We start from the raw sequence: 60,582 nt of genomic DNA, 5'->3' as shown, positions 1-60,582 counted from the left end.
CCATTAGTAAGCAAAGGATCAAATGAAAAAGACCTGGCAGCGGTTTGTTGATGGATTACTGAACAAAGTATATGTCCCAAGTAATGTAAACTTCCTTATGAAGCAGAGAAATAATTATTGAGACCTTTTCAGAGAAAAACTGCATTCATAAAACATAATTTCACTTATAGATTAGAACTGTATTTCTCATTCTCTGTAAAAACAGTCTCAAATTTTGTCAGCTTCTCTGCCACAGTTATTATAACCCCAGGTATATTAGATAGGGAAAATGCTTGAAGTGCCTGCTTTGAGTGTGGATGTAAAACTACAAAAAGCAGTAGACAAGTCCCAATCCCTTTCCCCTAATCTAACTTTGTGGGGCCAAGGTATCTAAGTCAAGGTATCAAAGTGTAACACTTGTGCAAAGAAGTTTGTGCCCAGCTCCATCAATGCTAAAGTACAGGGAATGTGTTTGAATGAAGACAAATAGCTATCGGGTATTTCTCCTTCAGACACCTATAAATTCTCTTTGTTTCCAAGTTCCCAAGTTTATTATATAGTTTGATTAATCGCCTAATCTACATTCTAGGCGATATACAAAATGGTTACAAATATCTAAAAACATAGGTAAATTATTACATAGACATACAGTGTTTCAAAAACAAAAATTCATAAATACAATATACAAAATACAATTGTCTCAACTCTTGCTTCTGCCATAATTACATAGTATTACAATTTTGTTTTTGTCAAGAGGAGAGTGTGGGTAGTGGTTAGAGCTACAGCCTCAGCACCCTGAGGTTGCAGGTTCAAACCCCTTGTGACCCTGGGTAGGTCACTTAATCGTCCACTGCCCCAGGTACATTAGATAGATTATGAGCCCACCGGGACAGAGAGGGAAAATGCTTGAAGCACCAGTATGTAAACTGCTTTGAGTGTGGTTGTACTCATAGAACTACAAAAAGGCAGTATACAAGTCCCAGTCCCTTTCCCTGATGTCATAATGCCTCATTCCACCAATAACAGCCAACCTCATCAGTGATGTCACAATGGCTTCATTGTTCTATACTTGGCTCGCTTCTGATATTGTATCAGAGGAGTGAGTGGTGCAGTGGTTAGAGTCAACGTAATCCTCCACTGCCCCAGGTACATTAGATTATGAGCCCACCAGGACAGAGGGAAAATGCTTGAAGTACCTGTATGTAAACTGCTTTGAGTGTGGTTGTACTCATAGAACTACAAAAGGCAGTATACAAGTCCCAGTCCCTTTCCCTGATGTCATAATGCCGCATTCCACCAATAACAGCCAACCTCATCAGTGATGTCACAATGTCCAATCCCTTTCAAGCAATATTTAACAAGTCCTGATGTATTGTTTATATGTTTAATTCCCTCCTGTGTCCTGCTTCTCCTTCACTTCATCTAACTCTTTTCTGAGTAGAGGAATGCTATTAGTAAGCAATTGCTTGGGGGTATTAGTGCTGGAGTGGAGGAATAGCCTAGTGCAGTGGCTTGAGACCCTGGGGCGCTAGGTTCAATTCTCACTGCAGCTCCTTGTGACTCTGCTACAAAATGATACCTGTATATAAAATGTAGACCGCTTTGATTGTATATCAAGTCCTTTCTTCTTTCTCTATACATCCTCCCCTTCATCCTACACAGCTCTAATTTTTCACCTGCCTTTTTTTTCTTCTCCCAGTCCTGTTTCAGGAAATGAACAGTGTGGATTTATCTAGGCTTTTAACTCCCCTCCTCCATTTTTGATGATCTTATTTCCTTCTTGTTTGCAACCTTACTTCCTTGTTATCCTGTCTTCTTGCTATTTTCAGTTCCAACTTTGAAGCTGGTATCTTCTACTTGTATAAACATATTATGATCCTTTTTTTTTTTTTAAACTTCCTTGGACTCACAAGCCCTTAGCAGCTAACACCTGGCTCCCCGGTTCTTTCCTCTCTAAGGGGCTTATTTACTAAAGCTGTGTTACCTAATGCACATTGACTGCATAAGATAACTTGTGATAGTTGCAAAATGTCCACTGTTCCTGCTAGAATTCCAAGCACTTAGAGAAAGGCTTAAGATGGGGAGCTGAGAATTGCCCCTTCCTCCTTCATCCCCCCACCCCCTGATCATCTATATCCTTTTCAGAAATTTATTTAAAAGATTTCTTGACCGCCTATAACTAGGCAATTTTACAAAAGACAATCATATAAAATAAAAAAAACATACAGCACATATTATACAAATTATAACGGGTCCTTCATATCAGCCATATTTTACAGCACTTGACAGCGTATCAATACAGAAACATTCATAATCCTGGGGAAAAAAGCATGCTTCTACAAATAATGTAGTTTTCAGAAGTTTTTTAAACTTCTGAAAATCTACAAGAGCTCTTGGTGGTCCAATCAACTTATTCCACAACCATAATAAAAACCATGAACACTAGGATCTGGAAAATAGAGAATGACACGGGGACAAATTTGTCCCCGTTCCTGCAGGAACTCAATTTCCCTGTCCCGTCCCTGTGAGTTTGTCGCTGTCCCTGTCCCATTCCTGTGAGCTCTGCCTTAACTGCCTCGAACACTTATGATTTTAAAGTGTTTGAGGCTTGTGCAGATGTGGATGCAGCTTGCAGGAATGGGGCAGGGATGGGAAAAGAACTCACAGGGCTGCGACAGGAGAAATGAGTTCCCGCAGGGATGGGGAAAAATTTGTCCCTGTGTCATTCTCTAATGGAAAACTTAACCGGCTGTAGCTTTATTTACTGTAAGTATAAGCAAACAGTCTGAAAGTCATCCAAAACACACCCACCCAAGCTGAGGCAGGAAAATTGTAAACAGTCATCATTCGCTCCGCAGAGTCCTGCTCCGTTACATCCATCAGAGATTAACAATTCTGTCACCATTGGTAAGTAAGTTTGCCCAGAAGTATTCTCCCTCAATAATCTGGTGCATCTTTGTAATAAAAAAAGGAAAATTGTAGACAGCAACGATACTAACTCAAGCTCAAAAAGGGCTACCTGCCATATAACAGCTAGGTAGCTGGTTAGATACTGAAAGCTATGCTTTCCATGCCTCACTGTGGAAAGTTGGGGCTTAGGGAGCAGGCATAGACCTTTATGCCAAATACCAGGTCGAAGGACCCCCAGCTGTGCCTTGATTTTCATTGCCAAACCCATACATACAGCTCTGCTATCAGAGTGCCCTTCAAGGTACTGAAATTGGGGGTGGGGGGCACTCAGGATGAGCCCTCACACTTGTTTATACTTAGGTTTATTTTAATATATGCCTTTCTAATGGGAAAATCAAGGCAGTTTACAATTCAGATTAATAGAGATTAGAAATGGAACTCCATCATAGGAGAAAAGGATGGAAGAACCAGATTGAAGATTTAGAGAAAGTGTAAGAAAACAGGCAGATTCGGAGCTAAGAAGACTCTCCACAATCCAAACCACCTTAGGCCTTAGTGAAAAGAAGAATTTTCAAAGCAGCCTTGAACTCAGCACAAATGTAATTTAACCTCTTAATTCTTTACTGTATCTTTAATGTAATTTGGGATAAAATTGTATGTATATGGTTTAAAACTGTTTTATTTGTCCCCCCCCCCAAATTATTATTGTTATACGCATTGAAAATACTTGATATTGCGTTTAAATCAAAATCTCAATAAACTTGAAACTTGTGGGGAATACCAAAGTGAGAGTCCTAACAAATAAAAGTCAGAGTACCAAAGCTGGAGCTGGAATAGACTCTGTAACTTCTAGCTGATTGCAAGAAATAAGTTGTAGAGAATGGAATAGTCAGGGATGCAAGTTACCATGGTAGACAGCCTTATGAAACCAGTGTTAATATTTTTAATTGAATCTGGTAGGAGACGTGAAGCTAGCTCTTTAGTCAATGTATCTGGGTTCATCTGGCTAAATTCCTGGAGGAAAAGTCTATAAAGGGTATAGAGTCATGGATTTGATATACTGCCCTTCTGTGGATACAACCAAAGTGGTTTATATATACAAGTATTACATGCAGGTACTTTGTTCCTTGTGTGCTGCTGGGTAGTTTATGCTAAATGCTGAGCATTGCAACTTTGTAAAAAGAGCCAAATCTATTTTATAATGGCATTAAATTCTTATATTTCTGGGAGTGTGTGGTGCAGGGGTTAGAACTACAGCCTCAGCACCCTAAGGCTGTGGGTTCAAATCCCTCGCTGCTCCTTGTGACCCTAGACAAGTCACTTAATCCCCTCATTGCCCCAGGTACACTAGATAGAGTTTGAGCCCACCAGGGACTGATAGGGAAATGTGATAAAGTTCCTGTATGTAAACCACGTGGGATATAAGTGGTATATAAATAAATAAATACTGTATCATGTTAGTCCTTTCATTAGGATTCAATTTGCCATCTCCACGGTTGCCTAATTGATTGTATTTGCTTATATTTGGACATTTTATTATTGTTATGCTATTAATAAAATTGTAATTTTTAGGTCAAGGTGAAACTCTTTATAAAGGTGGTTAACAAATCCCAATAAATAAATAATTGAATAAATTCCCACAGCTTCCAGTATCTTGGTGATCTTTCATCATTTCAGCCCCCAGCACTCGTCTCACTAGTTCTCATTATCCTCCAGATACTGTGCCGGCCTTCTCAGTCTCCTTCCTCTAATGCTCCAGGAGCCTTGAAAAACTGGACCCTGAAGGACTTAACCAAGAATCTGAATCTGAACATCTACAGAAAATTCACAGACATTCTCTAGTTCTATGTTTAGAAATCCCAGAATGAATGCAATAGAAGCCCAGTTACATTATCATAAAAATAAAGAAAAAGCAAAACAAATGAAGAGCTTAGTTCCATAACCTAAGTTCCTTGAAAAGTGGTTCATAGAGAAAGCAGACTGTCTTCATAGGATGTGTGAAATTGGCACTAAAAATAAGGTATATAACATTCATTAAAACAAATGTGTTGACTACAATTCTTGAGAATAAAAACATTAATTTATCCAGAAAATAGCTTTTTGCACTTAACACTTGGGATGGGCTCCAAAGTGCTGGACTGGGCCAGGAATGGAGAATGACACGAACAAATTTTTCCCCATTCCCGCGGGAACTCATTTTCCCATCCCGTCCCCGTGAGTTCTTATCCTGTTCCTGCCCCATTCCTGCAAGCTTTGTCCTCATCTGCACAAGCCTCAAAAACTTTAAAATCATGTGTTTGAGGCTTGTGTGGTTAAGGCAAAGCTTACAGGAATGGGACAGGTCAGGAACAAAACTTGTGAGGTCGGAAAATTGAGTTCCTGCAGGAATGGGGAAAAATTTGTCCGTGTCATTCTCTAGTCAGGAACTAGTTGAGTGGAAGGTGACAAAGGATAGTGGTCAATGGATCTCACTCTAAGGCAGGGCTGCCCAAGTTCAGTCCTCAACATCTACTGGCAGGCCAGGTTTTCAGGATATCCACAATGAATATGCATGAGAGAAATTTGCCTGCACTGCCTTCTTGGTATGCAAATCTCTCTCATGCATGTTCATTGTGGATATCCTGAAAACCTGGCTTGCCAGTAGATCTCAAGGATCGGACTTGGGCAGCCCTGCTCTAAGGGATGTTACTAGTGTTGTACCTCAAGGTTCGATCGGTTCTTGGGCCTGTTCTTTTTAACATTTTTGTAAGCACTATTACTGAAGGACTGTCTGGTAAGATTTGCCTCTTTGCGGATGATACCAAAATCAGTAATAAACACCCTGCTGGTGTAGATAACATAAGGAAGGACCTAATGAAGTTTGAAGAATGGTCTGAAATTTGGCAGCTAAAATTTAATGCTAAAAAATGCAAGGTCATGCATTCGGGCTGCAAAACCCAGAGGGAACAGTACAGTTTAGGGGGTGAAGAACTTTTGTGCATGAAAGAGGAGCAGGACTTGAGTGTGGTAGTATGTAATGATCTTAAGGTGACCAAACAGGTTGAAAAGGTGACGGTGAAAGCTAGAAACAGAGGAAACAGGGTACATAGGGAGAGGAATGACTTGTAGGAAAAAGGAGGTATTGATGCTGAGAGGAAGAGGGAAAATACGGTAAGCTCTGGTATTAAGGAAAATACATTCACAAAGTCCTGGTATGATACAGGTGAACAGTAAGTCCTTTGGATAACACTAAAGGTGAAGAAAGCAGATCTCAAATGAGGAAAAAATCCCCTTTCTCCTCTCCTGCTCTAACAACTCAAAATATATTAATAAACTAAAAAGGCATTTCTGACTCCACTTGCCAGCTGTCACGTACTGATTGGGAAATAACCTACTGACCTAAGCGAAACTTATGAAGAGGAAGCAAACCAGCAATACTTGACTCTTTTTGCATGGCAACAGAGCCTCACACCTGTTATGATGAACACATCTCATGGTCAAGAATAGAATTCTCGAGAATTGCATTTTGTAAGATGTGTCTTGTGATAAAGGCAGGGCTTGGAATTGCTGATATGGTAGATTGAAAGGGCATATGCGGGAAAAGATAGATGTTCTGATAAACAGGACATGCATATGGTATGACACAGATATTATGAACCAATTAATGAATTAGCAGATGTAATGACGTGTAAGAAATAACCAATAAAAGATTTGTCATGTGATTTAGACCAACGTGGTGTTAGCCACCAAGAAATGTATAAAAACAGGCCTTTAAAAGGAAGTAAGCAGAACAGACATCAGAGGATCCTCAGGCCTGAAGATCACATTCTGTTACTCTATATGCTGAATGATTTATTCTTGTAAGCTCTTACTGATTTGTTAATAAATATACTTATTGATTGATACCAGTATATAGAGTGTGAGGTCTCTATCTCGGGGTAGGCCTAGACAGCGGCCGACCTCAATGCCCCTGTATAAAATTCTGCTGAGACCTCATTTAGAATATTGTGTTCAATTCTGGAGACCGCACCTTCAAAAAGATATAAACAGGATGGAGTCGGTCCAGAGGAAAGCTACTAAAATGATAGGTGGCTTTTGTCATAAGACATATGGGGATAGACTTAAAGATCTCAATATGTATACTTTAGACTAGAGGAAAGGCAAGAGAGGAAAGATATGATAGAGACATTTAAAAGTGCACGAGGCGTCTTTCAATTGAAAGGAAACTCTGAAATGAGGAGGCATAGGATAAAGGGATAGATTCAGAAGTAACCTCAGAAAATACTTTTTCAAGGAAAGGCTTCAATGGCCTCCTGGTGGAAGTGGTGGAGACAAAAAGTGTATCTGAATTAAAGCTTGGGACAAATAGGTTGGATCTCTAAGGGCGAGGAGGGGATAGTAAATGGCATGGTTGAGGAAGACTAGATAGGCTATGTGGTCTTTAATTGCCTTCATTACCCCCTGTTTCTTTGTTATTAAAATTTGATATTCCGCTTATCAAACTTCTAAGCGATGTACATATAAAAGTATAAAAACAGGTTACATAGACTATGACAAATGGTCGAACAGAAATAAAAAAGGGAAGAGGGAAGCCCTACATGTCAGGCTAGGAAAGAAAGCCATTGAAGGGTAGAACAATATGAGGAACTAAGCTCTTCAAATACTGGAATGTCAAAACAAAATTATGAGGATGTGGTGCTACAGAATCATCCAAAGAAAGACTAGAACATTTTAAACAACATATTCGGTAATAAAATTCCAATCAACAGGGAATTTAATAAAGACGCTTTTCAGAAAATCTGCAGCCATGGTATTGGACACTGCACATAGGAGGCAGGACTACTGAAAGCAATCCCTCCTCTATGGAAACTCAAGGACTCCCAGGTATTATCTCTATTCCCTCACCCCATATTGTCCAAAGATCCCAGGAAACTAAGGATTCTCCCTCTCAAAGCAATAGTTTTTGCTGGGGACACCTGGCTGGATCTCATGTCAGGAGCAGACAGAAGTGGAAGAAACGAGTGTCTTGTCACCGTAGCCTTCTCATCGTCATCCTTAAAAGGTAAAATCCATCAAATCCACAATAAAAAGGCAAGAATCGAACTACAGAAGTCAAAAAGAAGCCAGGAAGGACCGGAGAGTCTTTGCCAAATATGCAGGTAGGTTTAGAAAAGCAGCTTATCATTATTATATTGTGTGCTAAACATGTCTTATGGTGGATATGTTCATGCTGAACATTTTAACTGATGATTTAAGATCCCTAAGCAGTAAGCAGCTACAGATAGAGAGGTTCATTCCAGGTCTTCCAGGGACCGCTGAAAGGTTCTCAGCCCAACTGACAGGGGGCTCCTTTTACTACGCTGCGTTAGGGCATTAATGCACAGAATAGTGCACGCTAAATTGCCGCATGCGCTAGACACTAACGCCAGCATTAGTTCTAGCCGCGTAGCGCAGGTTTAGCGTGCGCTAAAACGCTGCATATGCTAAAAACGCTAGCGCAGCTTAGTAAAAGGAGCCCAAAGTTGGGGCAATCTCCAGCGATTTTCCACTTTTTTCATGATGTATTGTTCCGAGAGAAGAAAAAAAAGTGGAAAATCGCTGGACTAAGTGTATAGCCCTCGATGGAGATTGCCCCAACTTTGTTGGCTGGGCTGAGAACTTTTCAGCGGTCCCTCCTATTAGCTGACCCTCTGTTGTTCCTCAGCAAATAGAGAAAGCATATTTGGGTTATTTGGGCAGGAAAAGTTTCTTTAAAGGCAAATAGATACAAAAGATTGAAAACAGTGAGAAACCTTAAACAAGGTGGGACCAAACTCAAGGATGTGCCAACAGCAATGTAAAAGAAATGCACCACGAAAATGTTTGTCAGATTCTAGTATAAAAATCGACGTTCTCATTTTGAAAATGTATTCTGAAAACAGAACAACCCTGTCCTGGAGGAACACCAGGCCAATCGGGTTTTCAGGCTAGCCCTAATGAATATGCATGAGAGAGATTTGCATATGATGGAAGTGACAGGCATGCAAATTTGCTTCATGCATATTCATTAGGGCTAGCCTGAAAACCCGATTGGCCTGGTGTTCCTCCAGGACAGGGTTGGGAACCACTGCTGTAGAGAAACCAAAATCGAATCAGGTCAAGGAAGTTTGGGCTTTTTCTGAGGGTGGCTTTTAGAATTCGATTGTGTCCATCTTTTGTAGACTTCTTTTTGAAATCTGAAGCCAGTTCTTTCTTTGTGATTTTTCTACTTAATCGTGTTTATTAGTAAATCGGGTATGATAGAATTTGATGGTATAATTTTTTTTCTAATGTAAAATGTTATCGTTTTTATTTCTTTCTATTTCACCTTTCAGAAACCTTTAACAAAAATCTGCATTAAACTAAATTCAAGATTCAAGATTCTTTATTTTTGATATACCGTCTATAAAAATACATGTCTAGACGGTGTACATTATAAAAAAATTATAAAAACAATTAAAGGAAGCAAATAAAAAATATGGTAGTTTATCAAATGTTAAAAATACTGAACAAATTTAAATTAATATACATGAAACAAAAGGATAGTAGGGGAGGGAGAGGTTATTTAAAATACATCAAAATAAAATTAATAAAAAAGAACGGTAAATTATTACTTATAATGACTGGTGTTGCCATTCAGCAAATTACATATAATTGGAAGGATTGGAGGAGATTAAATTACAACTTTTGGTGGAACTCTTTATGCCATATCTATAAAATGGAAAGATTTATTGCATTACAAAGGGGATATTTCAAGAAATTTCAGGATGTGTGGAAATCATTAACAAAATATTGTACGGATTAGTTGAAAATATTTTCCTTAAATTTATCAGTTCAATTGGGTAGGGTGGTGGATAATTTATTAACATGTATTTATATGATAATAGAATATGTGGTAGGGTGGGGAGGGAGGAGGGAGGGTTTAGAATTTATGTATTGTACAAATGATAGACTAAAAGTGATGTATTTATGGTTAATGTGATTGTATATATATATATATATACACTTAATGTAATTTTGAAAATGAATAAAGAATTTAAAAAAAAGAAAAAAAAAGGATGGTAAATGGGGATTGGTAAAAACAATAGGAGAGGATCACTTAAGAAGTGTTAGATATTTTAAAACTACATATGAATCAGGAAGTTAAAAAGTGGAGGCTGATGCTAGAGTGAAAGCATCTTTAAAGAGGAAAGTTTTAAGTTTAGTTTAAAATTTTTCGAGGGAGTTCTTTAATCGAACGTCGAGTGGAAGGGCATTCCACAAAGAGGGGGCGGTAACTGAGAAGATGGATTTGCGAGTGGTGTCATGAAACAGTTCTCGTATTGACGGTATAGAAAGTAAATTTTGATTATTTGATCGGAGGATCCTTGATGATGAGTAGGGGATCAAAAGTTTGTCTATAAATGCCGGTTGATTAGAGTTTTTAGTTTTGAAAGTGAGGAGAAGTCATAAATTCATAATAGCATCACAAATTGAATTAAATTCTGAAACAATTAAAATTATAAAAACCTAATACAGTATATTTTTCAAATAAAATCAATAAACAAAATCTGACCTAGATATATCAATAAATATTCCATAAACTAGTTAAATCTAAAATGTTGTATATGTATAAAATATCTGAAGAATGGACATAAGATCTCTAAAGCTCATGTTAAGCATTTATGTTGGCCCAACACGAGATATCAATAAAAAAGGTATTTAATAAAAAAAGAATCATTTATTTTTGTAGAATATAAAATATGCTATTTTTAGATCTGTCGAGATTAAAGATGATCAAAGCTACTGCTCTTATATTTTTCATAGACAAGAAAATCCTTATACTGAATGCATTAAAAATGTATCATTTACAAATAGGTGTCGCCTTATAATTCTTAAATATCTTTGCTGGCTGTTTGTCTTCACGAGAAGCTAAGTACTTCCTGTTGTTTTTTTGCTTGGCTGGACTTGGACATTTTTTGGCCCCCCTGGACAAGGGGCAGAGACAATCGTAGTGGATGGTAAAGTGTGTTTTTTTGATTTATGTATATCTTTTTTCACACTTAGCACTGTTGGGTGCACTTTATTGTAAAAAATACGGAGTAGAGCCCGGGGATGTTTCACACTTAACACTCGTTTGGGTGTAAGCCATGTGACAGCCTTTTCCACTGGATTTCTAGTGGGTGGCTGTGTGACTGAGGGCTCTCCCGTTTAACCTACTTATATCTTCAACATTATTTACAGGTTGGTGAATGTAGTTGAGCCGTTTCTGCTTTTGTCTCTCTCCCTTGTCCAGTTAGGGTTTGGGAGGTTTTTGTTTTTGTATTTGCCTTATAATTCTGGACATCAACTAGCAAGAATTTTAGGACTGGTAGTGAAACCAAAATAAATGTTAACTTGTAATTGAAATATTGCTTTTCCTAACCGATGAAAAATACAGTTGTCACCAAAAACATTACATAAAATGCTTACATTTCAAGACAGAGAATTTAAATGATTGCCTTTTCCACCTCTCTCCTTCACATTTAAAGAAATGATAATAATAATAATTCCAAACAAAAACTATTTAAGTCCAAGCTCATAAATTTGATTGATAATTCTCACGCCAGCCAAGCTTTAAGCTACCTGCATATTTCATAGGAAAAGAACATTCTATAGTAATTTTTTTCACAGCAAAATTTTGTTCTGTGGTAGCAGAAAATGTCAGGCACATCTCGGTGTGGACGTAAAGGTTTTGTCTGAAGGTATTTGTCTTCATTATCATAGTATAACAGCTATTTTAGATTCTATTTCTAGATCTAATTCGACCAAATATTTGAAAATATATTGAAGTGAAAATAGAAATGAATCGAATGTAATGTAATGTAATGTAATTTATTTCTTATATACCGCTACATCCGTTAGGTTCTAAGCGGTTTACAGAAAATATACATTAAGATTAGAAATAAGAAAGGTACTTGAAAAATTCCCTTACTGTCCCGAAGGCTCACAATCTAACTAAAGTACCTGGAGGGTAATAGAGAAGTGAAAAGTAGAGTTAGAGGAAAAATAAAATTGAATTGATAAAGTCTGAAAACATGAGATTTGTTAATTAGGCAAAATAAAAAATGTATAAAACCCCAGAAATAAAAAACACAACAAAACCCCCAGCATAACTGCAATAGGTGTATGCATCTATTCACTCAATTTGCACGGAAAACATGATTACTTTTTTCACATAAAACTGTATGTGTATTGTGGGTGTATATACATTCTTTAATTGCTAAGTATTGATATAGTATTTGAATATCTCTTCATAATGACAGGGGTTGCCATTCAACTCATTTTGAAGAATTGGAAGAACTGGGATAGGTTAAATTACACTTTCTGGTGGGAATCTCTCTGTTATACTTTTAAAATGGAACGTTCAATGGCTGTACAAGAGAGACGGTATAAGAAATTTATGGATGTTTGGAAACCATTGACTAAGTTCTGTAAGGAATGATAACTGATTTTATTTTATTGACCCTTAAGCATACACATCCAGGGTGGGTGGGAGGGGGGAGGGTTTTTCATTGGAATTTCATTCGTGGAATATATAGTTGGTTTCCTGTAGGTATGTACTTTTTATGATTATTTAGGAGGGGGAATAGTTGTGCATTAATGTCTATAAGTTTAATGTGCATTTCGTATAATATTATATATATTGAAATTGTTTGCACAATGGTAGTTTGGAATTTTAATAAAGATTAAAAAAAAATAAAAAATATATATGTAAATACAGGCATTGATCTTTCTTGCACTGTTTTTGTGTGTCTCAGATGCTCCCCGTCTTTCAGCCCTGGGGTCAGCAAGACTGTACGCCGGATTGTGGCCGCCTGCCTCGTATCCCTGTTGACTCTTCTCGGTTCCATTTCTCTCGACTTAAACAGCAATCTTGACGTTTGGAGAAACGCGGGAAAAGCTTTGCAGAGCCTTCATTCCTGCAAGAACCTTCTGGAATTCCTCCAGGAGGAGAGAGCGAGTTTTTGTGAGGGCCTGCCGGGTAACACAACGTCCGCAGGGAGAAAACTCGAGCCAGGACTGGAGAGGTTAAACCTCCTCTGCCGGAAAAATGGAGAAAAAGTCCTGGTGTGTGCAGGAGAGAAAGACCCGGGATCTGTGTGCGCGATCTACCTAGGTAAAGTTAGGCTGCAATTCATTTCAGAAGGTGGGCCCCCTAGTTGTTTTCTTGGAGCCATGCCAGAGATGTCGCGAGCCTTTCACAACTCGGAGGCGGATCTCCAAATCGCTAGATCTAACCCAGACTGGGCAGACGTGTCGTCCCTCCGACTCATTCTCAGAGTTAAAGAAATCGTTCTTCTCAGGGCCCCGCCGCTCGCTCACGAGAACTTTCAGGAATCCTGGTATCAAATCATTACCATCTTGAACTACGCCATCTCCACATCGCAGACCTTACAGAGCTGCTGGATGGGTAACGGAAACCTCTCCCTCTATATTAAACGGTACCAGGACATTTCCCTTTTCGTGCCATTCCCAGCCCCAGCTCCACTGCTTGCTCTCGGGCCCTTCCTCAAAAACCTGGACTCCGTTCGAAACTGTTTATTGCAGAAAGCCGAGGAGAAACTGAAGAGCAAATCTAAAGAGATTCTCTCCACCGTTAGCCTCAAAATCAGCCTTTTGTTTGTCGCCTGCCTCATCTACCCCGTCCTGCTGGTGTCCTTTAAGCAAATGACCGAATGGATTCAGAATTATGCCGGAAGCTTGAAGGAAAGGACAGAAGCCTTGAAAAGAGAGCGGCGCCTGGCGGAGGACCTTCTGCACCAAATGTTACCCAAATCAGTGGCAAAGCAGCTGAGGACGTACAACCACGTACAGGCGGAGAGTTATGAGCAGGTGGGATAATACCAGGGGGTGCTGAAAAGTTCTAGGCCCGTCCGTGAGCTTATTTGAGCACTGTAGCTGAAAAGAGTGTTATCTTATTTTCTTAAGTACCAATTTGCAAAAACGAAATTCTATGGGGGGGGGGGTGTTTCTATGTTGTTTCAGATCATCGATTGAGCCATATTCAGGTCATTTTCTTCTTGGTTGGGCTGAGAACTTTTTGGCACCCCCCTCCTATTCATTTATTTATTTATTGGGAGGTATAAACTGCCTTTATGTAGAGCAGGGGTGTCAAAGTTCCTCCTCAAGGGCCGCAATCCAGTCGGGTTTTCAGGATTTCCCCAATGAATATGCATGAGATCTATTAGCATACAATGAAAGCATTGCATGAAAATAGATCTCATGCATATTCATTGAGGAAATCCTCAAAACCCAACTGGATTGCAGCCCTCGAGGAGGGACTTTGACACCTCTGGCTTAGACCTAAGCAGTCTATACATTTTTAAAATAAATAAATAAATGTACACCACTTCAATAGTTTTTGGCCTTTCAATTGACCTTTCATAAATACATACAAAATCTACCTACAATATCTGAATGTAACTCACCCTGAGCAATTACTGAAAAGATGTGAGCTAAATCCTAAATTCCTTCCCTCTTCCCTTCTTCTCTTTTCACTTATCTTCTAGTCTTGCTTATCTATGTCCTTTTGTCTCACTTTCTGCCTTTCTTCTCTCTCTTCCTGTTCAACCAAGTCTTTTAAACCTGGATTCTCAAAACTGCCAGAATTGGCTGGCGCCTGATAAACCAGTACTGGTCGCACATCACTCAAACTTACAGCGCTGTTTTGAGAATTGCAGTCTGCGTCAAAGATAGGCACTGGAAACGTAGGCCAGGGTTTTACAGGCCCACATTTCTGACATAGAATCACGCTTAGCAGCACTGAACATCATCCCCGCCCATAACCACACCTCTTGTGACATTCGACGCCAGTAAGCATCTGCGTAGATGCGATTCAGGTGCCTTTTTATTGAAAGCATCTCCTTTTATTTTTAATTGTTTGTAATTGGTTTTTAACTGTGCAGTCAATTACCACACTGTTAATGGCCAATCAAAGCACTACATCGATGCCATTCGGGTACCTATTGGCGCCTTCTGAACGGCGCCGTTTTGAGAATCTGGGCCTTTCTGTCCATCTTCATTGTTCTCTTCTCTCCATGCAGTGTCCTGTCTGTCGCCATCCCTTTTCTCTGCCTCCCCTCCGTTCTTCTGTCTCTTGCTTCCTTTTCCTACTGATTGCCTCTGGCATCTGCTCCTTTTCTCTCTGGGTTGCAGTGTCACTTTGAAGCTATAGGCTCACTGCAATTTTCTTGAACTAATTTCTGTTATTTTCTCCTTTAGGGATAGACTCTCTTTGGTTTTCATTCAGGCTTACATATTCAGTATTGTAGTTAGATAATTGCAATTTAATTCTAGACATCATTATCTAAATAATAACCAGTAATTAACCGACTCAATAGTAACAATGGACAACAGCAGCACATGCAACAATCCAGATAAAATGAAAGGGTTAAAACAATAAATCAGAGATGGATTCAGAGATTGCTGAGTACAAATATCTGAAAAAGAGAATTAGCAAAAGTGCAATAGATGTAGATGAGAATTAGGATGTCTGTTTACTAGAGGGCTTGTTCACCGTTGAACTGCCCTCTCCTCACATGAGAAATTATTTACTGTTTACAGAGAGACATACACACACACGCTTATAAAGGGTTTGAGAGACAGGTTTGCATGGTAACACAGACAAAGCGATTGTGAGACAAGAAGGGGTGCTGAAAAGTTCTCATCCCAACCAACTAACTTCCTAAATTCTGAATGTTATTTTGTCACTATAGCTCAGGGTCCCGCAAACTTTTCCAGCCGGTGTCACACTAAATGCAGTGCAAAAAAAAATCTAGCAGTATTTTATAAAATTGACTTTCAATATCTGCACTTCATTGTGGAAAATAACAGAAATTTAGCATATTTTGCTAATAGTGAAACACGTACACTTTGGTGCATTCCAAATACTGAAACATTCAATGTCTTCTTGAGATAGTCAGGATAAAGCTTGTGATGTTGTTCAACTCCTTGCAACAAGGCTTCACACTGAGTACAATGAGGTCCACAATGGAGGTCTTTGGGAGCCCTATGTGGCCTGAGTAATGTGCGTTGGGCTAGAGAGATATACAGCTTAGCAATTGCTCTGTGTGTCTGCAGGACCTTGTGTTGCTGGAGTTGTTGGATACAAGATGCGCGGAGGCCCGTCTTGCCATGACCCCCGCCGTTATAGAGATCCGGGAGGTGCAGGGAGAAGAGGCGAGACGCCGGCCAGGAGGAGAGTCGTCCACGCTGGTTCACTTCCTACAGGACGTGCCTCTCACCACGAGAGGCACGTCCTGTAGGCAGGCAGCTGGCGTGGACGACTCTCCTCCTCGCCAGTGTGTCAGGGCACACCAGAAATCTCAGGAGGCACACTGGTATGCCGCGGCACACAGTTTGCAATACACTCCTATAGCTGAAAGAGTGTTATTTTATTAAGTGCCAATTTGCAGAAACAAAATTCTATGTTTTGACATTGTTTCAGATCATTGATTGAACCATATCCACGTCATTCTCGTATTGGTTGGGCTGAGAACTTTTCAGCACCTTCGCGTACATGGTTACAATCAAAGTACTGAGAATAGTAACACACATACAAAGGGGTTGAGAGACATGTGCATAGTAGCACACACATATAGGGATTAAGGGCCAGATTCTCAAAACTTAAGGTTGCCTTTAATGCGGTTGCTAAACTGGTTCCAGACGGTTTAGACTGCATGCATTTTATCGGCGGATTATCAAAATGGCTTTTCGTGGTCTTTAGCGAGCTTTCTAGCAGTCTCCGACACTGCCATGCAAATGAATATTAAAAAGAGCACTTAAAGCGGGTTAAAATCACAGGCTTGCAAAAAAAAAAAAAAAAGTTTCATACTGAGAGCATGTGCAGACCATCTACAGGCAAGGAAGATGGTCTGCGCATGCTCAAGGATCATTCTCTAGCGATCCGTGCGGGGGGTGGGGGGGGGGGGGAGCGTGTCAACGATCATCCTCATTTGAATTCGTCGGCCTGCATGCAATCGGGCACGAATCGGACACGGAATCAAAGGTTAGTGAATCTAGCCCTAAGTGCCCTGGGGAAACTTTCAGCTTTACACCCACTCCCCCAGAATAATCTGGGTAAATGGGTTTACTGTCCCCCAGAAGCTGCTGCACAAGGCAGCTGCCTAGTCCTGCCTAATGGTTGGTTCATCCCAGTCCCTACCTGGATTGGAAGCTGAAAACTGAAACTGGTTGAGAAATGAACATTTTTGAATCCATCAGATACTGAAACTGTACTGACATGCTTCTTCCCTTTCTCTATTGGCTCAGGTCACCATATTTTTCTCAGACATTGTGGGGTTCACTAGCATAGCTGCTTCCTGCACCCCGCTACAAGTAGTGGAAATGCTGAATAATCTTTATGTGTGCTTTGACAGCAGAATTGAGTCCTACAATGTGTACAAGGTGAGTTCATATAGCATTGAATCCTCTTTATGAAATAAATCAGATTGGTTCTGAGATAACTACACCTAGGGCTCCTTTTACGAAGGCGCGTTAGGGCCTTAACGCGCGGAATAGCGTGCGCTAAAATACCGCACGCGCTAGCTGCTACTGCCTCCTCTTGAGCAGCGCTAATCCGGTGCGTGCGCTAAAAACGCTAGCGCACCTTCGTAAAAGGAGCCCTTAGTACCAGTACCACAGTACAGCACCAGATGGAGCTCGGTTATTTATTTGGGTGCCAATTTTGTTGCACTATTTTACCAGAATTTTTTTTAAAGCTAAATCTGGTGCAATTTCTACACAAGCCATAAAGCTGGCACAAAACTTTAAAATACCTTTATCCAGAGGAATGTATTAAATGAACAAAGTGTTGTCCCAGCACAGAGGAAAAAGCTAACAAAACGCCTTCCTTTAATTGCTGAAAAGCTGGAAACATTCCTGTTTATCACCTTCACATGCTATGCCTGTTTCTCTATTGTGCTTTTTTAAAAGTCTTCATTATAGGAAGCTAGGAAGAGGAACAGCTATTATATTTCATTTTTTAGTTCTTTTGTTCCAAAGATTTTTCACATGTCACACAAACATAGTAGATGACAGTCCATTCAGTCAGGAGCGAAGAGAGAGGAGGGACATGATTGAGACCTTTAAATATATCACGGGGTGTATAGAGGTGAAAGATGATATCTTCAGTCTTACAGGGCCCACGGTAACCAGAGGACACTCGCTGAAAATCAGGGGAGGGAAATTTCAAGGTGATGCTAGGAAGTACTTCTTCATCGAAAGGGTGGTCGATCATTGGAACGAGCTGCCTCAGCAGGTGATTGAGGCCAACAGCATGTCAGATTTTAAGAGAAAATGGGATATTCATGTGGGATCTATAGGGGAGTGAATCAGGGAGTGGGTCATTGGTATGGGCAGACTCGATGGGCTATGGCCCTTTTCTGCCGTCAATTTCTATGTTTCTAAGAGCATAAGAATTGCTGCTGCTGGGTCAGACCAGTGGTCCATCGTGCCCAGCAGTCCGCTCACGCGGCGGCCCTCTGGTCAAAGACCAGCGCCCAACAAGATAAAACTCATAGCAAAAGGTATGATGAAGTACTAAATACTCATATGCATACTCAGTCTTGAGTTGTCTTTTGCCATTTTCAGTAGAATTCTGCCCAGCATTGTCCTTCTCCTTGAAGCTGTCATCGAAGCCCCATTCTAGCCCACCCAAATCCATCCAGCCATGATCAGGGCCCAGTCTGTTCATATAAGACAAATGCTTTATCCAGTGGTGTACCTAGGGTATGTGACACCCAGGGCTGATCATTATTTAACACCCCCCTATATATAAAAATATTTAGTAACCCATCCCCTGCCTCCCCCTTGGTACGCCACTGCCCGAAGAAGGGGATTTTGGTCTTCAAAAGTTAGTTTAAAAATGTATTATAATTAGTCCAACAAAAAGATGGTCTGGCATCTCAGTCTCCTTCCCTTCCCTCCCCCATGCCCTGGCATCTCTTCCTCTCCCTCCCCTCCATACTCTGGCATCTTCTCTCCTTCCTTTCCCTCCCTTCCTATTGGTCTGGCATCTCTGTCTCCTTCCCTTCCCTCCTCCATGCCCTAGCATCTCTCTCATCTCCTTCTCATCCATCTATCCCTCTCTCCTTTCTCCCTCCCTGGTCTGGCATCTCTTTCTTTTTCCCTTCCCTCTCCCCATACCCTAGCATCTCTTCCTCCCCCCTCCATGGTCCGGCATCTCCTTTTCCTCTCTCCCTCCCTCCTTTCCCCATGGTCTGGAATCTCTTTTTCCTCTCCTCTCCTCTCCCTGGTCTTCTTTTTCCCTCTCTCTCCCCAATTGGGTGCAGCATTTCTCTCCCCCTCCCTTTCTCTTTGTCACCCCAGTTAGCAGTGCAGCATTCAGAATTCGCTGCTCTTACCGGCATTAGGCCTTCCTCTCTGCTGGGTCCTGCCTACTTCCTGTTACCATGAAGACAGGACCTGGAAGAGAGGAAGGCCCAACACAGGGTGGACCGCCCCCCTGCCCCCTCCCTTGGTACCCCACTGGCTTTATCCAACATCCATGCACTTCCTTTGTCTTACCCCAAAGTTTAGAGCTGATGGTCACATGCATGTGGATTGCAACCCTGTGACCAGGCTTCATGTAAACCTGATGGTTAACTTGCAGCCATGGCTGTTCTGTGATGGGAGAAAGTCTGTGGAAAATATTGCTTTCATACCTTCCCTGTGGTGCTACTGTAGAATTTTCCGCCTTTCTTTTTTCCTTTGTTTTATTTTATATAATTTTTTTTACATAGAATAAGAATCCATGTTGGAATCTGAAATGACTATAACAGAGCTTCCAAGTTACTCAGTTCCATGGTGGAGATTTTAGGCCAGTCCTGGATTTCGGCTAATCTCATCTGACGCAGTATGGGACCTGCAGCATGGATTTCAGTGGACTGAGTCAGGGACTACAAATCCTACAATGCTTTGAGATGTAAGATTAAAACCAGAACTGGCCAAAGTCTCCTTATTGGAACTGGTAACTTGACAGCTCTGCAATGACTTAAATTTCCAGTAGACTGAGCTGGTATGACAACTGTCTTAGACAACAACTTGGTAAAGACAGTAAACTCTGGTACTGACCTTGTCTTGCCAGTTGATACTCCTTCAAGGTGTACACAAATAGCTAATGCTGCCTTTTGTAAAGCTGCGGTAAAGGTTTCTACCGTGGGCCAGTGAGGTAAGTGCTCCGACACTCGTAGAATTCTTATGAGCGTTGGAGCATATACCTCACTGGCTCACGGTAGAAACTTCTACTGTGGCTTTGTAAAAGGAGCCCTAAGTTCACAAGTGACCCTGAACTCCTGGGTAACTGTGCTGTGCCCTGAGGGAAAGCAGCTAGTGGGTATGAGACTTGCCAGTGCCGAAAGTGGTTTGCCACTGGGTTCACTGAGTGCACCACAGAGAAGAGGAACATCAGGGCCCTGCAGCAAACTGCGATCCCAGAAGTGGGAATGCAAGCAGGAACTGCAACTGGAGAGCGCCATACTGAAACTGCTGCACCCAAATCATACCACCCTCTGTTGCTGCTGCGGGACTCCATTTTCCTCCCTGGACGTTGTCACATTGGAATAAAACCTAAATGAAGCTCCTGTTACAAATGTCTTCCTTTTCTGAAATGTACTTTTTCATTTTGTTTTAGAAACAATCATCTCCCCTTGAACCAAGTTACCTCTTTCTCTTTCATCAGGTAGAGACTATTGGTGATGCATACATGGTGGTGAGTGGGCTGCCAGAACGAAACGGAGAAAAGCATGCTGATGAGATTGCAAAGATGTCCCTAGATTTGGTGGCTGCAGTTCGACAAGTCAGTATACCCCACATGCCAATGAAACGACTGCAATTGCGAGCTGGAATTCACACAGGTGCATAAAAGAGAGCTAACAAATGTAAAAACACACACACAAAACAAAACGAAAAAAAACCCCCAAAACAAGTCCATACCAAAATCCTAACTCCAGTATGTATTTTTTTATGCTGGTGCATAAGTCAGTAGGATTGTCCAGATAAGCCTAAAGTTGGAAAAACTATGTGAATTGAAGTTTTTCCTATTAATTTGATTGTGCTTGATCAGAAAATATATTTAAAATTTTTTTAAAGCCTATCCTGGGATTCTTTATATCCACTGATTGCATATAGTCGTTTTTCTTAAAATTTGCTATTATTCTTGCTTAATGGAACAAATTTCTCATATTATAGCTATAACTTTTATGTTTTCCCACTCAGCAATGATACAGTGATAAAAAGACATTTTATGTGAAGCCTGTTTTATTGACAAAGAACAATAAATAAGTACAAAAATAACATTACAGAGTCTCCAATATGCTTATTATAACAAGTGGGGTTGGATTCCTTTAGAACCCCACTAATACAGTGTTACAACCACAAACGAGTGGGAAAACATTCTCCTGTCATCAAATAAAGAGAGAAAACATTTTATGCAAAAAAAATCTAGCAGTATTTTATAAAATCGACTTTCAATATCTGCACTTCATTGTGGAACATAACAGAAATTTAGCATATTTTGCTAATAGCGAAACACGTACACTTTGGTACATTCCAAATACTGAAACATTCAATGTCTTCTTGAGATAGTCAGGATAAAGCTTGTGATGTTGTTCAACTCCTTGCAACAAGGCTTCACACTGAATACAATGAGGGCCACAATGGAGGACTTCGGGAACCCTATGTGGCCTGAGTACTGTGCGTTGGGCTAGAGAGATATACAGCTTAGCAATTGCTATGTGTGTCTGCAGGACCTTGTGTTGCTGGAGTTGTTGGATACAAGATGCCTCGTTATTGTCTCTTTGGAGACACAGTGAACACTGCTTCTCGTATGGAGTCAACCAGCTTGCGTAAGTGTTTGAGCTTTCCTCACCCTTGTTCCTTTGGACCTACTCTACATTCTGATAGGGAAGTGCTTTAATGCTGACGATACAAATCACTCATTGTCTTATTCAGAAGCATAAATATGCATTTCAGCACTCCCTCGGGAAAGAAGGAAAATCACTGGGAAGTAATGCTGGACTAATAGGCAAAGAACTGAGTAACTACTGTTTGTGGTGTTGGACAACGAGAAGAGTAACCTGACATTCACACTGCATCACTATTAACTTTTAATTCTTGGCAAATGGATGAGTAAGGTTTGCTGATTTTAAGTAAAGCCCTACCTCTCCTACTCTGAGAAGGGTCCTCAAACGGTATTTGGACTAGGCAGATAAAAATGATGGGGGTAAGCAGAGCACAAACAGTAAAACAGATCATTCTAAAATACGTGGGATGAAACACGGTTGAACTCCTTAATAATTCACAGCCCAGCTGGTGTAGCAAAATTAATAAATTAGCACCGTGCACCAGAACACAGGGGTAATTTTGTGCAAATGAGGGACAGAACCAAGTAGATTCAAAGACTGGAGATCATAGGAGACAGGCAAGAGTAAATCCTAAGAACATAAGAGATGCCACTGCTGGGTCAGACCAGTGGTCCATCATGCCCAGCAGTCTGCTCACGCGGCGGCCCTTTTGGTCAAAGACCACTGCCCTAACTGAGACTAGCCCTACCAGCGTATGTCCTTGTTCAGTAGGAACTTGTCTAACTTTGTCTTGAATCCCTGGAGAGTGTGTTCCCCTATGACAGCCTCTGGGAGAGCGTTCCAGTTTTCCACCACTCTCTGGGTGAGATAATAACAGACTCAAGCTGTCTAGTGGAAGAGACCATAGCACAGAATGTTAATATATTATAAGGAAAATATGCTAGTGTAACACTGACAAAACCCAGCAATGAAGATCTTCTAGAGAACATTTGTAATAGAATGCACTGTAAAGGGTTTAGAAATAAATAAATAAAATTTCCTGAGGGGGCTGCGGGAGTCTGGAGGAGGAGGGTCAAGCCATCGTGGACTGCGGTGTAGGGAGCCAAGTTGGTTTTTACTCCCTGCTAAGCTAACTGATTTCACCACATTGTCTGGCAATAAATTCCAGAGTTTAATTACACATTGTGTGAAGAAATATTTTCTCCAGTTTGTTTTAAATCTACTACTTAGTAGCTTCATGGCACGCCCCATATTTTGAAATTTTTGAAAGAGTAAACAAGCCATTTGCATCTACCCTTTCCACTCCACTCAGTATTTTATAGACCTCTATCATATCACCCCTGAGCTGTCTCTTCTTGGAGCTGAAGAGCCCTAGCCGCTTTAGCTGGTCCTTGATCTAACCCAGCCTGTCCTTTATTATATTCTTATGTTTTTTTTGCTCTCTGCTTGTGAGCAACCAGGAGCAATAGGGATTTGCTCTTCCTGAATACCAGCTACTACACAAAACAATCAAGAAGCATCAGTGCGCATCTTCTGGTTGATATTCAGAAGCACATATAACAGTTGGCAGACCAGATACACATACAGATTTGGCTGTTTTCATTCCAAAACTTTACTGAAAACTGATCTCCTTAAATCTGATATGGTGGGTTCAGTACTTTGGCACAGGCATCCCACTGTCCATCTAAACCAGGGCTGCCCAAGTCTGGTCCTCGAGATCTACTGGCAGGCCAGGGTTTTCAGGATATCCACAATGAATATGCACGAGAGAGATTTGCCTGCACTGCCTTCTTCGTATACAAATCTCTCTCTCGTGCATATTCATTGTGGATATCCTGAAAACCTGGCCTGCCAGTAGATTCGAGGACCGGACTTGGGCAGCCCTGAAAATGCCCCATGCCATTCACAATACCTATAAATCCCTGAGATACTCAGGTGCTGCTACAGGCAGAACATCAGACTCCAGATCTATAGTTACAGTACACCAAGGAGAGAGATAATCTCTCAGAACGTGAACTCTCTGAAGTTTGGCAAACAGGCTTCTCTGGCATGTTGAGAACACTTATAAATTAGAGCTAGAGTCAGACTATAGTATAGCCTTGCCAGGTTGCAGAGGCCTTGTATAACAATTCCAACATATTAATGGGACAATAGAAGTGAAATTACATAAGAACATAAGAATAGCCTTACTGGGTCAGACCAATGGTCCATCAAGCCCAGTAGCCCGTTTCTCACGGTGGCCAATCCAGGTCACTAGTACCTGGCCAAAACCCAAGGAGTAGCAATATTGTATGCTACCAATCCAGGGCAAGCAGTGACTTCCCCCATGTCTTTCTCAATAACAGACTTTCTTAAAACCAGCTAATAATAATAATAATTTATTTTTTATATACTGCTATACCAAAAAGTTCAAAGCGGTTTACAACAACCTCTATCAACACATTCCAGAGCTTAACTATTTGAGTGAAAAAAAAAATTTCCTCCTATTGGTTTTAAAAGTATTTCCCTGTAACTTCATCAATTAAGGGGGAAATTTTCAAACTGTTCACATTGGAATATAGACCATAGACACTTTTGGACTTTGCACCAATTAAGAGAATGTGTGTATTTTCTGATCTCACCTAATACATACTCAAAGGAATACCATCCCTATATGAAGCTATAGGTATGAATGTTACACAACACCAAGTGCAAAACAGCCAATCTACACATATAAATCATGATTTATCACATTACAGGCTTTGAAAATGGTCTTCCCCTAATTGCAGTAGCCACTTACAATAAAGATTTACTGAACATCATTGTTTGAATTTAAATAAGCTTTTCTGTTGAGCTATTGGGATGGAATATTGCACATTGTTCAGGATGGTATCTTTATAACCACTGATTCTTGACAACTGAGTGCTAGAATTTGTAGATCCTTGCTTTGATGGAAGTTTGTCTATGATCCCATTTAAAACTATGTCTGTAGAAAAGGACACCTTGGATGACCAACATGAACTAATTCTGATCAAATAATGGCTCTGCTCTGACTTATAGCTCAGAAGATCCACATTAGTTCTGCTACCTATCATGCCCTCCTCATAGATGATGCATATGAAATTGAGCTCAGAGGCGAAATTGATATAAAGGTAAGAAAATCTTCGCTGGAAATATAATTACATCACATTGCTATAGATTCTGCTTGTTTCTAAAGTAGAAATAAGGCAACAAGTTGTAGGTAAAGACCTTTTAATGGACTAGCTCAGCCCAACTGTGACTGGTCTTCTAAAGCTACACTTCCTTCATCAGATATCGCAGATGTTCTGAGTTAGTCCAATGAAAAGGTTTCATGGCTCATTTGTGGAACTAAGATTTTCTTTGTTTCTACAGTACAGTAGACCCCCGTGAATTCGTGGTTCGCATACTCAGTCATTCGTGGTATTGTCTGACTGCCTCTTCCGGTCAGAAAATACAGTGAATGACTGACAGCCAATCAGACTTCCTATGTAAGTTAGTGCCCCCCCTTCCTTGAAATTCACGGGTGCTCCTGGAACAGAACCCCTGTGAATTTCGGGGGAGTACTGTATATTGAATTGGTATTTCTCTAAATTAACTCATCCTGCTTTCACTGGCTGATCTTCTGATCTGGCATCTTGCACTGTTCTCCTGACCTTTCGCCAGTATTTTGGCACCATTAAATCCTCTCCTAAATTATCTTACCTGATATTTCTTGTTGTTCTCCTGATTTAACCTATCCTGGTGCTACTTCTCTATAACCTCTCTTCTGTTCCAGGGCAAAGGAAAGATGAAAACTTACTGGCTCCTTGGGAACAAGAACTACAGTGTCCAAAATGACAGCCTTGTCTGTCATTGGAAACCAGGCATTTCCAAAAATAAGAAGCAGGAAAGCAGCATGAGTTCAGTTCAGCAGGTAAGGAGCTAAATTCTTCTAATGAATTAGCTTCATCATTATTTTTAATAATCAGGTTGGATGTAGGTTTCTTTCACACCATCAGCAGTAAGTATGAGCCAGGTGACATGCTAGCTAGGAAAAGGTTACCTGGCCTGATCTTGAATTCAGTAGGAAGAAGAGGAAACAGGTGACCCATGGGGCTGTATTTTATTTTGTTAACATATATGAGTAGATCATGCTTCCTAGTGTTTAACTTATATAAATATTAAATACCAACTCTCGACGCATTCTTTCCTCCATATGGAAATGTATCTACCACACTGCATTTGACCTTTGTAGCCTGCTGACCTTGTATTGTCTTTTGCAGCAATGCATTTCCTTGTCAGGGTCAGTTTTAGACATGCTTGGGCCTAGGGCAGAAATTAAGGAGGGGGCCTTTGATCCCCTCTCCTCTCTGCATCCCCCCCTGATACCCTCACCTCCCATTACTACCACAGATAACCCCCCATATCTCTTCCTTCCATTACTATCACACATAAAACAACTTTAAAAGGCTTCTTTACACACAAAATACAGACAGACTTTTTTACCAAAGGATCACAAATAGAAATAGAAATTGAACTGGGAACCCCAAGAAATTAAACTCAGCAAGTACCGTATTACAACACTGGAGAAATAAAAACAGATAAGCACTTCTTTCTGTACTGAACACACAGAGATCCCAGGCCCAGGTCCACCAAAAATTAGCCATTTCCCTTGCTGTGGCTGGTGGGGATCCCAAAACCCTGCCAGTTGAAGACCACCTCATCCAGTCTGGCAGCCAGTAATCTCCAAGCTCTGCAGCTAGTGTCAGTGTCTTTGAGCTGCCACCAGCTGCAGAGCTTGAAGGGTTCTGGCCACCGAACTAGAGGAAGAGATCTTCAGCCGGCAGGGTTTTGGGAAGTCTACTAACTTAAGTATTTATATTTTGCATTTGGGTAGGAGGCATGGGGCATGGCAGGAAGAAAATGTAGTGCCCACCATTTTATTGGACTAATACATTTCTCAATTAGCTTTCAGAGGTCAAAACCTCTTACTTCAGGTCAGTAAAGTATACTGTTGTTACAATATCCCTGTCCTGACCTGAGGAAGGGGGTTTTCGTCTCTGAATTAATAAAAAATGTATTAAAATTAGTCCAATAAAAAGGATCATTTTATTTCCATTTTCTATTTATAAATGTTTATCACTTATACCACTTTATCCTAAATCAAAAATATAAATAAAAGAAATAGATTTTTTTCTACCTTTGTTGTCTGGTTTCTGCTTTCCTCAGCTTCTCATCATTCTCTTTCTTCCATGCACTGTCTGCCCTCTCTCTGCCTCTTCCATATCGCATCTGCTCTCTTTCTATGTCTCTTCCAGAAAGTGTCTCACCCTTCCATCTCTCCCTCCCCCTCATTGGTCTGGCATCCATCTTCTTCCCTCCACTCCCCCCATGGTGTAGCATCTGTCTTCTTCCCTTCCATCTCTCCTTCCAAATGGATTTTAGCATCTCTCTTTCCTGCTTTCCTCCCCTCAGATCTGGCATCTGTCTCCTTCCCCCAGATCTGATATCTGTCTCCTCCCCTTCCCCCTCAATGCTCTGGTATCTCTCTCTCCTCTCCCTTCCATTTCCTTTTCTTCTCAATTTATTTTCTGCCCCTGTCTAGATTAAATTCTCAATAGTTGCACGCAGCTGCCCTGAAGCATCTTCTCTGTCTTGATCCAGCGGAAACAGGAAGTTGCATCAGAGGAGAAGCTTCGGGGCAGCCACACGCAACTAGTGAGAATGGCTGCTGTATCAGGGCCCCGCTGAGAGAGAAAACTTTGCTTTGGAAAAGTGCCGCAAAGGTGAGGGGTAGGGAGGGAGATGCCCCTACAAAGGGAAGAGATGCCCCAACAAGGGGAAAAGATGCCCGGACTGCAGGGCACCCTCAAGCTGTGGGGCCCACGGCAGCTGCCCTATTTGCCCTCCCCTAATGCCAACTCTGCCCCTTGTGTTGACTGAATAAAATGCTCCCCTCCTCATGTCTGGGTAAAATAATTCTGCAGTTTGTAGAACTACACCCTCATTTCTTTACTTTGTATCAGTCTAGTCTAGGTACTATACCACAAACACTGAGTGAAAGGACAACTCCAGTTTCCCTGAAGGAACTGTGTTCCACTGATGACACCAAAGAAAAGCTGGACCCTGTACAGACAGAAAGAAGCTCTATCAATGACACAGGCCAAAGATGCATGGAGCTTATGTACCATGAGAAGCCAGAGAACAGACCTACTGTCTTGGACTCTGCAGCTTCTCGGTATGAAGAGAGAGCCTCCAGTTACAAAAAGGAGCTTCATCCTTTGGATTATGAGAGGGAGACATTGGAAAAAAATGCTTTTCTTCCAGGGTTTGTAGATGGAACTTAGCTGCGTTATCAAACTTGAATACATCATGAAGAAGTTGAAGGTTTGGATGATTTCTTGACCCCCCCCCCTCTCCCACCAATAAACATTAAGGGGAAATTCATCAGAGGGCACTACAGGAAAGATTCTATATAGGAAGCCTACATTGCCACCATTAGGTACCGATTAGACATTCAAATTAACTAGCTTAATAGGTTCAATTATGAGCTTTAACAAGCTCATAATTGAAAAATAGGTGCCTACCTGATTCTATAAGAGGTAGGCATCTATGGCAGGATGCCTAATGTCACCTAACGTGTACGTGGGCATGGTTAGGGATGGAGCCAAACTTAGGCACGATTCACAAAATAACTTAGATGCCTGCAATGAAGCTGTCTATATTTTTATTTAGGTGCCATTAGCCGCAGTTCTGTTAATAGCGCCCAAGTGTGATTGACATGCGGCCAGTGACAATTTTTGTAGACGCTGCCAATTTAGGTGACGTTTACAGAAACCAGCCCTAAGCGCATTAGCACATTCTAGCACGTTAGTCCACATAATCGTGTTAGCATACACTAACTTCTAAAGACACCTATTATATTCCTATAAGTGTCTTTAGTGGTTAGCTTGCACTAACAAACTTAGGGCTCTTTTTTGAATTCCCCCCTAAATATGCTTTTCACTATGAAAATGTCAGTCTGGATCAGGCAATTCCGGTCTTCAAGAGCCACAGGCAGGTCAGGTTTTCAGGATATCCACAATAAATATTCATGAGATAGATTTGCATCTCAAGGAGGCAGTGCACGCAAATCCATCTCATACATATTCATTGTGGATATCCTGAAAACCTGACCTGGCTCCGGCTCTCGAGGACCAGAATTGCCTACCCCTGGTCTAGATGATACTGTAGTATGCTATGGACAAGCATAAATGTACCATATTATTCAAAGAGACAGGCTAAACTGCTAGGAATTATCAAATATACTAATCACAGAATGGGATTGCTAAGCAGGACTGAATTTTCTCACCTTGAAACATTTTTTCGTAATCTGAGGTCAAGGTTATTTGTTACAACTACTGTGGAATCACTGGTTTCAGATTTTCCCCACAATGTTTCCGGCAGTTATATATTTCTGTAGTTGAAATTTGCAGCTAGGACAGGTCAATGTGAATTTGGGATTTGAAGAATATTCACTCTCCGCTGCCAGCTCCTTAATATTACAGTAACTCGATTCTGTTTACTCACATTTTCTTCTAGGTACTTTTTCTAGTGATTTTTTTTTTTTTTTTTAGTTCAAAATATTTTTATTGATTTTATAGGTATAAAATAAACAACAATAGGCTTCCGAGAAAGCCCAACAAGAAAAAGAAGTGACTGCTCCTTTCAAGTACATCATCACAATAAGATAATATATCGGTAACAAACATATAAGCATCAAATAATACAATACAGTCTTCTAGTCACAATAAATAGCAAGACAGAGAAGTTGGTAGGGCAATGGATGTGAATAGGAAACCATAATTTAAGCAAATATAGAAACATATAGCTACAAAAGCTATGTAAAACCAATTATCAGAAATGTTGAAGGGGATCACTAATGAATCCTGAGAATGCAGTAGATAGTAAACACCAATTAGAAATGCAAGTGAGTAAATCAATTAGATGAATGATATTATGCAGGTAAAGATCTAATAGATATTAGTTCAAAGGTCTTGAGTGCAGTACTCCAATAGTATCGACCATGTTCTATTATAAGTGGATAGTGATTTAGAGCGTTCTGCCAAATGTCGTTCATATTTAACATGAAGACAAACCGAATTCCACCAATGAGTGAAGCTGAGATTAGAAAAGTCTTTCCAATTTTGCAAAATTAATTGAATAGCTAGAAATAACAAAAGGGTCAAAAGGCGGTCATGATACAAAGATAAAGGTGAGGATAGTGCTGAGGATCCCAGAATTAACACATCTAATGTAAAGGGGTCATTAATAAGAAAAATTTTGGTAATCACATTCCAAATAGAGGACCAAAAAATCTGTAAATGGGGATAATCGTATATCATATGTCGTAGAGAGCCTTCTGAGGATTTACAAGTCCAACAGGAGCTATCTGAGGACCTCTTAATTTTGGTTGTTTTGGAAGGAGTCCAGAAGGCTCGATGGTATAGAAAAATCGCGGATTGTCTATGGGAGGCAGAGTGGAGCGACTTAAAAATTCTGGTCCACAGTTCCTTCCAAATACGATCAGTTAATGGAGACTGCAACACCATATCCCATTTAGTCAGGGAAGCTGGGATTGCAGAGAAACATTTAGAATGCATAAATTTGTACCAATTAGATGATTGGCCTAGTGATTTTTAACAAACATTTGAAAAAAAGCCCAACCCTGCTAAATAAAATCATCTTGGTAAGCAAAAACATTACCTCTTTAGAGTTTGCTGTGGTACCTCTGGGGCTGACCTGGATTCTACTTTAACCCTTCCATCTCTTGAAGAATCCAACCTGGTCAGGAGACACCAGGGAGGCGAACAAAGAACAGGAACCAGTACGATATAAGGTGGATTTTTTGGACAATAATCAAACCTGATGTGGCCATGTGTTGGTGAATGCCTGCATCAGGGGAGCAATATCTAAACCAAACATAATAAAATAAAGACAATGCTTTACTGGCATAAAAGGAACAAAAATGAATAATTCATATAATCAAATCAAATAGAAACATAATTCATATAATGAAATTTGATAAAAGTCCATTATCTGTTTACTGACTTGTATTTTTAGCATGTTCCATGGCACTCACAGCATAATTCACTTCTAGTACCCATTCTCAATTGTTCATTTCTAGTATCAGGCTCAACAAGCTTTTCAGCTCTATTGCATGCATTTGGAGGCATGCATTCAAAGGTTTATAGTTTGTTATGTAGTGGTGACTTCTTTTTATTTTGCTGAAATTAAACATAATTAATTTATCTTGGATTGATATTTGGTACCTGACATGTTGCTCCTGTGTCCAGCATAATTTCTCTCCCCCTCTGTGTCTAGTATCATCTGACTCCTATTCCTCTCTATGTTTCTCCACTCCCCACTGTGTCAAGCGTTGCTCCTCATCTTATTCCGCCTGTGTTAAATATTCATATCTCCCAACCCAGGATCTCCATCTCCCAATTCAGGCCCCCACCATCCCCCTTTTGTGTCCCTAGCCTTTCTTTGTGCTCTCTGAAGCCAGCATAACTCCTTCCCCCCCCCCCCACCATGGTCCAGCATCTTCTGTTTCCCCATACCCTACTATTCTGGCATCTTTCTTTTTCCTCTTCTCTGTCTAGTCCAGGCTCCAGCATCTTCCGTTCCCCCCTACTGTATAGGGTTACCATATGGCTCCAGAAAAAGGAGGACGAATTGAGACAATCAAGTTTTACTTCCATTGCTTTCAATCTATCCTCCACTCCCACTTCACCAGACCTACAGCGCTAGGAAAATAAAAAAGAGGTGCAGGGCCATTGCCTTTGTGCATATTGCCTCTCTGAAAAAAGGAAGTCTGTCAGAGTGGGTGGGACTGGCAAAGCCAGCAGCACTCACAAAGGAAACAGCCCTGCATAGATGGGGGCCATTAAATGTAGGGTTACCATATTTGTTAAATCAAAAAATAGGACACCTAACCTAGCCCCAGCCCTTTCCCTGCCCATGCCCCACCCCCTGCCAGTCTCATCCCTAAACCGCCTCACCCCCCCCCCCCCCTTAGTGCAACCTCTCTCTCCAGCCCCTACCCGAGCCACCCTGAAGTCAGGTATGGCTTTCTGAGTTTCCCCTGTCCCCAGTATCTCATCTGGCATTGCAATTTCAGGATCCTGCTGCCATCGGCCTGCCCTAAAAGCCTTCACTCTGCAGCACTTCCTGTTCCACGTAGGCAGGACGCAGAATGAAGGCTTCCGGGGCAGGCTGAGAGCAGCCGGATCCTGTTGCTAATGCTGCCGGCTGCCCAAAGTTTTGTGAAATTGCAGTGACAGAGGAGGTGGGGGAGACTCCGGGGTGGGGGCTGGACTGGAGAGAGTGAGTCCAAAACCTGGACAAACTCCCTCCAGTCCAGGAAACCATCTAGACACCTGGGCAGTCCTCTAAGAAGAGGACATGTCCAGGTAAATCCGAATGTCTGGTAACCCAAGGGAAACCCTAGACACATGACTCTGCCTCCAGCCCCACCCCCACAAAGCCTCCTCTCTTCTTCCGGATGAGCTCCAGCCGCGTCTGGAAGGCTTGGAGCATGCGCAGATGTGTGTGATATCATCCGCGCATACTCGGAGGCCCTCCAGATGCAGCTGGAGCTTGTTGTGGGCTTTCCAAAACCTGGACAACTGCCGGGTTTTGGAAAGTCCATTTGGAAGCCCAGACAGTCCTCTAAAAAGAGGACATGTCTGGGTTTTCCCGGATGTCTGTTAACCCTAGATACATTAGGCATTTTTTGGACTTTCATATAATATTTAGAGACCCTGTCAACCAATCCATGCTGGGAAAAAGATGCATTCCAATAACCTCTCCCAGAATTTGATGGGCTTATGTTCTTTTACTATTCCATGGTCTATTGTGCTTAAAGAAAAACAGATCAAACCTTTGTGAAGTCTAAGAAAAGAAAATGGCCTCAAATACATGACAAGAACCTATTAGGGTTTGTCCTGCAGCGACAGCACAATCTGCAAAGCCAGAGAGGGCCGTGAGGCTCCTTTTTATTATTATGAAAATTCTGGGTCAAGATCAGAGAGCTGCTATTATGAAGAAATGCCTCTTTTCTGTTGCTCACCTCCTCTCGAGAGCTGCCCCGTTATGGGGTTTAATTTAGAAAATGACAGAAAATGGTAATCATTTCCAAGAGTGCAGCAATTAGTGGTAAGATCTGGCGCATTGAAGCATTGACAGGTGCTGTTTGGAGAGCTCGTATAGGACACAAGGCAGTACTTATATGTATATAAGGCAACACAGTGAGATATTTCAAAGGGGAGTGCTCTGGGTGGGCCTTCCATATTTTAGAAATTCATATACTTAGACTCAGAGGTTGCACACATTGGCTTATGCTAGCTCCAAATCATGCGTGAGCCCACTAGCGTTTGTTTTTCAGACCCGAGACCTGGAAAAGTGCTTGATGGTAATGATTTATGTATAACTCTGACAAGAAACTCTATCAGGGTGGTATTAGGAATGAGCACAGAATAAATATTTGGCTTTTTTTTATTCATGGTTTGCCCCCCCCCCCTAATTTTTATATGTAATTTTGATTTATTTCCCACATGCAGGTTAATTAAAGTTTTTAACAGGCATCAGAATTGTTTACCCCCCCCCCAACTTTTACAAAGCTACGGTAGTGGCTGCTGCAAGGCAAATGCTGATGCCCGTGAGATCCCTATGGGTGTTGGAGCAATTACTGCAGCAGCGCCCGCCACTGTGGCTTTGTAAAAGGAGCCCTTAATGTGTAGTAATCAAGGCTATATGCGTTAAGAAGTGGCTGAGTGGTCTAATGGTCAGAGAAGGGGGCTGAGAACCAGATCTCAGTGCTGTGCCATGCAAATCATTTAACTCTCCACTACCTCAGGTAAAACTGAAAGAGTCGTTTTGTAACTGGGTTTGTGCAATCATGGGCACTTTAGCCCCAATTGTATAAATGGCGTCTAACTTCTAGGTGCTATTGAGCGCAATTGTCAATCATCTGCTAGACACCGTTTATAGAAACACTAGTGTTTTAGCCCGTTACATTAACGGGTGCTAGAGTAGATGTCTGTCTGTCTGTTTTGTTTTTTTTTAATTTGTCTCTCTCTCTTTGGACGCTGTCATTCTTTCTGTCTGTGTCTTTCCCTGGCGCCCTGTCTGTCTATCTTTATTTCTAACTCTATCCTCTTCCCTTAATCCTGCATGTGGCCTTTTTTCTTTCTCCTCCCCACTTCCTTCCAACGTCTGCTCCCCCTGTCCTCCACACTTCCATTCGGTGTGTCTCCCTCTCTCTACCCCTTCCATCTACTGTTCACCCTCTGTCTTGCCCCTCTCTTCTCTTTCCATCCAGTGTCCGCCCTCTCTCTCTCTGTTCCATATGTCCTCTCTCCATCTCCTCCTTCCTTTTCCCTTGGTCTGGCATACCTTCCTCCTTCCCTCCAAGGCATTCTCTCCCCCTCTGCTCCCTTTCCTCATTTAACTACTTCATTGGTCAGCAGCAGCATTCACAATTCATTGCTGTTGCTGGCTTCAGGTCTTTCTCTCTGGCCGGTCCTGTCTTCATGAAAACAGGAAGTAGGCAGTACCGGCCAGAGAGGAAGGCCTGAAGCCAGCAACAGCAGCGAATTGTAAACGCTGCTGCTGCCTGAAGCACCCGAGGCAGACGCTTCTCTCCCCTCCCAGCCCAACCCCCGCTGACTCTGCGACCCTCCCAGCAAGATGACTTTAATATCAAACCTCCTTCCAGCGTTGGCAGCCGCAGCACGCTAAACAGGCAACTTCGCGGCTTTCTTCTGCCGTTGAGTCTCTCTGTCGCGTCATTGATGACATCATTAGTGACGCGGCAGAGGGACTCAACTGCAGGAGAAAGCCCGAAGCAGCCTGTTTAGCATGCTGCGGCTGTCAACGCTGGAGGGAGGTATGATATTAAGGTCATCTCGCTGGGAGAGAAGCGTCTGCCTTGGGTGCTTCAGGCAACAGCAGCGTTTACAATTCGCTGGTGTTGCTGGCTTCAGCCCTTCCTCTCTGGTGGGAGGTTTGTGCCGGTATGTCTCTCCCCCTCCAGTAGTGTGCAGCACTTTGCACGGCGCATCCTCTCAAGATCCTGGGTCGGCCACACGCTTGTGCTGGGGACTCGTACAGTCCAGTCCTTCCGGCGAGTGTAAGGAAGTGCTGGGGATTCGCGCATGCGCACTCATGCGGCCACGGAACTACTGATCATGGAAGCACACAAATAGGAGTGCGCATGCGCGAGTTAGCCTTTTATTATATAGGATAGAAACATGATGGAAGATAAAAGCCAAATGGCCCATCCAGTCTGCCCATCTGCAGTAACCATTATCTCTTCTTCTCTCAAAGAGATCCTGCGTGCCTATCCCATGCTTTCTTGAAATCAGACACAGCCTCTGTCTCCATCACCTCATCCGGGAGACTGTTCCATGCATCTACCACTCTTTCTGTAAAAAGTATTTCCTTAGATTACTCCTGAGCCTCTTAACTTCATCCTATGCCCTCTCATTCCAGAACTTCCTTTCAAATGAAAGAGATTCAACTCATGCGCATTTACATCATGTATGTATTTAAATGTCTCTATCATATCTCCCTTCTCCCACCTTTCCTCCAAAGCATACAGATTAAGATCTCTAAGTCTGTCCCTATATGCCTTATGATGAAGACCATGCACCATTTTAGTAGCCTTCCTCTGAACCGACTCCATCCTTTTTATATGTTTTGAAGGTGCGGCCTCCAGAATTGTACACAATATTCTAAATGAGATCTCACCAGAGTCATACAAGGGCATCAATACCTCCTTTTTCTACTGGCCATATCTCTCCCTATGCAACCTAGCATCCTTCTAGCTTTCCCCGTCACCTTTTCAGCCTGTTTGGCCACCTTAAGATCATCACATACAATCACTCCCAAGTCCCGCTCTTCTGTCATGCACAAAAGTTATTCACCCCTTAAACTGTACCATTTCCTTGGATTTTTGCAGCCCAAAAGCATGACTTTGCATTTCTTAGCATTAAATTTTAGCTGCCAAATTTCAGACCATTCTTCAAGCTTCACTAGGTCTTTCTTCATGTCATTCACTCCATCAGGGGGAGGAATATTTGCAGGGATATTATTTGATCTCTTTGACTGGCGCTAGCCCTTCATGTAGAGTTTTTACCTCTGTGCAGCCTCATCTACTGATTCAGGATTGGGTTTTATCTGCCATCATGTTTCTGTTTCTATGACTATTATTTGACTTACAATTTAATTGTTTGGTTGGTGATAAGGATCTTTCAAATTACCCCCCATATAGCTTGATCAATGACCTGGATTATAAAACAGTACAATTAGGTAAGATGTAATATGGAAAGAGAAAAATATTTATGCAATCCAAGACTTGACACAAAACCATGAAGTCCTGACTCTCAAGCACATACAGAAGTGGAAATGCTCCTGGAAGACATGACGTGAAATCCAATTAAGTCTGAAAGAGAATAGCAAAGTCGAATCCCCTAAATTTTCATGTTGCCCATAATTTTAAGCTCTTTCAGTCCATCTGCTGAATCTGGATTTTAGTCCATGGGGGTTACATATTGATAAATTACTATTTAAGAATCCTCTTCATCCAGTTTCGGATAGGTTTGTGTAAGGTGTTACATTAGCCAAGAATATCCACAAGAGGTGGCTAAAAGCTCAGCTAATGCTTCTTACAGTTAAACCTATTCCAGGGTTGGTGGACATGCATAATAATAATTTTGAAATTTTGACAGTTATAAGTCCACAGCACTTGAGCAGCTGTCAGTCAGAACCACATCCACACTTCTTGCTTCCTGTGCTCGGCAGCATTGAGAAGACATACAGTATTGATATTTATTTATTTTAAGACTTATCCTCTAGAATAAAACTCTTACCCGGGCATGTGCTGTTGAAACGGCGTGATCCCTGCCGCCATGATTTCTGCTTCTGTGCCATATTCCATTTGCGACTTGCGGCGCATGTGGCGGTGAGAGAAACGGCAGGAGGGTGTCCTTCGAGGTGATGTGAGACATCCGGCTGCTACTGTTGCACAGGGAAATGGAAGGGGAGAGGGAAAAGGGGCTGCTTTTGGGGGAGGGGTGTGATGGGGGCAGGCAGCAATCATGGCTTGCTTAGGGGGCCAGAGAGAGTTAGGCAGGGGGTCAGAGAGAGAGACAGACAGAAAGAAGTGGAAGGGGAGAGGGAAAAGAGGCTGCTTTGGGGGGAGGGGTATGCTGGGGGTAGGCAGCAATCTTGATTTGCTCAGGGGGCCAGAGAGAGAGAATCAGGGGGCCAGGGAGAGAGACAGACAGAAAAGACAGACAGACATGGGGCCAGGGAGAGACACAGACAGAAAGAATGACAAACAGATAGGGGGACAGACAGCGGCCAAGGAGCGAGAAAGAATGAAAGACAGACATGGGGCCAGGGAGAGACACAGACAGAAAGACTGACAGACAGACAGGGGACCAGAGAGACAGACAGAAAGACAGCGGCCAAGGAGAGAGAGAGACAGAAAGAAAGACAGACAGCGGTTAAGGAGACAGAGAAACAGAAAAAAAGACAAACATACACATCTATTCTAGCACCCGTTAATGCAATGGGCTTAAAGACTAGTATAGAATAATAGGTTTAGAGAGCCTAGTTACTAATGGGTCAATATTGAAAAATGTTGTCCAGGGTAGGGTCTCTGAAGATCCTTACAGACCGCCTCAGCATTATGGAGGCAATTCTGTAATTGGGTGCCCCCCATCTAGGCCACCTGATACCATGCAGTGAGAACCTCTTCCTAAAACAGCACCCGGGCACCCAGATTCCATGATCAAACACCAGCATATCCTGGCATCAGAGCACATAATATTTATTCACCTGCAGTTGCACCAACCATAAAGCTGACAGAATTCAGGCACCTAAATTTGGCAACAATGCACATAACTGGTGCCAAGATGTCATTATAGAATTAATGCTCAGTGAATAGCAACGAACCACCTAACTGGAATCAAGTTATACAATTGCTCCCTTAGATTGTAAGCTCTCTGGGGACAGGAAAATACAGAGAACACTTGAATGTATCTTACCTGGACCTACTGAGAGAGGTGTGTTCTGAATCCAATTAGTGTTTTCTAACAAATCAACCCCCCCCCCCTTTTTACAAAACCGCCCAAGCGGTTTATAGCGCTGACCAGCGCACTGAATGCTCTGCACTATTCTGACGCTAATAGGAACTCTATGAGCGTTGGAGCAGCGCACAGCATTCAGCGTGACAGCCGGCGCTAAAAACCACTTGCACAGTTTTGTAAAAGAGGGGTGGGGGGGGGGGTCAAATGTATGCTGACAAATGCATAAAAAATGACATTTTTTTCTTAATTTACTTTATTATAGCTTCAAGTTCTACAAATGTGCAATCACCACTTTAACTAATGGTTAATCTAATTTGTGGTAAGGATCTTTTAATTAAAAAATCAGCAGAACTTAGCAAAAATGAAAATCACCAAACAAACAATTGTAAGTCAAAAAATAATCAAAACACCTTTCCTTTCACTGGGGAGGAAAAGGTTTCAGTTATGTTGCCTATGGGGCTCATAATCAAAAAATGTAAACGCCCAAAAGCATCCTAAATCAGACATCCTAATGGCCGGGACTTCCAAGTGCCAATAATTGAAACAGTCTTTTTGTATGTCTAGCAAGGTATTCCAACCTCTGTATGCTTAGAGCATGAGATGAGCATGGTAGAGGTGTGTTATGGGTGGGCTTTGGGTAGTGTCATGGGTTGGTTAGACATGGATGTCTTGCAGTGATAATCAAACATTTTGCAAGACATCCTGGATGGGACGTATACGTTTGGAATTAGACCTGTTTTAGAAGGGTCTAAGTGCCACAAAGGTGCCCAAACTGACCACCAAGCTAAGTGAAGACCATAGGCCTTCACAGACAGACCACTTGACTCCCTTTATGCTGGTTCAAACATTATGAGTTTAATAATCAAATGGTAGCTTACAGGAACAAATCACACAGCATACAGAGTGATAGAGCATACATCAGGCTGGCCAGACTGATGGAGAACTTCCAAAGAGTTCTGAAGCTCTGGTCCCGAGAGCCCTCTTTTATAGGACTCTGACAGCTCTGGCCCACCTTGATGCATGTTACATTTCACATTTTCATTGGTTAATCATATTTATTATCTCATTTATTAATCTAATGATTGGTTAACATGAGTGATACTGTGTTACCACACCCCTTATGATTTCTTAATTCTACCCTGATTTCCCCTAAATGTCCTGTTAATATACCAAGCCCCGCCTCCGAGCACCTGGCCCAATGGTTTTTAGCTCTGTGGTTAGTTTTTACTTCCTTACATCCCTTGTTCTTACCCTGCACAGCACAGTTTCTTGATGAATTTCTTACATCAATTTCTGTGTCTTCCTTTCCTTTGTGGTTGACCTTTCCTTCAAGAAAGCAGAAGTGTCTTTCAGAGCTGACAGTTTGTTAGAGTTTGTTAGTCAGAGTCCATTTTTACTTTTTCAGCATTCATTTTAGTCTCCATCCGTATTGGCCTGTTTCTGCTTAAATGGGGGAAATTTCAGGGGTCTTCACCTGGTCTCTTCTACACAGGACTTCTATACCCTTCCTCATAAGACACCCCCACACTCCCCCAATGCTCACTGAACCCCTTCCACCACACAAAAATGAGAACAAAAAAGTACATATCTGTCTAGTATGGGGCATCCTAGTAGAGCTGCACAAAGATGTCTTAAGTAGCCTGGTGGGTGGGCTAATAAGCCACTCTAACCACTACATTTATGGTGGAAAATGTGAGCCCTACTCTACTGCCATATAGGTGCCACCAGCAGCCATAATGGTTATTCGGGTTATAGACAGGTGGGAATAGTGAGTTTTGGAGAGCTCACCATAACCTATAAAGGAGTTCTGGTGAGATGTTTATCTGGCACCTTTTTTGTGAAGTTTACAGCAGTGCCCTCTGAGGTGTCCTACCGCTCTGTTGCCATGTCTGGGTGGCCAGTCCATTATAGGACTGGCCCCTCCCATGTCCAAATGGTCTTGTTCTGGCCATTTGGGATTCGGACAAAATTTTGTTCGAAAATGTGGTATAAAGATAGACGTCCTGATGGTCTGGGCGTCCCAATGGCCTGGACATCCAGATAGAGGATTTGCAAAAAATAAATATTTCTAGATGTATGGTGGTTTGCCTTTTGAAAATGGGCATTCTCTTACTGCCGACTTTGCACATCCAGCACCATACGTCCAAATCGGATTTACCCATATGTTTGAAAATGTCCCTCCACATGGGTTATAATATACAACCTCACCAGGAGGTGAGGAGTGGTCTAGTGGTAGAGCTGCTGCCCCAGCACCCTGAACTCGTGGGGTCAAATCTCAGTGCTGCTCCTTGTGACCCTGGGCAAGTCACCCAATCCTCCATTACCCCAGGTACAAAATAAGTGTCTGTATTTAGGTAAACTGCTTTGAATGTGTAACCATAAAAAGGCAGTATATAAATCAGGTTCAGGACAAATGTCAGGAAGTTCTGTTTCACACAAAGAGTGGTGGGCGCTTGGAATGCTCTCCCGGAGGAGGTGGTGGCAGAAAATACTGTGCTGGGTTTCAAACGCATGTTGGATGCACACCTTCTTGCAGATCATATTGAGGGATACGGGAAAACCGGGTCTCCAAAAAGGAGCACCTAAATGGGCCTCCGCATGTGTGGATCGCCGGACTAGATGGACCTTGGTCTGATCCGGTGAATGCGTTTCTTATGTTCTTATGTTCTTTCCCTCCGTAACTTACACCTGTAAGTGGGAGACACACTTATATCCCAATATATCTTAATTGGTCATAAGAACAGAAGAATAGCCTTACTGGGTCAGCCCAATGCTCCATCAATCCCAGTAGCCCGTTCTCATGGTGGCCAATCCAGGTCCCTATTACCTGGCCAAAACCTAAGGAGTAGCAACATTCCTTGCTACCGATCCAGGGCAAGCAGAGGCTTCTCCCATGTCTTAATAACAGACTATGGACTTTTCCTCCAGGAATTTGTCCAGACCTTTCTTAAAACCAGCTACGCTATCCGCTTTTACCACAACCTCTGGCAACGCTTTCCAGAGCTTAACTGTTCTCTGAGTGAAAAAATATTTCCTCATCGAGTGTCCCCTAGTCTTTGTAATTTTTGACGGAGTGAAAAATTGAACCACCTGTACTCGTTCTACTCCACTCAGGATTTTGTAGACTTCAATCCTATCTCCCCTCAGCCGTCTCTTTTCCAAGCTGAAGAGCCCTAACCATTTTAGTCCTTCCTCATACGAGAGGAGTTCCATCCCCTTTATCATCATGGTCGCTCTTCTTCGAAACTTTTCTAGTGGTCAATCATCAAAAACCAATTTGAAACTTTTATCATCAGAATCACTTCGGGGGTCTCAGCGGTGACACCCATTGCGGTTCAGATTATCATAACCGCTAGGGATTTATGTGCCATATCTTCACTGACCCCTAAAATTAATAGAAAGCTCTTAGCTTTTGTCGGATTGGGAACCTTTCAAACACCTTATATCCCAGCCACACCGCACCTGTGTGGATGCCCCCTTGCATTTAAATGCTATTGTATTTTTGCACCTAAGTACTTGGACTGCTACTTATGTGCAGAAGTGCGCACACCTGGGGTTTTTTTTTGTACATTTATGCCTACAGTGATGCATAAATGCGGGCGCCAAATTATAGAATTGCCCTGTATACAGGACATGCAGGTGGGGCAGAATAGCTGTGTTTTCTGTAGCAAATGTAAGTGTGTTTGTGCAGTGGAGCACCCAGGGATCAATGCACCTTGTTACATGTTTGCGCATGCATGTGCACGATACCTATGTTGATGTCACAAGTGTGAGGACATTCACAAAATGGCTACTGTTACCTGACTGCTCCTGTGACTTTAAAACAGCTCAGATAGGGTCTATGAAATCCTCCACTCACATGCCAACAGCTCAATTCAAGCCTCCAGTTCCAATACACCCACAGCATAAGAACTAGCCTCATATTTTGCATCGATATTAAAAACATTACAGTTTTTGTTAATTGCACCCTTCTCTTCAGGCGGTACTTCAACTTCTGTGGCTTCTTTGACTGATATCCAATGCTCCAATGAGAAGTCATTCTGTATCCCTCTTACATGCCCCTGAACCTTTATATACATGGCTCTCTCACAACACACTAGCCTCTATAAATATACCTTCCAGCTTTTCTTTTCAGAAACTTTAAAAGTAAATCAACTACAGCTTCCCATGATCTCCAATCAAGTCTGGCAGAATTGCGGCCAGCCTGGACGTCAGAAGGGTGGAAAGCAACTTAATATCTACATTGATCAAGGAAATAAGTCTAAAGGAGGACACCAGTTCCACATCTGCCCTAGGCTTAGGGAGCAAAGTAATCAAAGCCATATTAGCATGCCTAGGGAAAGTACCATCCCTCTTAACTAGGATGAAGTTAAGAGGTGATAGGCTCCGGAGTAATCTAAGGAAATACAGGTACTTTTTTACAGAAAGGGTGGTAGATGCATGAAACAGTCTCCCAGAAGAGGTGGTGGAGACAGAGACTGAATTCAAAAGGGCCTGAGATGGGTAAGTGGGATCTCTCGGAGAGAGAAGGAGATGATGGTTACTGCAAAGGGGCAGACTAGATGGGCCATTTGGCTTTTATCTGCCATCATGTTTCTGCCATCACACTCGACATCTTATTCCTCCCATATATATATAATATGGGGCTCATAATCGAAACGGACATATGTCCAATACTGAGTAAACTCCTTGGCTGTGTCCAGGGATGGGATAATTTCCATTGGGTTTAGCACCCCCAGTCATTTTGAAAAGTTGACTCCTATGGGGAGGATGATTAGAAGTCTCAATGGAAAGGTTTTTAATTTGCATCAGAACACATGGTCTTTGAAGAGAAGAGTCAGTTCCTACACTCTTTTTCCATACAAAGTACTTGACTTTTGTGCTTCTTTCAGTGCTGCTAATTAAAAGTCCTCTCAGTTCTAGAAAGGAGATAAACGTCTAATGGATTCCCTGCTGCTCCTATGAAATGGGTCCTGATGAACAATAAACAGAATACAGAAGCAGTAAAGGGACCTTGGAGACTCGCAATTCATTGACTTTGTGATCAACAAAATAATCCCTTAGGATACACGACAAACTGCACAATAACACCACTGCCATTGTTGGAGCCTGGGACACACAACACATTTCCCCTGCAGGCTGTTAAGACATTAGTAACTGATCTGACCTCAAAGTTTCCATTATTTAGAAAGATCTAAAAATACTGCTTGCTCCCCTTAATGAGGAAGGAATCACTTTAAAGCTGCTCTACTTTGAAGTCTTGCTGGGCCTAATGGAGTTTAATACAGGCGCTGCAGAGGAAGAGAAAAAGACCCCTGTAGAGTTACCGACAAACTTCTTAATTAACATTGAAAAATACCCTGAAGTCGTCACCAGAACTGAAAAATATGCAGAAACGTCATCACTGGGCCTCATTGGGGCTGTGGATTAACAACTGGATCTGGACTGACCTTGTTATCGCCATATCACCCCCCCCCCCTCATGAGGGAGAAAGACTCACTTATGCCCTGTTGCCTCCCTCCCCCTCTCATCTCCCTTGATACTTGTTCAATATTGGAATTACTTATTGAGCAGACACTTTCCAGGTGGGTGTATAAAGCAGGCCGCAGCTTTGTTTATTGAGCAGAAACAATATCAAATAGCTTACAAACAATTGACCCCCGAGCTACAACAACAACCACACATTGCATTTGACCTGACCCCCTGGACCCGCCCTGTCAGCTAGTGCATGAGCTTGGCATGGACCTCCATGACTTTTTTGGGTCGCCTGACCTTCAAGATACTGCTCAGCGAGCTTTAAGACCTGATACTGCTCATCGCCAGATGAGCACATGACCTTGTAGCTTGGGAATACCACCACAGGCCTGCAATGAAGTTGCTGGCCCCCTCACCCAACAATGCTGCGACCTAGTGCCTACCTGGGTGAGCTAATCTCTCCAATAGCACTGATAACTTGTTCAAGAATAAGTCCAACCCAATGTCTGAAAGGTGAACCCGATCCCCCTAAAAGAGACCAGCACATGTGGTCTTGGCCCAATTATAACTCAGCTGGCAGCCACCTCTGGTGGTTAGCCATAGCCCTATTTATCTGTTGATCTTTACGAGTCCACGAGACCACTTCTTAGATACTATGCCCCAAGGCCTTATAATGATGTCTGACCACACGAGGTGCATGGCTGGGAACCATCCCGTGACGAAGCACAAGTCGTCTTTTATAGTATTTATTAGTAATTTTCCTGTTCAGGTGTTGTTGAAGTCACTACTCCCCAGGTGGAGGACCAGAATTGTTGTGTGTTATCTTGTTGCATGTTAAATTGCATGTTGTTGCATGCTATGTTATTGCATGTTGGTTGTGTGTTGGTTGCATGTTGTTGCATGTTATGTTATTGCATGTTGTTGCATGTTATGTTGTTGCATGTTGGTTGTGTGTTGTTGCAGGTTATGTTGCTGGTTGTTGGTTGTATGTTGTGGGCTGTGTGTTATATTGTGTGTTGTTGCATGTTGTGCATTCTGTGTTGTGTGTTGCATGTTGTGTTGCTTGTAATGCTGTGGTGGTGCATGTTGCTTGTTATGTTGTGTGTTGCGTGTTGCATGTTGCTTATGTTGTGTGTTGTTCCATGTTGCGTAGCTGGGAAAAGTGGCCATGCCAAATCAACCGCATTGCCATTTCCCAGCAGGTATAGGCCAGGCCCAGTTTTCAATGGGGGCCTATGGGCCCTGGCAGAGCCATCACTTTCTCTAGGAAATGAGACATAGGAAAGCTCACACAGCCCAGCTGAGGTGAAATTTGGACAGCTTAGAAGACTTTGTCTTTTGGTAGCTAATAGTGGCTATGCCAGTGGGTCTAAGCCAGGCCGTTTTCAATGGGGACCTATGGGCCCAGAGCCATCACTCTCCTTGGGAAAAAGCTGTGCCTAATAGGAAAGGCGTGGGCTTGGTGTGGGCGTGGCTTCAAATTAGATGTCCATTTACAGAATTGCATGCCACTGAGCATGCTAACACATCTACCTAACGCCTAAAATGTAGACCTGAGGAGAGCGAGGGTGGAGGAGTTGATGCCAGGGTATGGGGGTCAGGGGGTGGGTGGCCAGCTTGCCCAAGAGGACCCTTTTTTTTTTTTCTAGGGGGAGTGGGTAGCAGCCCGGGAGGACCTGCTCTATACCAGGTGGGTGGTAGAGGCCTGGGAGCACCCAGTCTTTGCTGGGGGGGGATGTGCCATTTTCAGCACAAACAGCAAATTTCAGCTGCTCATTTGATTTGGGTTGAAACCGAGAACCCTAGTTTCAGTCGCCCTTTATGAACAGCCCTGAATAAATTCACTACCTGTTTAACAGCAATTCAAGAATGGGCTAGAAGAAATTTACCTGAATCTAAGTAAAACCTAATAAAATGAACATTTATTCCCCATTTCAGAAGGGTAATGAAGATATTTGTCTTAAAAGACCAATATCAGGACTTAGCTCTACTACCTAAGACATCTAGGTTTCAGAAAAGTGTTTCCATTGAACAGTGCGCCCCACTAGAGGAATTAGAAGTTGCCTTCTTAATCCCTTGGTGCTTGATGTCCCTCTCAAAAGCTAAACTATCAAGAGAAAGAAAGCTCTGTGATAACTTCAGAAAAAGTAAACATTTATCTGGCCTATGGCAGTCACTGCTACCGTCAGAATTAGCCCCAGATATTCAATAATCCAGAGTTAATAACAGTTGTTCTGGCTGCTGGAGCCGAGGCGGGTACCAGCTGTATGTTTATTTATATTAAAATTTATTTACCACTCTTTGTTACATCAGTGCGGTGTACATCAATTAAAAAAAGAAAGGAACGCCAATAATTATAGTACAGATGTAAAGAAAAAAAAATAATTTAGTTACGGTATGATCCATAAGGGATTCAGGTGTCCTCTGCTCCTCTGATTCCCCCTCCTTCCCCTGCGATGCCAATTCCCTTCCCCCCCACCATGAGACATCACTAGAGGTCATGACAGCCATTTTCGAAAAGGAGCCACGATGGGCTGGAGTGTATGGGTATCATTCCTGCCCTTAAGATCCCACTGGACTACTAAGATTGTACACAGTAGATTTGGTGGGGGTCCTTTAGGGGTGGGGATGGGCATGGTGGGGGCTCCGTTGGCCTTTTTTGCTGTCAGGGGTGAGGGAGGGAGATCCACTTCACAGGGAGGGAAGGAAGGGAGCACCAGGAACACAGATGTCGCAATCTGGAAGTTAATCTGGCATCAGCCAACATTCAGACTGGTGCCTGGTTAGCTTTCTGGCCCCATTCCTACCCTATTGACTGACCCATTCTCTTTCCAGGGTTGCACTGCTCAGTTTCTTGGGGGACCTGTATAATATGTCGGCCTGTCTTTTCTTCATGTACCAATGAATGCTTTTTGCCACTAAGTTCCATCAACCAGTACTCCATTTTTTATATCTACATCATACATAATCCCTTCTTTTTCTGATCGCCAACCTGCAGACTGTGAAGTGATGTCATGTATCACACTGTGCTTCACACTTCAACACCACAGGAAAAATGTTCCTCTTTCCTGCAGAGGTGACATGGTGAAGAAATTTCTCTTGGTTGAACAAGGCAGCAGCTATGCAAGGAATTCCAGATCAGTAATGTGACAGGGTGACTGTGAAAACCCTTCACACCTCGCTAACTCTCCACTCTTGTGACTGCTTTCAGCTTATATATTTCAAGGAACTACATGCCATGATAGGGAATTAGCTAATCCAAAGAAATGTGTTTGTTTTTCAAAACTGATGATAAAACATTATATAGAGCAGTGGTTCCCAACCCTGTCCTGGAGGAACACCAGGCCAATTGGGTTTTCAGGCTAGCCCTAATGAATATGCATGAAGCAAATTTGCATGCCTATCACTTCCATCATATGCAAATCTCTCTCATGCATATTCATTAGGGCTAGCCTGAAAACCCGATTGGCCTGGTGTTCCTCCAGGACAGGGTTGGGAATCACTGATATAGAGAGTCAGTTTATGCACGATTCCCTACTTTTTCATTCTCTTTCTTGCTCACATATTAAGCGTTTTGTATAAAAATATGAAAAGAACGACTTATGGTGTATTGTGTCTGTTGTTCTCTCTGTGATCAACTATCAAACCAGGAAAGCCAGTGCCCTTTTACTTTTGGACTCTGTCCTGTATCAGGATCAGCTAAAGCTTCAGCATGTTTAGACTGTAAGCTCTTTTGAGCAGGGACTGTTTTCTTATTCTTTGTGACTCTGTGCAGCGCTGCATGCGTCTGGTAGCGCTATAGAAATAATAAATAAGAACATAAGAATTGCCACTGCTGGGCCAGACCAGTGGTCCATTGTACCCAGCAGTCCGCTCTCGCGGCAGCCCTTAGATCAAAGACCAGTGCCCTAACTGAGACTAGCCTTACCTGCGTACCTTCTGGTTCAGCAAGAACTTGTCTAATTTTGTCTTAAATCCCTGATGTTTTCCCTTATAATAGACTCTGGAAGTGCGTTCCAATTTTCCACCACTCTCTGGGTGAAGAAGAACTTCCTTACGTTTGTACGGAATCTATCCCCTTTTAACTTTAGCGAGTGCCCTCTCGTTCTCTTACCTTGGAGAGGGTGAACAACCTGTCTTTATCTACTAAGTCTATTCCCTTCAGTATTTTGAATGTTTCGATCATGTCCCCTCTCAGTCTCCTCTTTTCAAGGGAGAAGAGGACCAGTGTCTCTAATCTTTCACTGTAAGGCAACTCCTTCAGCCCCTTAACCATTTTAGTCACTCTTCTCTGGACGCCTTCAAATAGTAGTATGGTGAACTGGAATAGCAAAAGCACAGGAAAGAAGTCATCACTTCCCCAGGGCGATCATAGGGAAAGAGTTCTGCAGTAATCAAAACAGCGGGAAACAGATTTTCTGCTGGAGACAGAGGAACTTAGTAGCACAGGGGTCCTTTACTAAAGCTTAGATGTACCCAAAGTTATACCTGTTAACTGCTTTTATGAAGAGATTCACCGAAGGGGGTGTACAGCAGGTACAGTTTCACATAAAATTTACAATTTTGTTAACAGCATAAACAATAATAAAACGATCAAATATAAGCTTAAATTTAGACAGTAAGGTTACACCCCTCTATGCCCCATTTAAAGTGTGAAGGCCATTTAAGTTTTGCTTTGATTCCATCCTCTGTCTATATAGGGAGCCTCTATTTAAACCACATGTTTTTGAATTCCATCACTGTTTCTGTACCCATCACTCCCCTGTGAGGGTATTTCAGGCATCCACCGCCGTCTCTGTGGAAAAGTATTTCCTGGACAGACGTCGCTGAAGTTTCAAGTTTATTAAAAAGAAAAAATTTAAACCGCTTAATCGGGTTTCTAAACGGTGTACAATATAAAATTTACATAAAAACAGATTAAAAATCAGGGATACTAGCAAAACCAAAGTGGCTTAGTATAACACATAATAAGACATATGGACTTACTTCAAACAATAGGAAAGAAAGGGAAGAACTACAATCGTGAAAGAAAAAGCAAAACAAAAAAGGGAAAAACAATAGGTTAGGGTAAAAGGTGATAAAATGTGTTTGCTTTTGTCCTTAAGAGGACAACTTCTTGACATTGACACTTCCACGTTTGTACACCCAATGGAAGCAAGCCCTTCTATTTACTTGGGGGGGGGGGGAGGGGTGAGATTCAAGAAAGAGCGCCAAAATGTAGGTTCAAGGATGAGGCACTCTAGGAACCTAATTCTATAAAAGATGCCTAAAGTTAGTGCACTTAACCAATCTAGGTGCCTAAATTAATTATTTAATAAGCCTTAATCGGCACCTTTAATTGTAAATTGCTATTAAAAAGCAATGTCATTGGGGGGGGGGAGTTTGTCATTAGCCAAAAACAACCCCTTCCCCCGATGTAATTTCAGATAAGTGCAAAAATTTTTTATGACTAAGGGCTGCGTTAAGGCTTTAACGTGCGGAATAATTAGACACTAACACGGAAATTAAAGTCTCCTGAATTATACTATTGGACTTTGCTCTTTGATTTAGTACCTTCACTACTTTATTGCTATGGAACTTAGCAAGTAAGATGCAATAATATACTGGATCATTGATTCAACATTGCCTTGATAATAAATGTGACTGTTGGACAGACTGGATGGACCATGCAGGTTTTTATCAGCCATCATTTACTATGTTACTATAACCTCTTTAGGCATGGGACTTACAGTACCTGAATGACTAATAAAAGCTGCAAGCTGCCTTGAGCACTACTTGGAAAGATGAGCTAAACTTCCCAATTATTACTGGTATTGAGCGACACTCCTGTTTATTTCCCTACAGGCTGGGGAAGTTTTCCGATGGCTTGATAACTTCTGTGACAAAGACTTTCCGATGCCTCTGCGATGGGGGTTGGAGGAGGTTTGCTCATCGCCACCTAATGAAAAGCGAAGGTAACAAAAGTGACAGAGCGGAGAACATAATTTCTGCAGCTGCCACCCATTTAGGTAATTAGCTTCAGAGTGTATAGAAGTCTGATGCAGTGCAATGAACCCTGGAAGACTCAGCTGACACCCTGCCTGGGGAAATAGAGAGGGGGCGGCAGGGAGAGATGCCCTTAATATTACACTAAATGCTAATGTGTATAAATAAGGGAATCATTTCCCTGTCTCGATCACAGAAATGGCATTTTGATTTTACAAAGGTGCTACAAAACTGTTATTGTCCTTTAAACAGATGGCAGTTTATCATCAAATGGAGGAAGTGTCAAGGGGGAGCTTTAGGGGTCAGTGAGCTAATAGAGATGAAAATAATAGAACCGCATGAACACAAAGATGGATCACAACCTCAACCAATCTGCTCTACTTTTAGAGATACTGAGATTAAACACAGTTTAAATAATGGTAAACCGCGCAAAACTAAAAAAATAAGGCGCTATAAAAAGATAAAAGGAAGAAAATAAAGAGAGGTGACGCAAAAAAAAACACATCAATCTAATCTAATCTAATCTAAACCTTAAGTTTATATACTGCATCATCTCCATAAGTATGGAGCTCGACACGGTTTACAAGAACTTAAAATAGTGGGTAGAGAAGAAGAAAAAGGATTACATGAACTTATGTGTAGAAGGGGGGAGAGAAAGGGGGGAAGGATAGAGCTACAATTTGCTGAAAAGCCAGGTTTTCAGTTGTTTGCGGAATAACTGAAGGGAGCTCAGGTTCCACAGCGGGGTGGTGAGGTCGTTCCAAAGACCTGTGATTTTGAAGAGAAGGGATTTTCCCAGTTTGCCTGCATAGTGGATGCCGCGTGGAGAGGGGAAAGCTAGTTTAAGCCTTTGGGCAGTTCTGGAGGAGTCGGGACTGGAGGAGTTGAAAGACAGTGGGATAAGAGGAGGGAGGATTCCGTGAATGATCTTGAAAGCCAGGCAGGAACATTTGAAATGGATTCAGGAGATTATTGGGAGCCAGTGAAGTTTGGCATGGAGTGGGGAGGCATGGTCAGATTTGCGTTTTGAGAAGATCAGTTTGGCTGCAGTATTCTGGATTAGCTGGAGTCTTAGAATACTTTTTTTTGATAGATTTAAGTAGATGGCATTGCAGTAATCTAGTTTGGAGAGGATGATGGATTGGACAAGGATGGCAAAGTGTTGTTGGCTGAAGTAGGATCTAGCTTTCCTCAGCATGTGAAGGCTGAAAAAGCATGATTTTGCCAAGGAGTTGAGGTGGTCATTGAGGGAGAGAGAGGAATCGATAGTGATACCAAGGACCTTGCACGAGAATTCGAGCTGTAGTGTATCGCCTGTGGGTAGTGCAAAAAGTGTGGGCAGGTGTTCGAATTTTGGGCCGAGCCAGAGTAGTTTTGTTTTAGATTCGTTTAGTTTCATCTGTACCGAGAGGGACCAGGCACGGAGTCTCATTATGCAAGCTGTAATGTTTTCGTGGAGGTTGGTGAGGTTCTGGTCAGTCTCAAGGAGGACAAGGATGTCATCTGCATAAGTGTAGATTGTTTCCAGGGAGGATAGTTGAAAGAGTTTCAGGGAGGACATGTAGATGTTAAAGAGAATAGGGGAAAGGGGTGATCCTTGAGGGACACCGCAAGATGGAGTCCAAGGAGTGGACATGGTGCCATTTGTGTTGACGGTGTAGGAATGAGAGCGTAAGAAGTTTGAGAACCACATTAGGACGGTGGAGTCGATTCCAATCTCGGAAAGTTGGTAAAGTAATATGTCGTGGTGGACGACATCAAAAGCAGCGGAAAGATCGAATTGTAATAGGACAGCGAATTTGTTACGTGAGTGTAGTTGTTGTACCTTTGAAATTAGGGAAACTAGGAGGGATTCAGTGCTAAAGCAGGGTCTGAAGCCATGTTGGTAGGGGTGAAGAATGGAGAATCTCTCGAGATAGGAGGAGAGCTGGGTAGCAACTATGGTTTCTAGAAGTTTGGTAAGTAGAGGGATATTTGCTATGGGACGGTAGTTTGATGGTAGGGAGGGGTCGAGATCGGCTTTTTTCAGAATAGGTGACAAGGCAATGTGGCCCATTTTTGTGGAGAACAAGCCTGATAGTAGAGCAGAGTTAATGAGTCTCGTAAGGGAGGAGATGGCCTGTGCAGGAATGTTTTCATAAAGGTGGGATGGGAAAGGATCTAAGATGCATTTGCAGGATTTCAGTCTGAGGCAGAGTTTAGAGATCTGGGGTTCAGATATGGGTTCAAATGTCATCCAGGATCTATCCGCTGGGATAGGGTTTGAGTCATTGGGAGGAAGAGAATTGTAAGAGACTGCTGAGGGGAAAGAGCTCCTTATGGTGGAAATCTTTTCATTGAAAAATTTGGCTAAGTCGTTTGCGGAAGGAGGGGAGAGGGGAGAGATGGAGTCGTTTTTTAAGGTTAAGTTTCGCCAGATGTAGAACAGAGTACTATTTTGATTTTTTGATCTGGTGATTTTATCTCCATAGAAATTCTTTCTTGCTTTTTTTAGTATTGTGTTATAGCACTTGATGTTGTCTCACCAGGATTGTTTGTCTGAGGGGGATTTCGATTTTTTCCATTTCCGTTCCAGGGCTCGACAATTCTGTTTTAGTTCCCTGTGATATGGAAGGTACCAGGGGGCTTTGTGGGAGTGGGAGATAGATTTTGTAGATAAAGGGGCCAGAGCGTGGTAGGTAGTCCCAGAAAGGGTAACCCAATTATGCCAGTTGGACTCTGGGTCTGTGTGTTTAGGAGAAGGGGGAAGTTGGTTAAGAAATTGGGTCCAGAACAATTCGCTCGTGATTTTTTTGCGGTAGGTGATAGATTTTGTGGGCCGGGGTGGAGTACCTAGATGAGACATGAAGATGGGGAGGCAGAAAGAGCCTAGAAGGTGGTCAGACCACGGGACAAGGTTCCAGCGGGCCTCTTCGGCAGAAGTTTTGTGCTCAGTCAGGTCGAGGAAGCTGATGATGTCTAGTGTATGTCCTTTATCATGGGTAGGTGTGGGTGGAGGAGTGGTGAAGCCAAGGGAGGTGAGGAGGTCTTTGAATTCAGTTGTGTCCTTGCTGATGTTATCGTCAAGGTGGAGGTTAATATCTCCTATGATCAGTAGTCTCTGGAATTTTAGGAAGACTCTTGTTATAGTCTCTAGGACAAGTTCAGAGGATTTATTCCATACTGGGAATGCTAAAAGGAATGAGCAAAACAGACTAATGTGGACTCAAGAGATGCGGAAGGGCATTTTCGAAGGACATCCCAACCGGAAGATCCCAAACAGACATCCATCTCACATGTATTTTTAAACAAGATACAACCTGTTTGAAAATATGTGAGATGGATGTCCATGTGCCAGAAATATTCAGCATGAACATCTGTTTCACAAACTGAAACATCAAAATTTTGAACAGGGAAAACAAGGGATATGGCTATCTAATAGCAGCATTGCTAGAAAATGGCTATCGAGACCTCCGTGCAGAGTAGAGGGGCAGTGTAGTTGTTAGTGCAGTGGACGGTAAACCAAAGGACACAGGTTCAAAGCCCATTTTAACTCTTTGTTTTTGCAATTGGGAGGCTTTCAGGAACAGAAAGACACCTATTTTACCTGAATAACACTTCTACTAATCAATTATATAGTGCTGACAGGCATACGCAGTGCTGTACATTTTGACATTTATAGATAGTCCCTGCTTGGAAAAGCTTACAATCTAGAAACATAGACACATAGAAAATGACGGCAGAAAAGGGCCACGGCCCATCTAGTCTGCCCACACTAATAACCCACCCCCTAACTTCCTCCATGAAGAGATCCCACATGCCAATCCCATCTTTTCTTAAAATCTGGCACGCTGCTGGCCTCAATTACCTATAGTGGAAGATTATTCCAGCGATCAACCACCCTTTCGGTGAAGAAATATTTTCTGGTGTCGCCATGAAATTTCCCTCCCCTGATTTTCAACGGATGCCCTCTTGTTGCCGTGGGTCCTTTAAGAAAAAAGAGATCTTCTTCCACCTCGATACAGCCCGTGACATATTTGAACGTCTCAATCATGTCTCCCTTCTCTCTGCGTTCCTCAAGTGAGTATAGCTGCAGTTTACCCAGCCGTTCCTCATATGGGAGATCCTTGAGTCCTGAGACCATCCTGGTGGCCATTCGCTGAACCGACTCAACTCTCAGCACGTCTTTTTGATAATGTGGCATCCGGAATTGTACACAATATTCCAGATGGGGTCTCACCATGGATCTGTACAACGGCATTATGACCTTGGGCTTACGGCTGACGAAGTTTCTACGGATACAATCCATGATTTGTCTGGCCTTGGATGAAGCTTTTTCCACTTGATTGGCAGTTTTCATGTCTTCGCTAATGATCACCCCCAAGTCACTTTCTGCTACAGTCCTTGCTAGGATCTCACCATTTAGGATGTAAGTCCTGCATGGATTTTTGCCGCCAAGGTGCATGACCTTGCATTTTTTGGCATTGAAACTTAGTTGCCAAGTCCTGGACCAATGCTCCAGTAGGAGTAGGTCTTACGTCATATTGTCGGGCATTGAGCTTTTGTTAGGCACTGTGCTTTGGTCTATTGTGCTTTTGCCTACTATGTTGCATAGTTTGGCGTCATCAGCGAATAATGTAATTTTACCTCGAAGCCCTTTAGCCAAGTCTCTTACGAAGATGTTAAATAGGATCGGGTCCAAGACCGAGCCCTGTGGTACTCCGCTGATCACCTCCGTCGTATCGGAGAGGGTACTGTTTACCACTACCCTCTGAAGTCTACCTCTAAGCCAGTCCTTAACTCATGCAGTTAAATGTTTCACCTAATCCCATTGAACTCATCTTGCTCAATAACCTGCGGTGTGGGAAGCTATCAAACGCTTTGCTGAAGTCCAAGTACACGACGTCCAGGAACTCCCCTATATCCAGCTTTCTTGTTACCCAGTCGAAGAAGCTGATCAGATTTGATTGGCAGGACCTTCCCTTTGTAAAACCATGTTGATGGGGATCTCATAGATTCTCCTCGTTCAGGATTGCATCTAATTGGTGTTTGATTAGTGTTTCCATAAGTTTACTCACTACCGATGTGAGACTCACCGGTCTGTAATTCGCAGCCTCCGTCTTGCATCCCTTTTTGTGGAGTGGAATGACGTTAACCGTTTTCCAGTCCAACGGGACTCTTCCTGTACTTAGGGAAAGATTGAAGAGCGCGGATAACAGTTCCGCCAGGACGTCACTCAACTCCCTGAGCACTCTGGAGTGTAGTTTGTTGTCTGGTCCCATAGCTTTGTTCACCTTGAGTCTTGATAGCTCATAGTAGACACTGCTGGGCGTAAACTCGAAATTACGAAATGGGTCTTCCGAGCTTTCCCTTGTCTGCAGCTGAGGGCCGGATCCCGGTGCCTCGCAAGTGAAGACTGAGCAGAAGTATTCATTTAAAAGTTTGGCTTTATTCTACATAGTTCCCGTCGGGTTTCCTAAGGCGTACTATCCCATCTGTGTTTCTTTTTCTGTCACTAATATACCTGAAAAGGATTTATTGCCCTTCTTGATGTTCTTCGCTAGATTCTCCTCCATTCAGAGTTTGCCTCTCTGACTGCTGTTTTGACTGCTTTAGACTTGGCCAGATAGTCTTCCTTAGATTCTTGCTTCCCTGATTGTTTGTAGATGATAAACGCTCTTTTCTTCTTTTTTATGAGGTCTGAGATTTCCGCAGAGAACCACTGTGGTCTATTGTTTTTTCGCTGTTTACTTACTGATTTTATGTAGTGGTTGGTTGCTTCGTGTATGGTTGATTTCAGAGTTGACCACATTACTTCTACATTATCTGTTTCAGCTTGGTTTTGCAGTGCCCGATGGAAGAAATCTCCCATGCTTTCAAAGTTTGTGCCCTTAAAGTTGAGGACCTTGGTTGATATGTTTGACTTAGTGAACCCTTTCCTAAGGTTGAACCATATCATGTTGTGGTCACTGAAGGCCAACGTATTGCCTACCGAGACCTCTGTGACACTTTCTCCATTGGTGAGTATCAGGTCCAATATTGCCCGGTCCCTAGTGGGCTCTAATACCATTTGTCTGAGTCTTGCTCCCTTTATAGAGGTTAATAGCTTCCTGCTGTTGCTGGTCGTAGTGGTAAGTTTGTTCCAATACACATCAGCATATTGAAGTCTCCTAGCAATACTGTGTCTCCATGCAAAGTGATATTCTCTATGTGTTCAACTAATTCTATATCCATGTCCTCCTGTTGTCTTGGAGGTCTGTATACTACGAATCAAAAATAAGCCCCTCACATTCAATAACATCAAAATAATATAATAATAAATATGGAAAAGCAAAAAAGTATAAATGTCAGAAATAGACTTATAAACAATTTACAAAACTTTATTCATTTCGGAAATATTATAATATGAAAAGTATCATTAACTTAATAAGACTATTATAAAATCAGTATAAAGATATATAAAGATATATAAAGGACTCAAGCCCCACTAGCAAAAATTGTAAGCTTCATGATCATGAATGAAAAAAGCGATCCTAATTTTTTCTCTCTTTTTCTTGGTTGGTCTGTATACTATGCCAAGATACAGGCATTTATCCTTTCCCCTAGCCAAATTCACCCAGAGGGATTCTCCGGTGTACTTGACATATGCGATTTTGGTAACTTTGATGTCCTCTTTAGTGTATAGTGCTACCCCTCCTCCCATTTTGCCCTCTCTGTCTCGACGAAGTAAGTTGTATCCCGGTATAGCCATATCCCACCCATGGGAGTCTGTGAACCAAGTCTCGGATATCGCCACCACATCTAGGTCGGCATTCCTCATTTCCGTCTCCAATTCCAGAATCTTATTGCCCAAACTGTGGGCATTAACATACATAGCCCTCCATACCTTATGTTTGCTATGTCTCTATAGATATTCCTGCTTGAGCTAATTGGACTCCTATAGTACTGTTTACAATGTGTGTACTTACCTCTGACTCGGAAATGCAGTGTGTACTTACCTTGGACTCAGAAATGGATTGGCAACTTACCTCGCCAGGTTGGTTACTTGCGCCAGTACGTGAGTGGGTACCCTCCCTTCAACTTACCTAGTTTAAAGCCCTACGAAGTAGGCGGGCTAGTCGGTGTCCAAAGACGTTCTTTCCCCTTCTGGTCAGGTGGAGTCAATCTGGTCCCTGTAGTCCTTGCAGCGCCTCTCCATGGTTCAGGAATCCGAAGTTCATCTCCCTGCACCATCCGTGCAGCCAGTCGTTTGTCCTCTGAATACGATCCTCCCTGGCTCTTCCCTTGCCCCTCACTTGGAGGATCAAGGAGAAGACTACCTGCCCTTCCATCCTCCTCAGCTTATCACCCAGGGCTCCAAAGTCTTCAGATATGCTCTCCGGGGTGTTCCTGGCAGTGTCGTTCGTTCCGACGTGGATGAGAAGCATGGGGAAATGGTCATGGAGCTTGATTAGTCTGTCTAGGCAGGTGGTTACATCTCAGATACTGGCAGACAGCAAACCTCTCTTGATTGCATATCCGGTCTGCAAATTGGTCCCTCGGTGCCCCTCAGCAGGGAATTCTCAATGACTACCACTCTGTGCTTCTTTGGGGGGAGCTGATCTGTTGTCTCGGGAACCGGAACCGTCTGCTGGACAACTTCCTGTACCTCATTGGCAGGTCCTTCCTGTAACAGCTGGAATCTGTTCCTCAAGGTGATTAGTGGGGTCGATGTAATCTAACTTGGACAGACAGACATGACATATAGGGTTGGGGATGCAGAACCCAAGGTGAGAGAAGTTAGGAGTTGAAAGCACTCTCGAAGAAGTGGGCTTTTAACTGGACCTTGAACACTTCAATAACCTTCTTGCTTGGAGGTAACATATTTAGGTACAGTGGACATTTTTCTGTTTATGGAGGGATCACAATTTAAAGAAAAAAGTTGAAGTAGGATTTAAACCTGGGTTCCTCATTGTATACTGTAGCCCACTGCACTAACTGCTAAACTACTCCTCAGACCTAGGTTTGCCACGTGCCAGATTTTACGATTGGAAAAGATTTTGTTCTACGTTAATACCTTTCAAGTATTTGAACGTCTGAATCATATCTCCCCTGTCCCTCCTTTCCTCTAAGGTCCTTCATTATGGAATACTTTCTTGAAGGAATTAAGAATGATGGAGTTTCTGTGTATATTTAGAAAGATATTAAAAACATATTTGGTTTTATAGGCCTACTTATGAAGCAGTATTTTCAGGTATTTTGATTGTTGAGTTTGTATCTGTGTTACTGAATGTTTTAGAGATGTATTTTGGTTTTAGATTTGAAAAGTTGAAATATTTTATATTATGTATGTATGTTGTAAATTGCCCAGGTCTGTAGATGTGTGGAGGCGTGGCCTAGTGGTTAGAGCAGCTGCCTTGATCCTGAAGTTCTGAGTTCGATTCCCACTCCAGCTCCTTGTGACTCTGGGCAAGTGACGTTCTTATGTTCAGGTTATTACAGGATTTCCTACAAAGAGCCACTTCCTACATGAGAACAGCCCTACTGGGTGAGACTAATGGTCCATCTAGCCCAGTGTCCTGTTTCCAAAAGTGGCAAATCCAGGTCACAAGTAACTGGCAGAAACTCAATATATTTCATGCTACCGATCCCGGGATAAGCAGTGGCTTCCCTTTTGTCCATCTCAATAGCAGACTATGAACTTTTCCTCTAGGAACTTCTCCAAAACTTTTTAAAACCCAGCTACACTAACCACCGTTACCACATCCTCTGGCAATGAATTCCAGAGCTTAGTTATTTCCTCTAATTTGTTTTAAAGGCATTTCCATGTAACTTCATCCTGTTGCTGCCTAAAGTGGCATTTGTCTGTACAGGTCTTTGAATTTGAACATAAGAACATAAGAATTGCCACTGCTGAGTCAGACCAGTGGTCCATCATGCCCAGCAGTCCGCTCACGCGGCGGCCTTCTAGTCCAAGTCTAGTCAAGCACCCTAACTGAGACTAGTCCCACCAGCGCACGTTCCTGTTCAGCAGAAACTTGTCTAACTTGCACCATTCTGCAGTCCAAGTATTGTTAGAACAAGTATCCTACATTAGCCATTTTCTACTTGCCCTCTGCCAAATATAGCCTGTTACAGTGTACCTACAGCAAGTGGCATAGCGGGGGTGAGCGGCGTCCCTCTTCCCTGTTACCCCTACTGCTGCGCACTCCTTCCCCTTAGCTTTTTATCTTCGGCACGAGCAACCATGGATTGGCTGGCAGGTCATGGCATTTTCGCCTGATAAAAGACGCAAGATTGAAGGAGATCAACCTTTCCTTGATAATTTTAACAGAGACACAGTTACGAAGGAGAAAAAGTCATTTCACTGAGCTAATTAGAGCAAATGAAACTAGGTCTTGCTCTTTCAGCACCTTTGAGGGGGCTGGTACACTATGAGCAGGAAGCTATAAATGCTGCCAGAAAGAAGAATAGAGCAAGATTTCTGGACCAGCTCAAGAGAAAGAAACATCAGCGATCAGATTAAGCAAGAGGGAACGAGAAGGATGAATCTACGAGTAGCTGCTAGTTCTGGATTTCTGATGCTGCTTCTCCTCAGTCAGAACCAAGCAAGGGCCAAAGCCGTCTCTAGCCTTCAGGTAAGAAGCTAACAGTATGATGGATCAGATTTCCAGTGCCCCTTAAAATAGAAGCAGAATTTGTAAGCTTGTACTATTTGCCTGGAAACCACACTTTATTCTTAATTTGTTTTACCTGGGACCAAGACTATTCACTCTCAGTTTGAAGGGTCTCTCTTTTGGGATTAGGTTTCCAAAACAAGCTCCTTGATTTCCAATATCCCCTTGGGATCCAGAAGCACCTCCCTGTTCAAGGACAGGCGATGGTCAGGTTTGTCTGCATTCACTGACAGTAATAACTCTGGGGAATTTTTCTCTTCTCTAGGATTCATCAGCCTTCTACAACGACCTCAAATAATTCCTAAGATTGTAGGAGAAAGTGATGATTGGAAATTGCAATGTGGATTTAAGAAGGAGGGAAATGGCTAATAAGTGCATCTCATAAATCTTTCTGTAAAATTTCTATTTTCTTCCGGAGGTTGTTATAGGGGAAAACACCCTCCAGGGATTCAAGACAAAGTTAGACAAGTTCCTGCTGAATAAGAACGTGCGCTGTTAGGGCCAGTCTCGGTTAGGGCGCTGGTCTTTGACTAGAGGGCCGCCGCGTGAGCGGACTGCTGGGCATGATGGACCACTGGTCTGACCCAGCAGCGGCAATTCTTATGTTCTTATGTTTAACTATCATCTAACTGCCAGCCATTACTCACTATGTCCAGCCCAGCATGGCCAGTAGGTCTAACTCTTTCATTATAATTATATACAATCACTGATCAAGTTCAGCACCCCTAACTGAAGACCCTCACTCTAAAGACTGGGCTAAGTTAGGAGGGGAATGTAAAAATAGGAGACTCCCCAGGTAATTGTGAATGAAGGCTCCTGTCATAATAACCCAACAGACAGGGGTCCCTCCTTGAGGGCCAAATCCAGTCGGGTTTTCAGGATTCCCCCAATGAATATGCATGAGATCTATGTGCACGCACTGCTTTCAATGCATATTCATTGGGGAAATCCTGAAAACCCAACTGGATTCGGCCCTCAAGGAGGGACTTTGGGGACCCCTGCAATAGAGGTTAGATCCAATTGAACTGGAAGTCCGAAGGAGTAGAAAGAAACTGCCAACCATTCCTCTACCTACCCCACCTCCAAAAATCAATGTCAGGGTTCTTTACTCTGTTGTGATCATTCCATCATTGTCTCTCCATTGTCCTATCAACGAAGGTAGAGACCAACCAAAACTGATTTGTTCAGTTATGGCTGAAACCATAACTTCCATTGAAACTATCTGAAAGCTTTCAATAAAAACTGAAACTGCAGCCAAAACTCATTGCTTGGTTTCAGTCAAAGTTAAGACCAAAACAGAAAACCGACGCTTGGTTAGGGAATGTGAATCAGTGAGGGCCACTGGTGATTGTCAGAGCTTGCAGTCTGCATCCCTCTGCTAAACCACAGTATCCAAGACAGAATGTAATTTAAATAAAGATAGGGTTGCCAGATTTTACGATTGTAAAATCCGGACACCCTAGATCCGCCCCCAGGCCCACCCATCTCTGCCCCAGTCCTGCCCTAGCCCCCCCCCCCCCCCCCCCGCTGCCTGCTTTGGTCGAGCAGGCCCAACGCGATTGAGAGGAGGCTTTTCTAAACCCAGACATGTCCGGGGAAATCTGGATGTCTGGTATCCCTAAATAAAGATACTTTGCTAGGGAAATAAAAAATAGTAAT

At 42.5% G+C, this 60,582-nt stretch overlaps 2 protein-coding genes across 4 annotated transcripts in view; both read left to right on the top strand.

Moving 5' to 3' along the window:
• The first annotated feature begins 12,461 nt into the window (after positions 1 to 12,461).
• On the top strand, positions 12,462 to 30,857 carry LOC117348850 (atrial natriuretic peptide receptor 1-like). 3 transcript variants are annotated; one of them, XM_033921400.1, is made up of 8 exons: positions 12,462 to 13,740; positions 17,179 to 17,313; positions 20,588 to 20,762; positions 21,654 to 21,752; positions 24,750 to 24,841; positions 25,486 to 25,623; positions 27,716 to 28,076; positions 29,333 to 30,857. In XM_033921400.1, exons 1-7 carry the CDS (start codon positions 13,084 to 13,086, stop codon positions 28,034 to 28,036), a joined length of 1,617 nt encoding a protein of 538 aa, XP_033777291.1. In that variant the 5' UTR covers positions 12,462 to 13,083; the 3' UTR covers positions 28,037 to 28,076; positions 29,333 to 30,857. The 3 variants fall into 3 exon arrangements, with proteins under 3 accessions (XP_033777291.1, XP_033777290.1, XP_033777292.1); XM_033921399.1 differs by lacking the exon at positions 29,333 to 30,857 and having other exon boundaries at positions 27,716 to 28,830; XM_033921401.1 differs by lacking the exon at positions 29,333 to 30,857 and having other exon boundaries at positions 27,721 to 27,897.
• Positions 30,858 to 58,753: 27,896 nt separating this feature from the next.
• The window catches only part of LOC117348736 (C-type natriuretic peptide 1-like), a 6,655-nt gene continuing 4,826 nt past the window's right edge, over positions 58,754 to 60,582 (top strand). Inside the window, exon 1 of the mRNA XM_033921146.1 lies at positions 58,754 to 58,884. Within this exon, the coding sequence (XP_033777037.1) occupies positions 58,792 to 58,884 (93 nt within the window). The 5' untranslated portion in view covers positions 58,754 to 58,791. The remainder of the gene's footprint in view (positions 58,885 to 60,582) is intronic.

The sequence above is a fragment of the Geotrypetes seraphini genome, chromosome 15 (genome assembly GCF_902459505.1).
Source record: "Geotrypetes seraphini chromosome 15, aGeoSer1.1, whole genome shotgun sequence".
NCBI lineage: Eukaryota > Metazoa > Chordata > Amphibia > Gymnophiona > Dermophiidae > Geotrypetes > Geotrypetes seraphini.
The sequence above is the reverse complement of the archived record's forward strand: the minus strand, read 5'-3'. Positions and strand labels throughout refer to the sequence as shown.

What these genes read in the sequence shown, in the direction of transcription:
- LOC117348850 (XM_033921400.1), top strand. Translation starts at nt 13,084, where the DNA reads ATGCCAGAGATGTCGCGAGCCTTTCACAACTCGGAGGCGGATCTCCAA. An exon ending in TATGGAGTCAACCAGCTTGC is followed by an intron (nt 21,753 to 24,749) that starts GTAAGTGTTTGA and finishes TCTGACTTATAG; the next exon opens with CTCAGAAGATCCACATTAGT. An exon ending in GAGGCGAAATTGATATAAAG is followed by an intron (nt 24,842 to 25,485) that starts GTAAGAAAATCT and finishes CTTCTGTTCCAG; the next exon opens with GGCAAAGGAAAGATGAAAAC.